Source organism: Triticum aestivum, chromosome 7A (assembly GCF_018294505.1).
Source record: "Triticum aestivum cultivar Chinese Spring chromosome 7A, IWGSC CS RefSeq v2.1, whole genome shotgun sequence".
Taxonomy (NCBI): domain Eukaryota; kingdom Viridiplantae; phylum Streptophyta; class Magnoliopsida; order Poales; family Poaceae; genus Triticum; species Triticum aestivum.
This window is the reverse complement of record NC_057812.1, coordinates 697,445,632-697,517,720: the sequence shown is the minus strand read 5'-3', so window position 1 is coordinate 697,517,720 and position 72,089 is coordinate 697,445,632. Positions and strand designations below refer to the sequence as shown.

The 72,089-nt window shown below is 46.1% G+C and overlaps 2 protein-coding genes and 1 pseudogene across 2 annotated transcripts; all 3 read right to left on the bottom strand.

The window, feature by feature from the left end:
• Positions 1-2,909: 2,909 nt before the first annotated feature.
• LOC123153766 (patatin-like protein 2) lies at positions 2,910-15,975 on the bottom strand (annotated as a pseudogene).
• A 14,045-nt stretch (positions 15,976-30,020) lies between these two features.
• LOC123149437 (beta-catenin-like protein 1) lies at positions 30,021-34,638 on the bottom strand. Its single transcript, XM_044569095.1, has 8 exons — positions 33,530-34,638; positions 32,403-32,487; positions 31,187-31,283; positions 31,039-31,102; positions 30,903-30,959; positions 30,753-30,790; positions 30,551-30,632; positions 30,021-30,365 (listed from the first exon to the last, which is right to left on the bottom strand). The coding sequence occupies exons 1-8, from the start codon at positions 34,544-34,546 to the stop codon at positions 30,273-30,275; spliced, it is 1,533 nt and encodes a 510-aa protein (XP_044425030.1). The 5' UTR covers positions 34,547-34,638; the 3' UTR covers positions 30,021-30,272.
• A 6,691-nt stretch (positions 34,639-41,329) lies between these two features.
• Positions 41,330-50,366, bottom strand: LOC123154922 (patatin-like protein 2). Its single transcript, XM_044573529.1, has 5 exons — positions 50,076-50,366; positions 49,747-49,931; positions 42,452-42,626; positions 42,203-42,364; positions 41,330-42,113 (listed from the first exon to the last, which is right to left on the bottom strand). The coding sequence occupies exons 1-5, from the start codon at positions 50,250-50,252 to the stop codon at positions 41,598-41,600; spliced, it is 1,215 nt and encodes a 404-aa protein (XP_044429464.1). The 5' UTR covers positions 50,253-50,366; the 3' UTR covers positions 41,330-41,597.
• Positions 50,367-72,089: the final 21,723 nt, after the last annotated feature.

The window sequence follows — 72,089 nt, the reverse complement described above, 5'->3', positions numbered from 1 at the left end:
CCGTCAATATGCAACTCGTTGCATATTGAGCTCCACTTAACTTGTAGTTTTGTTTGTGCCCTTTGCCATGCCATGCTTCATTAAACCGAACATGCATCATACTTGATTGTGCATCATGCCATGCTTCGGGTTTTAGTTTCGATAACGTCGCGTTGTGAGGATTCGTTCGACTACATCCGTTTTTCTTCTTCATGGACTCGTTCTTCTTCCTTGCGGGATTTCAGGCAAGATGACCATACCCCCAAAATCACTTCTATCTTTGCTTGCTAGATGCTCGCTCTTTTGCTATGCCTATGCTGCGATGCCTACCACTTGCTTATCATGCCTCTCATATTGTTAAACCAAGCCTCTAACCCACCTTGTCCTAGCAAACTGTTGTTTGCCTATGTTACCGCTTTGCTCAGCCCCTCTTATAGCGTTGTTAGTTGCAGGTGAAGATTGGAGCTTGTTCCATGTTTAGAACCTGGATATTTTGTTGGGATATCACAATATCCCTTATTTAATTAATGCATCTATATACTTGGTAAAGGGTGGAAGGCTCGGCCTTATGCCTGGTGTTTTGTTCCACTCTTGTCGCCCTAGTTTCCATCATATCGGTGTTATGTTTCTGGATTTTGCGTTCCTTACATGGTTGGGTTATAATGGGAACCCCTTGACAGTTCGCCTTGAATAAAACTCCTCCAGCAAGGCCCAACATTGGTTTTACCATTTGCCACCTAGCCTTTTCTTTCCCTTGGGTCGGCCGGCTCAAGGGTCATCTTTATTTTAACCCCCCGGGCCAGTGCTTCTCTAAGTGTTGGTCCGAAACGGGCAGCCTGCGAGGCCACCTCGGGGAACCTCGAGGGCTGGTTTTACTCGTAGCTTGACCTATCTGAGTGTGCCCTGAGAACGAAATATGTGCAGCTCCTATCGGGATTTGTCGGCACATTCGGGCGGATTTGCTGGACTTGTTTTACCATTGTCGAGGATGTCTTGTAACCGGGATGCCGAGTCTGATCGGATTGTCTTGGGAGAAGGAATATCCTTCGTTGGCCGTGAGAGCTTGTGATGGGCTAAGTTGGGACACCCCTGCAGGGATTTGAACTTTCGAAAGCCGTGCCCGCGGTTATGGGCAGATGGGAATTTGTTAATGTCCGGTTGTAGAAAACCTGAAGTTGATCTTAATTAAAATACATCAACCGCGTGTGTAACCGTGATGGTCTTTTCTCGGCGGAGTCCGGGAAGTGAACACGGTGATGGAGTAATGCTTGACGTAGGTTGTTCTAGGATCACTTCTTGATCATAGTTCATCGCCCATGCTTTTGCCTTCTCTTCTCGCTCTCATTTGCGTATGTTATCTACCAAATATGCTAGTCGCTTGCTGCAGCTCCACTTTATATCTTTACCTTACCCATAAGCTTAAATAGTCTTGATCGCGAGGGTGTGAGATTGCTGAGTCCCCATGGCTCACAAATACTTCCTAAACCAGTTTGCAGGTGCCGTTGAACCGTGCAGATGACGCAACCAAGCTCAAGGAGGAGCTCTATGAAGATCGTGTTCTTTATGTTGTTCCGTTTTCCAGTTGATCAGTAGTGGAGCCCAGTTGGGACGATCGGGGATCTGTGTAGCATTTGGGGCAGTCTCCTTTATTTTGGTTCCGTAGTCGGATCTTGATTGTATCTGGTTGATGTAATGCTTTATTCATGTATTGTGTGAAGTGGCGATTGTAAGCCAACTATGTATCTCTTTCCCTTATATATTACATGGGTTGTGCGAAGATTACCTCACTTGCAACATTGCTTTCAATGCGGTTATGCCTCTAAGTCGCGCTTCGACACGGGGGAGATACAGCCGCATCGAGGGCATTATAGATGGCGTCAGCTTTTGTCCTTTAATGCATGCACGGGTTGGAAGAACCATATTTATGTCCTTCTATTTTAGGTGTAGACAACATGCTAACTTATATATCATAGCTGTGATAAGTTACATAGCCCACATGTGATAACTTTTGGCCCCCAAAAAAGACATCAGAAAATAGTTTTGAAGATCTTGTCGCAATGAAATTTTTATGTGAAAATGAGTTTTCAATTGGACTGACGGCTTGAGATACAAAACATTTTTGAAGTTTTTAAACGAAGAGAATATATGATGATGTCACTTCTCTTTTTTGATTTTTCTGCATGCATGAAATTAGTTATTCTAATAAGATCCACTCGTGCACATAAGAAAGGAGAAAAGGTGAACGCCACGGTACATGCATGAATCAGTTCTAATAGTAGTGTTTGGTTTTATTACTAAAATTAGAACGATCGCTAGGTATCAAACCCCTTCTATTTTTATGTTCAGTAGCCGTAAAGCTGGTGGGTTCTATAAAATGAAATCTAAGGGACTCCCCTCTATTCTAAAAAAAGTTTGACATAAGTAGACACTTAATGGAAAGGTTTCTAATAGAGTTTATTTAAAAAATTGTATAATCATTTTCCACATATGTAGTGATATATCGTACTAATGAATAAAATCAAATAATGGTTTGCATGGAAACGAATAAAATAGCTAAAATAATCCCAAACAAAGTTTCTGCATATGAGATTCGGGTACGAGCCCCCTTTCTATAAGTATGTATGTGTACTTAGTGGCAACTAATGTCTCAAAACTAATATACAAACAAATACAAAAAATACAAGTGTTTTAACGGACATCACAAATCTAACCATCCAGATGCACAGGTCACCCCACTAGTTTATATTGCAATGCAACCTCGCTGATGTGACGAGATTCAACATCTTTATTTAAAGCATGTACAACAAATATCGACGATATCATTGTTTGTATACACAAGAACAATATCTACACATATAACATACAAGCATTAGCACTTGATGGCGTAGGTCATCAAATTCGAACATCGGTGAATATCCATAGAGTCATATCTAAGTTTCAAAACCACCTCCGCAAGTCGATCTGGCTTTGCGCTCTTCCGACAACACGCGGGCGAAATGGGTCAGTTCCTCCTCGTTAGTGCCCCTCTCTAGGTCGGGCTCGTTCTTGCCCGTGTCGATGTTCACCTTGCACACCTGCCTCTTTAACAATGCCTTGCCGACATCGATGAGCCTTTTGAGGTTCTCCGTCGTGGACACGTCGACGGAGGCCGTTTCGCCCGTGAGCTCATCGTCCTGGATCCGGAGGTAGCGCCTATCGTAGTCGTAGTGTAGCGCCTGGAAGAGCACGAATGCCTGGATATCGACGAGATCGGCGCTGGCTTGGCTGAAGCTGTCTATGATCGGCGTGGTGCCCTGGTAGGAACTTGTACCCTACCAGGCCTGGGGCGTAAGCAGTAGGGGAAGGAGGGAGCTGGGCGAGGCGATGAGCGGCCGCGCCGGCGGTTGGGCACCGTCGTGGAAGAGGAGGGAGATGGCGGCGGCGGCTAGGGTTAAAGGCGGCTAGGGTTCCGGCTCCTCTGGGAGCCGGGTAATAGAGATAATAATCTTCTTATTGCTTGATTCCAAACAGAGTCTTACAGCCTATATTTATAACCTAGATAACTTGCATAAGAATTAATCTAAGATAACTTGTGGGCTAAGATTGCCCGGTGGGCCTAGCTAAACCGACCATAACACTTCTCCCCGCCTACACAAACAGCTCGTCCTCGAGCTGTAAGGTGGGGAAGCGCTTGCGGAACTCCTTGAGGTGATCAACCAGCGTCAAACACCTTCTCGACAGCTGGGGCGGCCAGGTCGGCGGCGACGGCGTCCTCCGGAATGTAGTCTGCAACCTCCAGGTAGAAGAGTCGCGGGCAAGCATGGCCGGGCGTGTAGGGCTCGTCGCAGTTGAAGCACAACCCTTGGCGGCGACGCTCGAGTAGCTCGGCTGAGGTGAGCCGGCGGAATGGGCGCGCCGCGGTCAAGGCGAGGGGTGCCGCAGAAGCCTGTGCAGGCCGACCCTGTGTGGAATCCGGCCCGGGTAGCGACCCAGCGGTCCGAGATGGTGATTCCTGCTGGATGGCCACCGCGCGGCGCTCGAAAGCGCGGGCGTAGTACATGGCCGACTGGAGATCCTGGGGTCCCCGAAGCTCCACGTCCACGCGGATGTGATCCGGAAGTCCACCGACAAAGAGCTTAGCCCGCTGCTGCGCCGTCACACCCGACGCATGGCATGCCAGGGCCTGGAAACGGTCGGCGTAGTCCTGCACCGTGGAGGTGAAGGGAAGGTGGCCGAGCTCCGCCAGGCGGCTCCCGCGAATCGGAGGCCCAAAGCGAAGGAGGCAGAGCTCGCAGAAGCGCTCCCAAGGGGGCATGGCACCCTCGTCCTGCTCGAGGGCGTAATACCAGGTCTGTGCTGCGCCGCGGTGGTGATACGAGGCGAGCCAGGTACGCTCCGATGCGAGGGTGCGCTGCCCGCGAAAGAACTGGTCGCATTGGTTGAGCCAGCTGAGGGGGTCCTCCGTGCCGTCATAGGTGGCGAAGTCGATCTTGGCAAACCATGGCGGTGTCTGGGTCGGAGCGCCGTGTCGAGCTGGCTCAGAGGTGCGAAGCAGCGAGGCAGGTGGCGCCTGGTCGAAGTACTCCGGGTAGGGACCCGCGGAGCTGGATGGCCCGCCGAACTGCGGAAATGGGGTCGGTTTCTCCGGAGCCGTGGTGTAGAACGGCGATGGCGAAGACCCAACCGCCCACGCTGGAAGTGGCGACGGGGAGGGCGGGAACCGGATCTGATGAATCGGGAGGCTGGTCGGTGAGACCAATTAAGCGTATGAAATTATGAATCTGGATCCATTTTGAACTTTTTCAAAATTTTGTCAAGGTATGTGCTTTGTGAAAGTCCAATTAAGCATCTTGATCTATCTCTATAGATCTTAATGCCTAATATGTAAGCAGCTTCACCGAGGTCTTTCATTGAAAAACTCTTATTCAAGTGTCCCTTTATGCTATCCAGAAATTCTATATCATTTCCGATTAGTAATATGTCATCTACATATAATATCAGAAATGCTACAGAGCTCCCACTCACTTTCTTGTAAATACAGGCTTCTCCAAAAGTCTGTACAAAACCAAATGCTTTGATCACACTATCAAAGCGTTTATTCCAACTCCGAGAGGCTTGCACCAGTCCATAAATGGATCGCTGGAGCTTGCACACTTTGTTAGCTCCCTTTGGATCGATAAAACCTTCCGGCTGCATCATATACAACTCTTCTTCCAGAAATCCATTTAGGAATGCAGTTTTGACATCCATCTGCCAAATTTCATAATCATAAAATGCGGCAATTGCTAACATGATTCGGACAGACTTAAGCATCGCTACGGGTGAGAAGGTCTCATCGTAGTCAATCCCTTGAACTTGTCAAAAACCTTTTGCGACAAGTCGAGCTTTGTAGACAGTAACATTACCGTCAGCGTCAGTCTTCTTCTTGAAGATCCATTTATTCTCAATTGCTTGCCGATCATTGGGCAAGTCAACCAAAGTCCATACTTTGTTTTCATGCATGGATCCCATCTCAGATTTCATGGCTTCGAGCCATTTTGCGGAATCTGGGCTCACCATCGCTTCTTCATTGTTCGTAGGTTCATCATGATCTAGTAGCATGACTTCCAGAATAGGATTACCGTACCACACTGGTGCGGATCTTACTCTGGTTGATATATGAGGTTCAGTAGTAACTTGTTCTGAAGTTTCATGATTATTATCATTAGCTTCCTCACTAATTGGTGTAGGTGTTACAGAAACCTGTTTCTGTGATGTACTACTTTCCAATAAGGGAGCAGGTACAGTTACCTCATCAAGTTCTACTTTTCTCCCACTCACTTCTTTCGAGAGAAACTCCTTCTCCAGAAAGGATCCATTCTTAGCGACAAATGTCTTGCCTTCGGGTCTGTGATAGAAGGTGTACCCAACAGTCTCTTTTGGGTATCCTATGAAGACACATTTCTCCGATTTGGGTTCGAACTTATCAGGTTGAAGTTTCTTCACATAAGCATCGCAGCCCTAAACTTTTAGAAACGACAACTTTGGTTTCTTGCTAAACCAAAGTTCATAAGGCGTCGTCTCAACGGATTTTGATGGTGCCCTATTTAACGTGAATGCGGCTGTCTCTAGAGCATAACCCCAAAACGATAGCGGTAAATCTGTAAGAGACATCATAGATCGCACCATATCAAGTAAAGTACGATTACGACGTTCGGACACACCATTACGTTGTGGTGTTCCTCGTGGTGTGAGTTGCGAAACTATTCCGCATTGTTTCAAATGTAGACCAAACTCGTAACTCAATTATACTCCTCCATGATCAGATCGTAGAAACTTTATTTTCTTGTTACGATGATTTTCAACTTCACTCTGAAATTCTTTGAACTTTTCAAATGTTTCAGACTTATGTTTCATTAAGTAGATATACCCATATTTTCTTAAATCATCTGTGAAGGTGAGAAAATAATGATATCCGCCGCGAGCTTCAACATTCATTAGACCACATACATCTGTATGTATGATTTCCAACAAATCTGTTGCTCTCTCCATAGTACCGGAGAACGGTGTTTTAGTCATCTTGCCCATGAGTCACGGTTCGCAAGTACCAAGTAATTCATAATTAAGTGGTTCCAAAAGTCCATCAGTATGGAGTTTCTTCATGCGTTTTACATCGATATGACCCAAACGGCAGTGCCACAAATAAGTTGCACTATCATTATCAACTCTGCATTTTTTGGCTTCAACATTATGAATATGTGTATCACTACTATCGAGATTCATCAAAAATAGACCATTCTTCAAGGATGCATGACCATAAAAGATATTACTCATATAAATAGAACAACCATTATTCTCTGATTTAAATGAATAACCGTCTCGCATCAAACAAGATCCAGATATAATGTTCATGCTCAACGCTGGCACCAAATAACAATTATTTAGGTCTAATACTAATCCCGATGGTAGATGTAGAGGTAGCGTGCCGACCGCGATCACATCGACTTTGGAACCATTTCCCACGCGCATCGTCACCTCGTCCTTCGCCAGTGTTCGCTTAATCCGTAGTCCCTGTTTCGAGTTGCAAATATTAGCAATAGAACCAGTATCAAATACCCAGGTGCTACTACGAGCTCTAGTAAGGTACACATCAATAACATGTATATCACATATACCTTTGTTCACCTTGCCATCCTTCTTATCCGCCAAATACTTCGGACAGTTCCGCTTCCAGTGACCAGTCTGCTTGCAGTAGAAGCACTCAGTTTCAGGCTTAGGTCCAGATTTGGGTTTCTTCTCTTGAGCAGCAACTTGCTTGCTATTCTTTTTGAAGTTCCCCTTCTTCTTCCCCTTGCCCTTTTTCTTGAAACCAGTGGTCTTGTTGACCATCAACACTTGATGCTCCTTTTTGATTTCTACCTCCGCAGCTTTTAGCATTGCGAAGAGCTCGGGAATAGTCTTATTCATCCCTTGCATATTATAGTTCATCACGAAGCTCTTGTAGCTAGGTGGCAGTGATTGGAGAATTCTGTCAATGACGCAATCATCTGGAAGATTAACTCCCAATTGAATCAAGTGATTATTATACCCAGACATTTTGAGTATATGCTCACTGACAGAACTGTTCTCCTCCATCTTGCAGCTATAAAACTTATTGGAGACTTCATATCTCTCAATCCGGTCATTTGCTTGAAATATTAACTTCAACTGCTGGAACATCTCATATGCTCCATGACGTTCAAAACATCGTTGAAGTCCCGATTCTAAGCCGTAAAGCATGGCACACTGAACTATCGAGTAGTCATCAGCTTTGCTCTGCCAAACGTTCATAACATCTGGTGTTGCTCCAGCAGCAGGCCTGGCACCCAGCGGTGCTTCCAGAACGTAATTCTTCTATGTAGCAATGAGGATAATCCTCAAGTTACGGACCCAGTCCGTGTAATTGCTACCATCATCTTTCAACTTTGCTTTCTCAAGGAACGCATTAAAATTCAACGGAACAACAGCACGGGCCATCTATCTACAATCAAACATAAACAAGCAAGATACTATCAGGTACTAAGTTCATGATAAATTTAAGTTCAATTAATCATATTACTTAAGAACTCCCACTTAGAAAGACATCCCTCTAATCTTCTAAGTGATTACGTGATCCAAATCAACTAAACCATAACCGATCATCATGTGAAATGGAGTAGTTTTCAATGGTGAACATCGCTATGTTGTTCATATCTACTATATGATTCACGCTCGACCTTTCGGTCTTAGTGTTCCGAGGCCATATCTGCATATGCTAGGCTCGTCAAGTTTAACCTGAGTATTCTGCGTGTGCAAAACTGGCTTGCACCCGTTGTAGATGGACGTAGAGCTTATCACACCCGATCATCACGTGGTGTCTGGGCACGACGAACTTTGGCAACGGTGCATACTCAGGGAGAACACTTTTATCTTGAAATTTAGTGAGAGATCATCTTATAATGCTACCGTCAATCAAAGCAAGATAAGATGCATAAAAGATAAACATCACATGCAATCAATATAAGTGATATGATATGGCCATCATCTTCTTGTACGTGTGATCTCCATCTCCAAAGTACCGTCATGATCACCATCGTCACCGGCGCGCCACCTTGATCACCATCGTAGCATCGTTGTCTTATGATTCCACGACTATCGCTACCGCTTAGTGATAAAGTAAAGCATTACAGTGCAGTTGCATTGCATACAATAAAGCGACACCCATATGGCTCCTGCCAGTTGCCGATAACTCGGTTACAAAACATGATCATCTCATACAATAAAATTTAGTATCATGTCTTGACCATATCACATCACAACATGCCCTGCAAAAACAAGTTGACGTCCTCTACTTTGTTGTTGCAAGTTTTACGTGGCTGCTACGGGCTTAAGCAAGAACCATTCTTACCTACGCATCAAAATCACAACGATAGTTTGTCAAGTTGGTGTTGTTTTAACCTTCGCAAGGACCGGGCATAGCCACACTCGGTTCAACTAAAGTTGGAGAAACTGACACCCGCTAGCCACCTTTGTGCAAAGCACGTCGGGAGAACCGGTCTCGCGTAAGCGTACGCGTAATGTCGGTCTGGGCCGCTTCGTCCAACAATACCGCCGAACCAAAGTATGACATGCTGGTAAGCAGTATGACTTATATCGCCCACAACTCACTTCTGTTCTACTCGTGCATATAACATCAACACATAAAACCTAGGCTCGGATTCCACTGTTGGGGAACGTACTAATTTCAAAAAAAATCCTACGCACACGCAAGATCATGGTGATGCATAGCAACGAGGGGAGAGTGTGATCTACATACCCTTGTAGACCGACATCGGAAGCGTTATATCAACGCGGTTGATGTAGTCGTACGTCTTCACGATCCGACCGATCCAAGCACCGAAACTACGACACCTCCGAGTTTTAGCACACGTTCAGCTCGATGACGATCCCCGGACTCCGATCCAACAAAGTGTCGGGGAAGAGTTCCGTCAGCACGACGGCGTGGTGACGATCTTGATGTTCAACTGTTGCAGGGCTTCACCTAAGCACCATTACAATATTATCGAGGATTATGGTGGAAGGGGGCACCGCACACGGCTAAGAAAACGATCACGTGGATCAACTTGTGTGTCTAGGGGTGCCCCCTGCCTTCGTATATAAAGGAGCCAAGGGGGGTGCGGCCGGCCCTAGTAGGAGGCGCGCAGGAGGAGTCCTACTCCTACCGGGAGTAGGACTCCCCTCCCTTTCCTTATCCAAGTAGGAGAGGGGGAAGGAAGGGAGAGAGGAGAGGAAGGAAAGGGGGGCGCGGCCTGCCCTGGCAGCCCCTCCTCTTCTCCACTTTAGGCCCATGAGGCCCATTAACACCCCGGGGGGTTCCTGTAACCCCCTGGTACTCCGGTTTTATCCGAAACTTCCCCAGAACACTTCCGGTGTCCGAATATAGCCGTCCAATATATCAATCTTTATGTCTCGACCATTTTGAGACTCCTCATTATGTCCGCGGCCATATCCGGGACTCCGAACCAACTTCGGTACATCAAAACTCATAAACTCATAATATAACTGTCATCGAAACCTTAAGCGTGTGGACCCTATGGGTTCGAGAACAATGTAGACATGACCGAGACATGTCTCCGGTCAATAACCAATAGCGGAACCTGGATACTCATATTGGCTCCCACATATTCTACGAAGATCTTTATCGGTCAGACCGCATAACAACATACGTTGTTCCCTTTGTCATCGATATGTTACTTGCCCGAGATTCGATCGTCGGTATATCAATACCTAGTTCAATCTCGTTACCGGAAAGTCTCTTTACTCGTTCCGTAATACATCATCTCACAACTAACTCATTTAGTTGCATTGCTTGCAAGGCTTAGGTGATGTGCATTACTGAGAGGGCCCAGAGATACCTCTCCGACAATCGGAGTGACAAATCCTAATCTCGAAATACGCCAACCCAACATGTCCCTTTGGAGACACCTGTAGAGCTCCTTTATAATCACCCAGTTACGTTGTGACGTTTGGTAGCACACAAAGTGTTCCTCCGGTAAACGGGAGTTGCATAATCTCATAGTCATAGGAACATGTATAAGTCATGAAGAAAGCAATAGCAACATACTAAACGATCGAGTGCTAAGCTAACGGAATGGGTCAAGTCAATCACATCATTCTCCTAATGATGTGATCCCGTTAATCAAATAACAACTCTTTGTCTATGGTTAGGAAACATAACCATCTTTGATTAACGAGCTAGTCAAGTAGAGGCATACTAGTGACACTCTCTTTGTCTATGTATTCACACATGTATTATGTTTCCGGTTAATACAATTCTAGCATGAATAATAAATATTTATCATGAAATAAGGAAATAAATAATAACTTTATTATTGCCTCTAGGGCATATTTCCTTCAGGTGCCCCCGAGCTAGGCAGGGGCGGTGCCGGTGGTTGGAGCGTCGGTTGCGGGGGGTGCGCGGGGGCGTCAGTGGCCGCGGGAGGGGGTGGTTGCAAGTACCACAGAGGGGCCGCGGCCGGCGTAGTCCCGCCGGGGTGTCCCGCTGGAAACGGCAGCAGGGGCTGCCCAGTGCAGGTCGACGCGGAGAACGGCTGCAGCGGTCCGGTGGCCACCGCCTGCGGCATCTGCTGTAGCGGCCAGGGGCCCGAGGACGACGTCGGCGCCAAGGGCCAGAGGGGCGCGCCGTACGGAGAGACGCCCTGGATCGGCCACGGCGTGTGGCCGTAGGCGGCAGGGGGCGCCGTCGGCAGGGGCATGTAGGGCCCGGCCGCGTACTGCTGCTGTTGCAAGTAGAGGCTCTGGACGGCGGTGACGAGGTCCCGCAGGGTGGCCGTGACCTGCTCCGGTGTGAAGACGGCGGACGGCTGTGGCGCGGGAGGAATTGTGGAGGACGGCGCGGTCGGAGTCGCGATGGAGACGGGGCCCGCCAGCGTGGTTGATCCGGCGGCGGACGTCGTCGGCGCGATGAGGGACGGCGCTGGCAGCATCGGCGCGGTGAGGGACGGCGCCGTCGTCATCGGCGCGGTGAGGGACGACGCCGTCGTCATCGGCGCGGTGGATCCGCTGGAAAGCGCCGGCGGTGGTGGTGGCAGCGACATGATCGGAACTTGGTCTCTGATTACCAAATTGGTAGGAACTTGTACCCTACCAGGCCTGGGGCGTAAGCAGTAGGGGAAGGAGGGAGCTGGGCGAGGCGATGAGCGGCCGTGCCGGCGGTTGGGCGCCGTCGCGGAAGAGGAGGGAGATGGCGGCGGCGGCTAGGGTTCCGGCTCCTCTGGGAGCCGGGCAATAGAGATAATAATCTTCTTATTGCTCGATACCAAACAGAGTCTTACAGCCTATATTTATAATCTAGATAACTTGCATAAGAATTAATCTAAAATAACTTGTAGGCTAAGATTGTCCGGTGGGCCTAGCTAAACCGGCCATAACATGCCCCCTTTGTAGAGCCATCCGAGAAGGCCCCACTTGCTGCACTTGGCAGCGTCGAACTTCTCTTCGACCTTGGCGGTGCCAGTGCCCAACGAAAGGACCATGAACTTGCCGTACTCCGCCGGCTTGACAGGGAAAAAGTGTCGGTTTTTCATTAGGATCTGCTTGCTTACGTGGGTCATGGCCACAAGGGTCTGCGCACATCCATGTAAGTTAGTGAGAAATGTATCAACATCACAGAAGTCAACTGGTATACATCTTAAGCCTAATTTGGGCAGCGTACCGGATTGTTAGCGGCGACGCCCCCGTCGATGAGGTTGAAGGCCCGGGTCTTACCGTTTTTGTCCTTGGTCTCGAAATGGTGCCCGGGAAGGTAGGTCGGCGCGGCAGACGTACTGATGCAGACGTCCGATAGAAGAGCATCCTTGGAGACATCCCACCTGGCCTGCACGTACAGATTTTGTTTCATGTGTATAGTTAGATAGGCCGAGTGGATGACATGTCGTTTATGCAGATGCACGTGTTTATGTCCTTCTGCGGACTCCCTCCGTTCGGAAATACTTGTCATCAAAATAAATAAAAGGGGATGTATATAGATGCATATCGTTGGCTGAAGGAGCTTGATGTCGAAAGTGGGGATGACGACGATGCTCTTGAGTGTCTGACTGACTCGCGTGTCGCCGAGCAGCTCCTTCAGGATTGAGTGCAAGTGCTGGCCGTTGTACTTGGGTCCCATCATGCTCTTGAACAAGCCCAGAGGTCCTTTGCTGCACAACAGATTGTGTATAGCTCATAAGTACTCTTGGTATAGCGGGAAATAACGAGCTATTAACACCATTTTCAGTTTAGCGTCAGAAGTGCATAGCTTAGCCGAAGGGCAACGAGTTTTTGCTGCTGCTGGATATGTGTGAGCCTGTGAAGGGTCAGAAACCCACCCCTAATTTCATTGAGAATTGTTAACACGACATTCAGGTTTTTAATGTTATTATGCAATCAGCATAAGCTCAGGTACAACTTTTGTACCTGAGCTTATGCTGATGACATAGTAATATTGCCCTTTCGAGAGTGATTTCGTTGTACGTGTGAGACTGTGAATTATACAGTATATAATCCTCACCAGACGGCAGGGAAGGTATTCGGGCAGTGCTCGAGGTAGAACTTGTTGATGTCCTTGGCGGCGAAGAGTGGGCGGCCCTCGGCATTGGGCGCGGTGAGCATGGCGGCGACCAGGCCTCCGGTGCTCGTTCCGGCGACCACATCGAAGTATCCGCGATCCTCACGTCCGACCCATCAAACTCCTACGCACCCCAACAGCCGAAAATCCATTGGCGTGGATGAGCTCGCGCGCTCACGGTATCGCAAGGCGTTCGTTCGCATATACTCCCTCCGTTCGGAATTACTTGTCGCAGAAATGGATGTATCTAGACGTATTTTAGTTCTAGATACATCAATTTCCGAGACAAGTAATTCCGAACAGAGGGAGTAGATACAGGACGTGTGATGGTACACCTGGCGTACAAGGGGATATTTAATGCGCGTACGCAACGGCAAGAGACGCCGTGAGAACCGATGGAGGTTGCGGACGTTTAAACGGTGACCACGGTGTTTCCTGCGGGCCGTTGTTCACTGTTTGGCACCAGTATGTACCTGAGTATGTAAACGGCCCCAGCCCGGAGGCATGAATAGACTATTCTACGGTCTGGGTGATCAGGGGAACATCAGAGTTTAAGAAAACGTTTTGGGGCCCACCAACGGCATGCCTAATGCTGGGCTTAATGTGCTCCCGTCATTCTTATTTTTTATTTTATACTCGTACCAGGGGCAGTTTGAGGAAGTGTTTGGTTGAAGTTCAAATAGTATATCAACTACTGCCAGTGTATTAGTGGCCATGTTTTTAATTAAGTCAGGAAGATTGTTTTTAGCAGATACAGTATGTCAACACGGGTAAAGAGAGATTACAAGGCGGCAGTAAGTGTTTCTGTAAGAACGTGACAACGCAACGGCACAGACCCAGCAAAGCCCTTCCTTATGGCGTTTTGGCTCACGTGTTAAGGGTTAAAAAAAATGGTCTGAATGGTTTCAATAAATTCCGCATTAGTGGTGCAAGCATCCACAAATTTTTTCATGCAAAATGGAGCAGCAGTGTTTCGTGGTGAAGAAAACAAATTAGGAAAAGTATATTTTTCATCCCTCAATTCTTGGCGGAGTCTAGACTTGGTCCCTCAACTCCAAAACCGGACAACTTGCACCATTAACTTCTGAAACCGTACAAGATCCATCCCTGCTCACGGTGTTGACCGGTTTTCGTGCTGTCCCACCCCCGTGACCGTTCCAACTCAAATTTGCCTACCTTTTCCAAGTCCACGTAATATTTTCAGATTCGGTTACTTTTTTCAAATACGTGAACCTTTTAAAAATTTGTGTAATTTTTTTAAATCTGCGTACTTTTTCCAAGTTCATGTACTTTTTCAAATATGCGTATTTTTTGAAAGTTCATTTAATTTTAAAAAATTGATGTAGCTTTTCATATTCGATTACACTTTTTTGAAAGAGTTCATGAATTTCAAAATTTTATGCGGACTTGAAAAAAGTACGTGGACATGGACTTCTTTAACGCAAAAATATGTGGATTTCAAAACTTATTTCAACTTGAAACAAGTACGTGAATTTCAAACAAAGTTCATGGATTATAAAAGGAACACGGATTTGAAAAAAATGCGGACTTTGGAAACATGTGGATTTGAAATAAGTATGCGGATTTCAAAAACAGTTCATGGCTTTGAAAAAAACTTGGATTTGATAAAATTACATAAACTTGGGAAAATACGGGGATTTAGAAAAAAAGTATGTAAATGTTAAAAAATGATGGATTTGAAAAAGTACGTGAATTTCAGAATAGTTCGCTGATTTGAAAAAAGTATGATTATTTTTGTAAAAAAATACGCGGAGTTGAAAAGTGTATGTGAATTTCAAAAAGTTCACGGATATGAAAAACTTTACAAGAATATGAGTGAGCACGGGTCAAAACGAGTCCAGGGACGAACCTTGTCCAATTTCGATAGTTGGGGGTGCAAGTTGCCCGGTTTTGAAGTTGAGGGACTAAATCTAGACTTCACCAAGAGTTGAGGGACGAAAACTATACTTTTCTCAAACAAATTTAGTGTGACATTTTGTGGTGACCGTTGGCGTTCTTTTTGTTTTTTTTCCACAAAAAATGTTTTGTCCTTTTTCCTACAAATTGGTAGATATCATTTGCATGAGACGGAGAACATATAGATATACTTTTTGAATTATTTGGTTGTTTGAAAAACAATCTCCCTGTACCAATAATAGAAGCAAACACAAGGTTGACCAGTCATCCAGGTGAACAACTAGAGAGTTGTGGCATAATCTAATCAACAGTGGCGCAGCTGACGGACACTGTTCTGTACCGTGCGGACAAACCAGTGCCAATGGAACAGCATAATCGTCGGTCGGTCGTTAGTTGCACGTACTCCACCGTTTTCACGGGCGTACTCGGCCTGTTTCCATATCCTCGCATTGAATACAGCCTGCAACGCGTCGTTCAATCGTTCGTCCAGCTATCAGGAGCGCGCGAGCCCGTCCATACCATCGCCACTCTCCCCCAACAGCTCGTTACACCACCATACATGCTATATGAAAAACCGGATACATGCAAGAGCAGGCAGGTTGATACTCCCTCCGTCCGAAAATACTTGTCATCAAAATGGATAAAAAAAAGATGTATCTAGACATATTTTAGTTTTAGATACATCTCTCTTTATCCATTTTGATGGCAAGTATTTTCAGACGGAGGGAGTACTCCGTAAGTATGAAAAAGGTTACCTGAAGCTTTTTTTCGAGGAAAGCGAGGATGGTGCCGGGGATGATCCCGCGCACGCCGCCGTCGTCGATGCTCAGCACGGTGACCAGCCTCCCGTGGCGCGGCTGCGGGGAGGTGGGCGGCGGCGAAGCCCGGCCGGGGCTCATCAGCAGGTTCACGGGCCCGGTGCTCTGCTCCGGCACTTGCATGGCCGGCATATGGGAAGGCCGCCTGAACTCCCTACTTAATTAATTAAGACCCGAGACTCATTGGCTCCAGAGAATGAAGACTCCGTTGGTCTCGCTTGTCCTTCTTGATGTAGCTTTCGATCGATACGCTCGCGGACACCGTACAGGTCAAGCTGCCCGACCCTCCGCCGGGGAAGCATCGTGTGCAAGCGCGTGTGGTTCGAATGTTTCGCGGTCCAGTTCCTTTGGACCAGGCACCTGATCCAGCTCCCGGTTTTGTGGTGCTCCTAGCTTTCCAAACATTCTTTTTCGAAAAAAAAGTTTCTTCAGTTTATGTGTTTATTTACTCTACGGGACACGTACCAAGAAGTGTACACACTGTTGTTTCCTCGTCGGTACACGGCCTGTAGCTGTCGTAGTTGGATATATGTACCGGGCGGGCCAGTACGCGCGCGCTGTGCTACTAGGGTGAGAAGTTTCTCCTCGAGAATTTCGTTTTTCTTCGAGAATGTAGACCAAATAACAGTGGTTCAAAGAGTCCTTTTATAGTGCATCCGGTCGATATGGACCGTCCGTCGGAGCAGATTCGACGGTCCAGATCCAATGCAATATGCTGATGTCACGTATATTATAACAGAGCCCGAAGGGCTTTTTCAAAAGAAAAAATATTTCGAACTGATCAGATTTTCCCTCTCAAATATTTCGAGAGTATTCTTAGTACAAATTTCAGGGGTATTTTTGGTTTGATTTTTATCCAGTTCGCTAGGGTTTTACTCCTCGCCGGCGGTAGGGTCTCATCCCTCGCTGGCAAGATCGAGCCACGTGTCGCGCCCCCTCCCTCCCTCCACCCCAATTCCCTCACGCTCTCGCACCTCCTTTTCACCGAAGAACACGAGAGGAGGCTGGCTGCCCACCCCGCGGCGGTCGCCGGCGAAGATTTGTCGCCATCCCACCTCCCGGTCCTCTATGTGGGTGCCTATAGCCACGGGGTGAGTCGCTACCTCTTTCCCACTCCCCACATGGTTGTTTGCATCCTCTAGCTCACCCCTCCGCCATGGCCGCAACTTGATCTGGCCATGCATCTCCTCCGAAGGCAAGGTGGTTGGGCATCTAGATGGATCATGTTCTCACTCCTGGCAGGGTACCGCGGGACTGGATGAAGCCGTCCGGCCTCGACGGCCAGCCACGTTCGTGCGACCTCATCCACATCACGGCAAGATCTACGAATGTTCGATTGTTGCATATGTACACTTATACATTTAATTCAAGCTTTGTTCTTTCAATTTGGCTGATAGGTGAGACGTTGGATTTGGAGATAGGAAGAGATGATAATTATTAATTTTCGAATGTACTATAAACAATTCATAACTTATGTTGCTCAATATTTACTATGCTCGCTTGTTCATGTGCAATTGCTAGACTGGGGTCAACAGACTTGGCATGTGCTTTATAACTTTTTTTAGATTCACAGGGGATATCCACCATTTGAAGATTAGTGTAAATTCTTATTATGATGTTTTAGCCTTGTTAACAAGAGAGGAATGGTCCTCGCAAAAACAAAGAGAAAGGAATGAGCATTGGATTCTTGAAAATGTTGCATTTCATTCTTCTGTGTTTCGTTATGTGCAACGTTTGTTAACTGGACACATTTGACAAGGTGATTACAAGTAGCAATTTTTTCTCTATTTTGCAGGGCTATGACACAACATGCTATGTGATTCCCTGAAACAAGATGGATATACTATGGTCACCCTGTTGTGGTCCTGAAGGTGCCTACTGACCCCGAGATCCCTTCAATTCAGCGCACCCCCCTGCCATGCCACACCATGGTCGTTGCAGCACCAGCAGAGGCCCCCTTTGGTACGTGCTTTACTCTTGTTATCCTATGCTCTCTTTTATTGGCTTTGCTGCCTGCCTACGAAACATTGGTTGTGCCATTTCCTGGGATAGCTGGGATTGAGTGTTGACTCATGCAGTATTTTACCTTTTGTCGTGAGGCTATGCTCGTGCTCGTACCTTTTTCTCTCGTATGTCAGAGCACATCTTGTTCAAACTTGTTTGTGCTCAATCTGCCACATCACTTGCAATTAGCGACCGAAAATTATGAAAATAAACAAATCATAATCCATTATTCCTAGGGTTGCTCGTGCACTGTAATTGGTCTGAATCTTGTCCAGGCACTGTAACTGTCACATGGTTGTAAAAAGCAAATATGGATTTCTATGAGCTCCCGTGGAGACCAAATTATTTCAAGCAAAGTATTGGAACCAGTATTATTGAACTTTTACAACTTGAGTCATCCGCAATGGTCTAAGAACAACACGGCTAGGAAACCTTCTTCGGGACTAAAACCCAACCACACCCTACTCTATCGCTTTATAGCCAAGTGTACACTCCACATGTAAGAATGAACCACTGTTGGACTAACTGCTTGCATCTTCATCATCTTCAACCGCAGCTGCATCCGATAGGCTAGCATGGTACATCTTGAACCTTTTCCTGTATTTCAATTTGTTGTAGGGTGAATCGACAAGCACAACAGGTAGCTCTCTTCTGAATTTATCGATGTAGGCCTGCAGGGGAGGATATGTTACTATCATTCCGTAAGTTTAAAAAAATGACTGCATTTTATGTGTTACTCTACGTACTTGGTTATATTGCAATGCCAGTTCTTCTTCCATAAAGAATTCATTGTTCTTCGGCATGTAGAGTGCACAACAAGAACTGCAACATTTTATTTTGTTAGCAGCATTTCATGTATTAACAATGAAAAACAAAAACAAAAGCTAATATTGTTGACTAGCGTGTCATCGGCTTTTGGCACGGTAACAAGCGTTACTAGCCATTGGGTCACATTAATGTCTACCCATGCATTGCTTTGTATTCCATTGATTCGCATCGCTGCTCTCAAATGTGCCTCCATCCCACGTATCTGCAAGTCCATAGGATGAGAAGTTGCTTACGATTAATACTTATGTATGATGTTAAATCCTTTGTTGTAATTAAAGATGTTAAAATTCTCACCATGTTATTTACTTCTCTGTGTACCATAAAGTGGAAAAGTGAATCAAGAACCTGAATCTCCTTCCTTCTAGGGTTTACGACCACAAGGAACATGTGGACGTTTAAAGTGTTTGTAGGTAGGAAAACCTGGAGTGCACAGATAATTAGATCAATGTGTATAGTAATAAAAAATGTGCTCTACATCGTAGTTATAGTACCAAATCATGTTTCAGGTTGTTGGTGCCTTGTGTAGTTCCAGGAATGCCCGCCAAAGCATCCTCGTGGAATTCTTCATGCATTATTCTGTTTGTCATGAACTTTATACCTAGAGAGGCAAGCATAGAAGAGCTCTCAACGTGGAGTAATAGTAGTAGGTGCAGAATCATTCGGTCAACTTGTCTCGGACGTGATGCCTATATACATGACCATTGCCTTGAATGAGATCATAACTATGCGCAATTCTGTCAATTGCCCAACAGTGATTTGTTTACCCACCTTATGCTTTAAGTTTCTTCGAGAGAGAAGCCTCTAGTGAACCTATGGCCCCATGGTCTACCTTTATCATATTTACTAAAACCCTAGTTTACCTTGTTGCAATTTACTTTTACTTTAATTTGTTTAGTTTTCGACAACTTGCAATTTCTACCACCGTTACCGTTTACCCTTTACTTTTATCAGTTTTAATTCTTGCAAGTAACGAGTTAAGGGGATTGACAACCCTCCTGCCCGCGTTAGGTGCAAGTGTTTGTTTCTTGTTTGCAGTTGTTGCTTACGTGATCTTGCTTGGTACTCCTACTGGTTCGATAAACCTTGGTTCTCACTGAGGGAAATACTTATCGCTACTATATTGCTTCACCCTTCCTCTTTGGGGAAAAACCTAATGCAACTCACAAGTAGCACCGATAAACCAGAATGAGGATTCTTCAGTCCATCACATGGCACTCCCCTGCTATTCTACTTCTCCATAGACCAGGCACATGTTGGGGAACGTAGTAATTTCAAAATTTTCCTACGCACACGCAAGATTATGGTGATGCATAGCAACGAGAGGGGAGAGTGTGATCTACGTACCCTTGTAGACCGACAGCGGAAGCGTTAGCACAACGCGGTTGATGTAGTCGTACGTCTTCACGGCCCGACCGATCAAGCACCGAAACTACGGCACCTCTGAGTTTTAGCACACGTTCAGCTCGATGACGATCCCCAGACTCCGATCCAGCAAAGTGTCGGGGTAGAGTTCCGTCAGCACGACGGCGTGGTGACGATCTTGATGTACTACCGTCGCAGGGCTTCGCCTAAGCACCGCTACAATATTATCGAGGATTATGGTGGAAGGGGGCACCGCACACGGCTAAGAATATGATCACGTGGATCAACTTGTGTGTCTAGGGGTGCCCCCTGCCCCCGTATATAAAGGAGCAAGGGGAGGAGGCCGGCCGGCCCCTATTGGCGCGCCAGGAGGAGTCCTCCTCCTAGTAGGAGTAGGACTCCTACTAGGAGGGGGAAGGAAGTGGGGAGGGAGAAGGAAAGGGGGGCGCCGCCCCCCCCCCCCTCTCCTAGTCCAATTCGGACCAGGGGGGAGGAGGCGTGCGGCCCACCCTGACTGCCCCTCTCTCTCTCCACTAAGGCCCATATGGCCCATTACTTCTCCGGGTAGGGTTCCAATAACCCTCCAGCTCTCCGGTTTTCTCCGAAATCACCCGGAACACTTCCGGTGTCCGAATATAGCCATATAATATATCAATCTTTATGTCTCGACCATTTCGAGACTCCTCGTTATGTCCGTGATCACATCCGGGACTCCGAACTAACTTCGGTACATCAAAACTCATAAACTCATAATATAACTATCATTGAAACCTTAATCGTGCGGACCCTACGGGTTCGAGAACAATGTAGAAATGACCGAGACACGTCTCCAGTCAATAACCAATAGCGGAACCTGATGCTCATATTGGCTCCTACATATTCTACGAAGATCTTTATCGGTCAGACCGCATAACAACATACGTTCCCTTTGTCATCGGTATTTTACTTGCCCGAGATTCGATCGTCGGTATCTCAATACCTAGTTCAATCTCGTTACCGGCAAGTCTCTTTACTCGTTTCGTAATACATCATCTCGCAACTAACTCATTAGTTGAAATGCTTGCAAGGCTTATGTGATGTGCATTACCGAGAGGGCCCAAAGATACCTCTCCGACAATCGGAGTGACAAATCCTAATCTCGAAATACGCCAACCCAACATGTACCTTTGGAGACACCTGTAGAGCTCCTTTATAATCACCCAGTTACGTTGTGACGTTTGGTAGCACACAAAGTGTTCCTCCGGCAAACGGGAGTTGCATAATCTCATAGTCATAGGAACATGTATAAGTCATGAAGAAAGCAATAGCAACATACTAAACGATCGGGTGCTAAGCTAATGGAATGGGTCATGTCAATCACATCATTCTCCTAATAATGTGATCCCGTTAATCAAATGACAACACATGTCTATGGTTAGGAAACATAACCATCTTTGATTAATGAGCTAGTCAAGTAGAGGCATACTAGTGACGTTTGGTTTGTCTATGTATTCACACAAGTATTATGTTTCCGGATAATACAAACATTATTATTGCCTCTAGGGCATATTATGTTGGGGAAGGAGACCAGCCTGTCGTGGGGTAAAAAAGGAGAGCTGACCAGACTTCAAACATGCATCAAAACCCTGGTGGACAAGAAGCTCAAACTTGTCAACGTAGTCCAGGTTATGCTCACCCGCTTGATCCTCCCGTGCCAACAACGGGCCTTCAACCTGTGCGAGTTTGACCCGGCGCGGCACCAAACTTTGAGCAGGCTCTTCGACACGACGTACGAAGATGCCTGGAAGGTGCTTTTCAAGGGCGCTGTGGCTCCCGCATCCGCTACTGAGGATCGTGGATTCAGTGCGTAGCGTCACGCTCTTGCGGTAAGCTACTTTTTTCCTTTTACAGGGTATCAGTGTTTCATAGTTTGACTCCATGCGGGATCTAAGCTCCCTTTCCTTTGACAGGATTGGCAGGTGACGTCCGGACAGATCAACTGTCCGGCTCCTTTGCCTGAAGGCCCAGCGGACGCTCAATTGGCGAAGCTGCTGGTTCCGGCACCCTATGTGGTGCCGGAGAAGAAGGCCAAGAAGAAGGCCGCGGGGACTCGAAAGAGTGCCCGACGCCCGGAGGTGTCGGATTCATCATCCGACGAATCCCAGATGCACTCCTCCCACGAAGATGAGGAGGAGGAAGAAGAGACCCCTCCCCCTCCAGCGGGGGAAGGGAAGAAAAGGAAGGCCGTCCCAACTGGGGAGGCCGAAGGGTCCAAGAAGGGGAGAACCCCTCCTCCGGATTATTCCACTAACGCAGACGACGGTGAAGAGGAGTGGCCGCCCAGGGCCAAGCCCCTGGCGAAATCGTAAGTATCCGGATACCGGAGTGATTTCATAGTATTCGTTTATTGCACAGCTTTCCCTTATGTCGAATATGTTTATGCAACCTACCCAAAGACCGGCTCGACGCGTCGTCGAGCAGCACACTGGACTCGTCGGACGTGAACTCGCTGCCGACGGCTTCCTCCCCCCGCCCTACGGACGACACCAAAGTGTTGTCCCAACAGGTTCCAATCCGGGAGGAGGTGGTCCTGGAGGCGCCGCAAGGCAACCTCCCGAACTCCAAGAGTAAAGGGGACGAAACCCCCCAGGGCTCCAAGTCCGGCCCTAGGCCGGACACCGCTCCGGAACCTTCAAAGGTTCCAGAGTCCGGCGGGCGACCTCCTTCCAAGAGGAGCAGGCCCGCCGTGCCGGTGACCTCCGTCCAACCGGAGGCGCCAGACAATATGTTGGAGGCGCTCCAAGGCGCCTCCATCGACGAGGGGCACCGTACTATTATGAGTGCGGTGCTCCAGAAGGTTCAGTCCACCAAGAGCGGACTGATTGAAGCTTGTACAAGCCTTTTAACAGGCTTTGAGGTAAGTAAAGAATGTGTAAATAACATCACCGCATAGACAATAGAAGCCAGGCGGTCTTGTTGTAGGTTACTCCGGGCACGCTTGACGGTGTTCGGTCGTTTACTGGCCGGACTGGAGAACTGCCTGGAGAGGCTGCTTTGTACTTCCGCCGCAAGGGCCGTCGTGTGCTCCTCCGTTCGGAGGGAGCGTTCTGTGTTTCCATTGACCGTAATTACTCCTCGAGGGCCTGACATCTTGAGCTTAAGGTATGCGTAATGCGGTACCACATTGATGCGGTTCACCCGAGCAGTGCGTGATAGCCACTGCGAAACGGGACTATGTCGAAGATTAACTCCTCGCTTCAGAAATTATCCGGAGATCCGAAGACCACTTCAAGTGTGACTGAGCCTGTACAATTGGCCTCTACACCTGGTATTACGCCTTTAAAGGTCGTTTTGGTGGGCTTAATCCTCGAGGGATCTATGCCCATTTTCCGCATTGTATCCTGGTAAAGCAGGTTCAGGCTGCTGCCGCCGTCCATAAAGACTCTAGTGAGATGAAATCCGTCAATAATTGGGTCTAGAACCAATACGGTGAATCCGCCATGACGGGTGCTAGTGGGGTGGTCCCTTCGATCAAAGGTGATCGGGCAGGAGGACCATGGGTTGAACTTTGGGGCGACTGGCTCTATCGCGTATACGTCCCTTAACGCGCGCTTCCGCTCCCTCTTGGGGATGTGGGTTGCGTATATCATGTTCACCGTCCGCACTTGTGGGGGAAAACCCTTCTGTCCATTGTTGTTCGGCGGCCGGGGCTCCTCGTCGTCATCGCTATGCAGCCCCTTGTCGTCATTGTCGGCGCTTAACTTGCCTGCCTGCTTGAACATCCAACAATCCCTGTTAGTGTGATTGGCCAGCTTTTCGGGGGTGCCATGTATCTGGCATAAGCGGTCGAGTATTCGGTCCAAACTGGACGGGCCCCTAGGATTCCTTTTGAATGGCTTTTTTCGCTGACCGGATTTAGAGCCTCTGAATCCGGCATTAACTGTCGTATCATCTGCATTGTCGCCGTTAATGCGGCGCTTCTGCTTGTTGCGACGCGACCTACCACTACTGTCCCTGGTGTCCGAATTACCAGGGTTCTTGGTTATATTGTTGCTACGAGCAAGCCAGCTGTCTTCTCCCGCGTAAAAGAGGGTCATGAGTGTCGTGAGTGCTGCCATAGATTTCGGCTTTTCCTGTCCAAGGTGCCGAGCCAGCCACTCGTCATGGATATTGTGCTTGAAGGCTGCTAGGGCCTCGGCGTCCGGACAGTCGACTATTTGATTTTTCTTTGTTAGGAACCGTGTCCAGAATTGCTTGGCCGATTCATCTGGCTGCTGAATTACGTGACTTAGGTCATCGGCGTCTGGGGGTCGCACATGAGTGCCCTGGAAATTGTCGACGAATGCGGCTTCCAGGTCCTCCCAACAACTGATTGATCCTGTTGGCAAGCTGTTAAGCCAATGCCGAGCTGGTCCTTTAAGCTTGAGTGGGAGGTATTTGATGGCGTGGAAATCATCGCCGCGGGCCATGTGGATATGAAGGAGATAATCCTCAATCCATACTGCAGGATCTGTTGTGCCATCATATGATTCGATGTTTACAGGTTTGAAACCCTCGGGGATTTGATGATCCATTATTTCGTCTGTGAAGCAGAGTGGGTGTGCGGCGCCTCTGTACTAGGCTATATCATGACGTAGCTCCAGTGAGCCTTGTCTATTGTGTTCGGCCATGCCGAATTTGTGGCCGGCGTGACGGATGTCGTCTCGAGCCGTGGGGCGCCCACGTGATCCGTAGATCGATCTTGTTTGTCTAGGCTTGTCCTCCAACATATCTCGTAAGTCCGACGCATATTCCCGTGCCTTGGTACGGGGTGCGGCTTGAGTGGAGGGCCGGGAGGCCTCTCTGTCGCGGCCACGAGGTGGCCGGTCGGCCGCATCAAGTGCTTCCTCCTCTAATTGGGGTAGCAACCTGCGCTTTGGGTAGCTCTTGGAGGGGCGTTCGAGTTTATGCTCTTCGGTCGCAAAGACTTCGGTCCATCTGTCGACTAGCAAATCTTGATCAGCTCTAAGTTGTTGCTGTTTTTCTTGAGGCTTCTTGCCGTCGCCATAAGTCTGCGTTGAAAACGCTTTTGTTCGACGGGATCCTCTGGCACGACGAATTCGTCGTTGTCGATACTTGCCTCGTCTTCGGAGGGAGGTATATAATTATCGTCCTCGACCTCTCTGTCTGCCGCTCTCTCATGAGGGCTGATTTCTCCGTCCTCCTGTGCTAAATCTTGCTGGAGGAGGTTTTCTTCGGCGCTTTCCGGAGTATTATTATCTCCCGTGCTGGAATCGCCGTGTTTGTTTTGGCGGGATTTTGAGCGGCGCCGCTGACGCCGGCTCTTAGGCTGTTTCTTGGAGGGGTCATCCTCCGCTGTTCCATCGCCATCTCCCTTTTTTGGGGTGTCCACCATGTATATGTCATATGACGAGGTGGCTTTCCAGGGCCTAGTAGGCGCTGGTTCTTCATCATCTCCTTCGTCAGTGTCCATACCGTCGATGTCTTCGGAGTCGAAGTCGAGCATGTCGGTTAAGTCGTTGACAGTGGCTACAAAGTGGGTGGTGGGTGGGCTTTGAATTTCTTCATCGTCCGAATCCCAACCCTGCTGGCCGCAGTTCGGCCAGGGCTCTCCTGATAAAGAGAGAGACTTCAGTGACTTCAGAATATCGCCAAAAGGCGAGTGCTGAAAGATGTCCGTGTCAGTGAACTCCATGATCGGCGCCCAATCGAATTCGATTGGCAGGGGCGCGGAGTGTTCGGAGTCCGAAGAGGAGTCCGGCTCCTTGGAGTCACGAGTCTCGCAGAGTACGGGGCTGGTGTTCGGCTCAATCGCCATTGGGATCGCAGCCCCCGAGGCGGCGTCCAACCGCCCATCCTCGATCGGCGCAGTTGGCTTTGAATCAAGGATCGGAGCCGATGCGGGTGCGGCCTCCAGGGCACTGTTCGGCGGCAAAGCTAGATCATGCTCGTCGGGACAGTACGGTGCGCTCGGCAGTGGCTCGAATCCGTCGAAGATCAAGTCCCCGCGGATGTCAGCCGTGTAGTTTAAACTTCCGAATCTGACCTGACGGCCAGGGGCGTAGCTTTCGATCTGCTCTAGATGGCCAAGTGAATTATCCCGCAGTGCGAAGCCGCCGAAGACGAAGATCTGTCCGGAGAGGAAGGTCTCACCCTGGACTGCATCGCTGTTGAAGATCGTTGGAGCCATCGAGCCTGACGGCGACGACACAAAGGAACTCTCAGTGAAAGCACCAATGTCGGTGTCAAAACCGGTGGATCTCGGGTAGGGGGTCCCGAACTGTGCGTCTAGGCCGGATGGTAACAGGGGGCAAGGGACACGAAGTTTTACCCAGGTTCGGGCCCTCTCGATGGAGGTAAAACCCTACGTCCTGCTTGATTAATATCGATGATATGGGTAGTACAAGAGTAGATCTACCACGAGATCAGAGAGGCTAAACCCTAGAAGCTAGCCTATGGTATGATTGTTGATGTGTATGTTGTCCTACGGACTAAAACCCTCCGGTTTATATAGACACCGGATAGGGTTAGGGTTACATAGAGTCGGTTACAATGGTAGGAGATCTGAATATTCGTATCGCCAAGCTTGCCTTCCACGCCAAGGAAAGTCCCTTCCGGACACGGGACGAAGTCTTCAATCTTGTATCTTCATAGTCCAGGAGTCCGGCTGAAGGTATAGTCCGGCCATCCGGACACCCCCTAATCCAGGACTCCCTCACATGCATTGGTAATTTTTCTCTTAATACTTGCATGCAATGATTAATGCACTTTAAAGTTTGAACATGTGATGGGGAACAACCAAATTGAGCCTTATAAAATGGAAAAACTAAAATTTTAAGATAAGCCCTATAAACCGAAAAAGAGGGAGTATTACTTTCATTGCAGGATCCCTATCTGCCGCTGACAGGCCTGACGCGCGCGATCGTGATCATCGACCCGATCACGATCGAGTTCCAGCTGAAAGCGAAGAGCAAGACGGACTCTAAAGAGGACGAGCTGCTGGCCTTCGGGATCCGCTCAGGCATCCTCTGCAACCGGTGCACGATCGAGATCGCCTACGCGCCGCTGACCCCCTCGGTCGAGGCGATCATCGTTGGTGTCTGGGTAATCAACGGGGTGTGGCCGGAGGGTCTCCGGGGCCGCGTCGTCGCCAGGGTCACCACCGTGAGGGAAGGAGAGTTGCTGCTGCTCGACTCCCGAGACGGGAAGATGCCGATCAGCCCTTCGACCGGTGCGATCGACCTCTCAAGGCGCGTCGTGTCGGTGGACCTCAAGGGGGAGGAGGAGCTGGTGGTCTCCGTGGTGGCCTCCTCTCATACTGGTGGAAAAGAAGACGATGATGATGGCGGTGCTGCTGTCGTTGCGCGAGCACGCCGAAGAGGGCCGGCATGAGCAATGCCACCTATGATCTTGGTTTCTGCAAGGTGGAGGTCACTGTTGCCGGGACCCTTGTTTCGAGCTTGGTGAATGAGCGACGCGCCGCCGCGAAACTCATAGAGGAAAAGCCATGAATGGATGTTCTTTGTTTCTTGCGGTGCTCCACCCAAGCAATCATGGGAATGGAGAGGTTTTTCTCTCTGTGTTTAGCCTTGTTTCAAAGCTGCTCTTGTCTGCTTAGTTTCTTCGGTTCTACTTTTCTGAAGTGTTTCTCTGTATAGCCATGCTATTTATTTTTACTTATCTTTGCTCGGTTGTAAGTAAACCTGTGTTGGCCTACTTTGGGCTGTTACCTGTTGGTACAAGAAGTAAAACCTGAAAGATGCAAGTGTTCCAGCAAAAACATAACACTTGCTAGCATGAAGAATTCTGCCTTGTGTTAGAGCAATTTAATCTAACTTTCCCAGGGAGTTAACCAGTGATAAATGTACATATCATTTCAGGTTTTGCGGTACAACATAATATCCTAGCATTGCATTGCGGGCTTCTACTTTCAGACAGTAAGATGAGGCAATACAAATGATAATCATGAACTTCTGAGGAACTGCCAAAGAGATTTGCACCGTCGGTGCAGCGAAGCATGAGATGCGACTCAAATGTCGCAGGTCTAGTTCCCCTCTATCGCCACCATCAAGTATTTGCATTTTCACCGGGCTGCATATCTTGCTCATGGCAATCCTAAAGACTATCACACAGGTTACAAGATACCTACATATGCACTGTCTGCCTCATCATAATCTTCTCTGCATAGGCTTCAGAAACCATGTCCCCTCCCACGGCGACGGCCCCTCCGCCTCCTCGTCGGCGTCGGCGAACCCCTCGAAGTCCTCCAGGTCGAGGGTGAGGAAGCCGTCGTCTTCCCCGCCGTCGTCCTCGGGGTCGACGGCGTGGCGGCGGCCACGGGTCCGCAGTCCGGGCGAGGATGTGAGGGGACGGAGCTGGAGGGGGCGGCTACGGAGTGGGGTGGCCGCCGTCGCCGGCGGGGCGCGGCGGGGGAGGAGGAGGGGCGGGCAGTGGCAGCGCACGGCGGCGGCGAGCGGATAATACACCATCTTTTCGTCTTCTTTCTCCCTTTCTCTAACGACTCTAAGGCTAAACTTACGGACATTTTCGACGGATTTTTTTATTACAGACTGAAGTGTAGCTTTACGGTTGGAGTATACCTGGCCATGGGCAGCCAGGCCCGGCGACCCGGCCCAACGCTCCTCACGGGCCGGACCCGGACATGGGCCTAGATATTGAGCCTGAAACCGGGCCAGGCCCGAGCCCGTCATATTTGCGAGTTAACGTAGAGGGGGGCCACCGATGGAAATCAGGGGCAGGGACTGGTGTAGTCGTCTTCCGTGAAAATAATGCGTAGGAAGTTTCCGTAAGATCAACTCCACCCGGCCGACTTATTTTGTATGTGCGCATTTGTTTGATCGCGACGGACACAAAAGTTACCCAATGCGGCAACCTAAACGAACGCTCGCCCTTTTTTCATCCGCCCCACGACCCATTTCAGGCCCAAATTTGGACCGCGTTTGTGTCGGCGCGGATACGGGACGGACGCGCACGACACTTGCTCTTCTCCTCCCCCTGGCCCGCCTGTCAGTGACACAGCGCCACCATTCCCCCCTCCCCCCTCCCCTCCCCCCCACTTTCAAAAAAACCTCCCGCCCCCGCGTGCGCCATGGACGATGACGTCGCCGACCTCGCCTCCCTCACCTCCGCCAGCCCCGTCTCCGACAAGGAGGCAAGCCCCGTGCCCCCCCCCCCCCCCCTCACCCCGCAAGGCGGCGACACGACCAAGAAGGAGCCTCCGCTGATGGACGAGCAGTGCGCCGTCCAATCGGCCAAGAGGAAGGGCCGCCGGCACACGCAGGAAGCCAAGATCAATGTCGCGGCTGTGTTCACCCTCGTCGCTGCCGCGGAGCAAGAGGAGGCCGTCGTGAAGACCGCCAGCTCGGCCACAAGGCCACGAGGCAAACCTTGCCGATGCTAGGGTTAAACCCTAGCCAGCATGGGCTCGTCGCTATTGCAGTGGCCGCGGGCAGCACCGGCTCTTCGCCCCTTCGTCCCCGACTCGCCGCGCATGTCGGCCACGCTGCAGGCGCATGGCTACTACCCCCACCACGCCGGAGCCTCTCGTTTGACCAACCCTTCATGCTCCTAAGAGGATGGAGCTGGAGCAGGGGTGTAGGGTACAGCGACGGGGCGGGGTGGCCGTCGTCGCCGGCGGAGCGCTGCGAGGGAGGAGGGGCGAGAAGTGGCAACGCACAGCAGCGCTGGCGCCGAGAGGATAATACACCATCCTCTTCCTGCAGTGAGCCAAGCAAAGCTTTGCCTTTCTTTCCAAGGTGATACTACTATAATACTATAGTTCACTAAAAGAAGATATTTTTAAGAGTTTCTTCCCTCACTTAATCGAGACATAGAAACTGTTTTTGACAGCATTTTTTTTAAATGACCGTAACGAGGCAAATAATCTTTTTTAAGAGAATTTGTTACGAAAAAAAACCGTAAATACATGGGCATTGTATCTTGTTCTCTAGAACTGCCAAAGATGAGATAAACTTGGAAGCGGCACTAAATCTAGTGGTGACAATGACACAAAAATCACAAGACCATTCTGTCAAAACTGATGCAAGCAAGTAATTGTCTGAAGCTACACAGCACAGGTCAGGTGCAATGCCAGTTTGTTGCTCCTCCACAAGTTGAACAACACAGCCTACACGTATGTATTCTCAGAAGAAGACGGCTTTTGCGGATAACTGCTGGCTAGTTTACAAACAAAGCGCAAATGAGATGCACATTTCAATCCGGTCATGGATTCATCTTGTGGAATGCTACGGGAAGACGATGCATCACGACAACGCGGCTATGATTTCCTTGGTCCGCCCTTGCGCCTTCTCCTTCTCTTCCGGCCCATCCAGGTCCCCGATGTTGTCGTGGTACTCCTGCATCACATCCGAATCAGGCATCAACAAGCTGATTAATAAACTGTCAAAAACATTGTCTACTTGAAGAATGCAGACAGCCTCCCTATTGTTCAAGGCAGAAAACCGGCGAATGACCATTCGCGCTAGTTCCCATCAGAAACTACTCGACAACATATGATTTATTCGAGAAAGGAATGACATGCCTGAAGTATCTCCTTGACATCATCCTTTGTCAGCTTGTTCTGTCTCAGGAGCAACTCTATTCTTGTCCTCATCTGCGAGTTCCTGAAAATTAATGACAGAGAGCAAAAGATGAACACCGCAGTTCATTTTAATCTCATTCATGGCTCTCTGTACAACAGAGCAGTAAAGGGGGGAAGAAAGACTGAATGAAGCCTTACTTACCCGGAGTGCCAGATATGCCCAAGAATAAGCGCCACTAGCTGAAACATACAAACAACTGTTTCAGAAGCTTGGTGGAGTGAACAAGAATCAACAGAATATAGGCTGGAAAATATCATCAGATGCAGCACTGCCATGCCACTGCGGTAATACCTGAAGCGTGTAAAGCCCAGCTTCAAGTTTCCGGTTGTACCGCTCATCATCGTCCATCTAAGAGATAAGAGCATGCAATTTAGCAATAAATAATCTGTTTGGATTTGACATGGAGGTCACAAGACAGAAAAGGCACCTCTAAATCATCTAAATCGAGGCTTTCGAACCTTTCGGTCTCAGCTTTCACTCTGTCTGAATACCTGCATGGCGCAAAGAGATCATACTAGCAATTAATAACAAGGAAATGACAGCAGTTCCCTTGGCTCTCTTGAAACTAGATTTACCGTATGTATAGCTCCATCAGACGGTCTATCTTTTCGCATTCATTCTCAACAAATTTGCCTAGTAACCTGATCCTTCGTGAACCTTTCGTGATACCACCTAACAGAAGAGGGTAACAATCAAACATGAGCTGTTAAGTCCTCGTACAAAAATAAAAAGATGATGATTGCATGAATTAAAATGCTGAACTATTTGTCCTTGTTACTGCAGCACCAACAAACCTATTTACATGGCAAACAAGGATTCCTCTGGTGCAAATTTATCAGGATCTATGCTTATTTGTGGGTGTGAGGAAGTAGGTGTGCTCAAACAAGTAACTTTCAGTGCCAGTTTATTCAGCACCACTGGAACTTAGGGCACATCTAACCAAGTTTTCGATGTACTTTATCTAGCCAAATCACACACTGATAATGATATGGATTATATGGGGACAAAGGTGGAATGGTGGCAGGCTACTAGGGTTCCTCAACAACTGACTGATACTTCAACAAGTTTGATTAGTTCATTAAATAAGAAACAAAGCATTTGTTCATATTGTTAATTTTCCTATGCCAAATTCACTTTTAGTTTGCTGTTTCTGGTTGTGGCCTGAGGCCTGGTTTTTCTGTCTCTTCAGTTTTCAATCTGTTTAGGTTATGCCCTGTTTCCTGTGGAACTTTGACACCTTGTAAATATTATGTAAACTACGTTTTCTCTGTAATATATTTCGATTCGGTGGCCTGGGAAACCATGAACTACAGGCTTTGGCATGGTGTTGTGAAAACTGAAATGACAGTAAACAGCATGGCAAAACATTGAATCTTCAAGTGCAACCATAATATTCAGAAGTACTGTCAGAGATGTAGATTTGAAATTTGCACATGCTAGAGTTAAATCAGTAATGTAATTAAAGCAATTTTTCTAATCAGATAAAAGTGACTGGAGAAGATAAGCCATCATGTTCACGGCATACTCGAACTTCTAGTAGGGAAATACTCCCTCCGTCCCAAAATAAGTGTCTCAACTTTGTACTAGAGTTAGTACAAAGTTGTACTAAGCTTGAGACACTTATTTTGGGACGGAGGGAGTAGTTAACAGAAAACCCTGTAGATAACTGGTGGTTCATAAGCTGATTTGTAGAAATGTAAGTATATTTGTCGATCCTCTGCTGCAGGTTCATATACATACAATCCAGAACAGCAGTGTATAACGGACATTGGAACAGACTTGCCTGCTTACCAAACAATGAAGCAACTAGTGAAATGATGCGTTCTTCTAGCTCTTCCTGATAGCTCTCATTTTTATTTTTCTTGTTCACAGGAATCTGAAAGCCCATATTTCAGAAGCAATTATAACATGCTTACAAATATATCAGAAAACAGTCTCAAGTTAAAATTGCGAATGGAGCGTGTTTTGTAATTAAGGCCAGCTTGAGACAATGAAACTCCTGACTCGCCAACTCGCTTATCAGTGAATTTTCAGGTCTACCTTTTTTCTCTAATTCCATTACAGTTCTATTTTTTGATAGAACATTATGCATGTTACTGCACCAGATATATACAACAAAAGGGACAAAACATGAAGCAACATAACAACCAGCCATTGTCACAAAATTGAGCAAAATAACTATTAACAGTCTTTAGGTTTACTAACTCAACAGCTTACACAATTATGATACAAGCTTGATTGAAAATTCTAGCGCCAGATATCAATACATAAACATTTCATCTATTTTCAGCTTTATTTACATTGGCTATAAAATTTATAATGGACCTAGCAGCAGTCCATGATCATATGCAATTCCAGGGAATGGTGATGAATTACTGAATTAAGTTGTACTACTCGAATATCTGTAATCATTGAAGATAGATAAAAGGAACAAGGCAAGGAGCAGTTGTTTATCACTGAAAAGGAGCTGTTCTGTAATATAGGCCAGTTTCAAACAAAGAAGCTCCTTGACTCGCAGCTTATCAGTCAATTTTCTTATCTGCTCTTTTCTCTAACTCAGTTACTTGTATTTTCCAAAGAATCCGTTATGTATGTTACTGCAGCAGATGTATATAGAAACAAACGGAACAGCATGAGGCCACATAACAACCAGTCTTATCAACAATGTATACATTATGATACAAGCTTGTTTGAAAATTCTAGCACCAGTTAATCAATACACGAATATTCATCCATTTTCAGCTTTATATTGGCTACAAAAACTATAATATGAACCTAGCGGCAGTCGATGAACATATGAGATTCCAGGGGATGGTGGTGAATTACTGAATTAAGGTGTACCTACTACTCAAAACATCTGAAATCACATAATATATGAACCAAAATAAGAAGGAATGGAGCAGCTGTCTATCACTTGCCTTACCCATGAACGCCGCAAAAGCAGTCTTGAGCCCGAGCACGTCGACAAAGCGCTCGCAGGCAGGGGGGAACCTGGTCATGGCGAAATCCAGCGTCCTGATGGCGGAGCTGTAGGCGGACTTCTTCTGCTTCATGATAATGATCATGAGCTCGACGCCCTCGGCCTTGACGAACCGCTCCTTGTTCCCGAGCGGCATGAGCACGCAGCAGAGGCAGTCGAAGAGGTTCTCGAGCATCTCCCCCTCGTCGGTGGTCCTGGGGTCCCTGGACTTGTACATGGCGACGGCCTGCAGCAGGCCGTCGACGCCGTTCATCTGGCCAAGCCGCTTCTGGTTGGCGGGGCTGTTCTGCAGCAGGATGGCGAGGATCTCGGAGGCGTACTGCTTGTTGGCCTCGAAGTCGCGGGCCTTGACACGGGCCAGCAGCCACCGGAGCACCTTGGTGCGGTCACAGACGAGGTCGGCGAGGTGCGGGCGGAGGTCGATGAGGTTCTCGAGGACGGCCAGGGAATGGTGCACCGCCTCGGCCTCGTCGGGGTCCACCTCGGAGAGCCGCGAGAGGTTGTGCACGAGCAGGTCGAGCGCGTTGGCGTCGACGAGCGCGTCGGCGAGGGCCTGCACCCCGGCGAGGTCCGAGGGGTCGTCGGAGTCGGTGAGGTCGGCGAGGAGGGAAGCGGCCGCGGCGGCCAGGTCGGCGTTTTCGTGGGTGAGGAGCGAGGAGAGGGAGGAGGCGAGGCCGAGCGGGACCAGGTCGGGGAAGAGCTCCGGCGCGCCGGCGAGGAGGCGGAGCCGGTCCGTCCCGGCGTGGAGGGCGAGCTCGGAGTCGGCGAACCGGGCCGGGTCGTCCGGGTGCTTCATGCGTGCCTCGAGGTTGTCGCGGAGGCGGCGCTCGAAGCCCAGCAGCAGCCGCTTCGCCGCCCGCAGGTCGAGCACGTCGAGCCCGTCAGTAGCCGCCTGCTCCTCCTCCTGCTCCGCCCGCTTCCGCTTCTGCGCGGCGGCGGCGGCGGCGGCGTCCATGGCGGCGGAACCCTAACCCTAGGCCGATCCGGCTCGGGTGGCTCGAGGAGGAAGATGGGTTCGAAAAATCGGCAGTGGGCTGCGTTTTGGCCTCTTGGGGCGTTTGGATCTGCTTGTAGATTCGTGCTGATTGTTTTCTTTTTAATCGTCAAATTTGATTTTGATGCTCTTAGAGCATCTTCAAGATGGACCCGTAAACCTTCCGCAACCATCCAAACCGAGCTGTTCGGACCGCGAAAGCCATCCAACGCAGTCATGCGGTCTGTGAAGTTGTCTGAACGCGTTTTCTCCTGCAAACCGAAGACAAATGTAGAGGAGGTTTTTGGGAGTCTGGACTGCTATTTCGCCCGCTTCTAACCGTCCAGTAAATAACCATCTGCTTGACAGGATAAAAGATCATCTTCTTGACAGGATGAAAATATCTGATAATTGTATCTGGCTTAAGCATTACTATGAGCCAATTTGGATAAGAAGAATTAAATCAATTCAATCAATTGATCTCTAGTGTTGCACATCCAAATTATACCAATTAATTGTAGTCTATGAGTGACCAATAGTTTGATTGATAAAGCATTTTAATCACACAATATGAGAGTTGGCTAGGAGTTGTGGTAGTTGATGTGATGTTACCTGCAGGGCTATGTAAATTATCCCATTCTCCTTATAGTTGAGTTGCGACGCTATGACAGACAGGCATGTATTACAACGGCATATAATTATTGTGATCCAAAGAAGACCTTATTTGAATATTCTTCATTGATCAAGCCTTATCATCTACTGAGATATTATAATAACTTTGGAGAAGAAAAACATTATAGTTTGAAGTTGTTATCTATGCAAGCTTATCATGTATATTTGTTGTCTTTCATAATAGAAGTACCATTTTAACTATCCTATAATTTCTATTCCAAAAGAAAAAGGGCAAGCATTAAAAAAGAACCCAAATTTCCTGTCAAGGACAAAAATAGCAATCTATTTTGCCTTTTTCTTCGTACACCTCTCCCATCAACCTGCTCAAATTTGCATTTAACCATCTGCACCCCTTGTTTCTTGCACATCTCCTCATTTATCAATTAAATAAATAATTTGTTATTGAATACTGACCAAACTCCTGATGCATCATTGTTTAAACATATATTTAGAAGTGTGACTATAAAAGAAAAATGTACGAATAACTATAGGGGTGACGTTTGCGACCTGAAAAAATATATACTTTTTTGGATGTAATGTGTGAATCATTTTCTACCAAACTGTACATGAAGCAAAATCAAACGGCATCCAGTAGTGGAAAACTGAAGTAAGCATCAATATCATTAGACAACTTGCTCAATCATTAGCACAAACACCTTGTGCTCACCAGCAAGGCAACCGCCTTGTCCACCGATGAGTCGTTCATCCCAGCACCACGCAACTATCAGCAATTGGTATCGCCTGATGATGCCTGGCGGATGCGCTCGTTGACGCGACAAGATCTGCCTCATGCTAGATGCACTGATGCCGCTGTTGGCAATGGAATGGGAGGAGTATCATCGATGCTGCTCCTCACATCTCACCTCGGCTAGGCCTCCCAACTCAGCTGCAGCCCGACTCCCTCTTTCGCCGCCGCCGCTAGTGCTCATCACCTGTTGCGCGGGTGAAAGATGAGGTCGAGACGGAGGCGACAACCGTCGGATCGACTCCACAAGTTGTTGCTGCCGCGCAGCCAAGGATTCGCCACAGTCATGGCGAGGCCAAGGAATCACGCCGATAATGGTGGATTCGAATCTGAGTCTCCAGGGAAAGTGGGTGGCGCTGTAGCCACCAGGCCACAACATATTTGTTATGATCAGTGGTTCGCTGAGTGATAAACCAAAATCCGGCGCAGCAACCTGTGATGGAAAATGACTTTTTTTTCTGACTTATGGATGGCATAGTGGGTAATTTGTAGCAACTTTTGGGGTAAATTACATGACATACGGACAAAAGCAATAGCCCCTTTATTATTAGATAGAGATTTGTGCGTATATTTTTGTTAGAATTAATGTGTTTGACGAATGTCATTTTCTGAAAACTCCTAAAGTAAATCTCGAAGGCCTATGAATAAATAGCAAGTGAATTAAGGTGCAATCTTTAGTCTCATCCTGAAAGTGGAGGAGATGTACCCGCAAAAGAAAAGTGGAGGAGGTGTGAAACCAATTTAAATAGTGGAGTCACATCACTCCACTGAGGATGGGGCTTCACCCTGTTGGCTACAGCTGCGAGTGCGCACCTAGCCCGCCAGGGTTCGAGTCTCGGCTCACCCCTTGGTGCTCAGGTTGTTTCTTCTATAATAAAATAATTCCATCAAGAGCTAGGCCTAGTTGATTTTATTTTTTCCCACTCCACTAAGTAATGTGTATAAGAAGAGAAAAAGAAGACCACACACGCTTTTTCTAGCATGTCCTGACTTGGGCACAAGCCGGGGCTGGGTGAAGGGAGCGGGCATGTGACATGTGCGTGGATGGTCCGTCGAAATTCGGTGCATGGTCTTGCAGGAGTATGATTTTCTTTTGCCATTATGTTTTATTTTTTGATTTCCTAGCAGAAAACTTGATTCTTTTCGTTACCCGTAAGTTGGAGACTAGGTCAGTTGAGATCGTGATCGCGAGGCGATGCCACACGGGTTCTTTTGTACATATGGAGAAACTCTTGAAATCAGCCGACTGATCACATCACAGACGTAAGCCGCGTCCCATGCTTGCCACATGTCCCGGTGGCCCACCGCGTACCACAGCTCCCTCCTGATCCTCATCCCAACCGGGGAAGCACTCACCACATTTGTTCTCATATATACCACGCGTTGAGCACTCCTCCACACCATATATCCGGGATCTGTCTTGTTCCTCCCTCTACCGATGCTAGATCTTTCTCTCTCCTTGCTCCATCTACTTCTCCGACGAATCGAATCAGCACGAGATAGTCGTGGTGAGACGTCGTTGCATGGTTCTTTGAAGGAAATGTTGCAAGGACAACATGATGGGGGCGTGATGCAGTAGGGAGCCTGGCACCGGCTTTACAAGGCATCGGGTCCGCCGCTCGCAACAGCACTCATCGGTGTTGCAAGCGCAGAATCTCGTCGGGGTGCTGCAACCAGTAGCCAGTTTTATGACCGGCGGTCGTGGCAGGCACAATTACTGCAATCTAGTGTTGTTGGCGGCTGATGCCACCATGTCGCAATCGTAGAGCTCGCCGCAACCGGTGATAGGTGCTGCAACCACATAGCTCGTCAGTGCCTCAACCGCGACATATGCTGCAAAGGGGTGGTCGCAGTAGCTACCATTTTTGCAACCCGATGGGGGCGGCCACGGTGATGCTTCGATAGCCATGGTGACAAGGCATGCTGCAACGACGTCAATGACCGTGGTGATGCTGCAATGCAAGCTTCAACGCCATGATGATGAGGCGTGCTATTGTGGCGATAGGGGCACCGCGTAATGCTGACATGCAACATTTGTGGTATCGCGTCCCTACAGATCTCACGGGGTGATGGAATTGCGATGCAATGCGAGTGGTGTTGCAACCGACAGATCTCGCGAATGGCAAAATCTGAAATGCAACGCATGTGGTGATGTGCGCCAGCGGAGCTTTATTGGAATATACGAGGTGCTGTGACATGCAGATCTCACCGTCGGAGGAGCTGCGATGCAATGACCTATGGATGTCGCCAGCGGCAGAGCTGCAATCTCATCAGCGTTGGAGCTGCAATGCACAAGACGGGAGGACGATGGTGCTAGCAAGGAGCGATAGAGTGATGTTGTGCTAGAGAGACGATCTGGTCAACTGCGCCATGTTGCAATCCATGTGCCACGTGTCAGATCTGACGGCAGTGGAGCCGACTGATTTTCCCTCAAAATCAGTCAGCTGATGCCTAGCAGCCACCATATATATGACTTACCGGTCACACCAGAGATAGACCAAAACAAGGTTGGGTTTTGCTTCATCTCGCAAGTTGTGCCACACCAACCTCTCACCCTTGTGATCCTCCATTAGAGCATCTACAGCCGGGTGCCTCAAACCCTCCTCAAACGCCCGGGCGGGTCACCCGGTCACTGATCGGTCATGATTTTTTGATCCAGACGGATGCCTCAAACGCCTAGGCTGAGCGGTACCCCTCATATCCAGCCTAAATATGGGGTGGATATGGGGGCGCCCGGGCACGCTTGCCACGTCAGACTGGCGAAGGGGTCCCAGCCGAAAACGCCCTGACCCAACGATCCGAAGCTCGTCTCCTCCATCGGACCGGTGACGCCGCGTGGCGCAGCCCCGGTGGGCCGCGTAGTGCCTAGCCCAGCTATTTAAGTCGACCGGCGGCACCGAAACCCTACCATCCATCCATATTTTCCTCTTCCTGTCCGCCGCCGCCACCACTTTTCACTCCACCCGTCCACCTAGTAGCCATGCCCCCGCGCCACCGGGTGAGGAGCGAGCCCTTTCTAACGCCGGAGCGTCGGCTCGAGCTCCTTGGGAAGACCCGGGCTAGGCGTGAAGCTCGGATTGCCGCGGGGCTACCTCTGGATGCAGTTGATCCGGAGGAGGAGTTGGAGGAGGACGAGGAGGAAGAGGTTGAGAAGGAGGAAGATGAGCCGGAGGATGATGATGTGGGGGACGCTGGCGACGCGGATCTGCAGGCGGAGCAGCAGGCCATCCTTGATTCCCTTTGGTCGGAGTTGACTGCGGAGGCCAGACGCCGTCACCGGTAGGAGGTGGAGGCGTAGTAGGCTGTGGAGGTGGCGGAGATGCTCGCCTACCTGGATGAGGTCGAGCAGGAGGAGGATGAGCTGGAGCCCTCCTGCCCGCCCATCTAGCCGGCGCTCGGCACCGTCGTCGTGGACATCTCCGACGAGGAAGAGTAGTTAGGATAGTACGTAGTATGTAGTACGTAGAATTTCTTTTGCATGCTTTGCATGGATCTAAGGGTGAAATATGAGAGAGGCGAATGCAAGGTGGATAATTTGAGGCATGACCGGTCATTGTCCGCGGACGCGCCCAATGAATTACGTTTTTGGGAAGCATTCCACGCGTATGCTCAACTTTATCACCACAGGTCGTCTTCCATCCAAGTCGGGCATCGTCGCATACCGATGTCTCCAACATTGTCTGCATCGTCCAGTCTTCTTGACATCCACAGTGTGCATTTTTGCTGCCTCTAAAACTTCCTCTTGGCCTTTAGAGGTTGCCTCTATACATTGCATGGAGCTTTCTCAAGAAAAGAAATTCTTGGCATCGCCTCCAAGTTAAGAGGCTGCCTCCAAGCTTTGGTTCCGACTAAAATATATGTCATCCCTTTTCTCGAGCCATCCAGTTGAAAAGTGAACGGCATGTCAACTTGATTAATGTTGTTTGAGGGCGCTCTAGAGGCTGCACTCAAATGTCATACACTACAGCGTTTTTGGTTAACCTTAGATGCAACAATGTTGACTCTAGCTTAGAGGCACCGCTGCCTCCAACCACTATGGAGTACTACTTGATCTCTACTATATAAGTAAAAAGGCTTAATGAATTGACGACATTAGCACTTGAAAATAATATATCGAAGTAGATTAATTACTAAGATATAACTAAAAACATTTCAAGAACTACTAAATAAATGATGTTTCAGCATACTATAAGTAAAGTTAGTGTTATACAAAAAACATTGTGAATATTTTTTTCTTACCTTCGGGCTCATTTTACGTATATCAATGAGGCCTCAAACTCCCGGATAAAGCTCTACAAAGGTGTTTTTTTGTGATTCATGAATCTGGGTGGTATTTCTATCATAGGTGTAGTGTGCTTTGTCGGTTTTACTCGGATACTGAGTTAAGTTGGGTGTAACTAAATCCGATGGCATCTTTGATTTACACTAGTCATTGTGTCATGTCCCCTCCCCCCCCCCCCCCCCCCCACCCCCAAACCCGAAAAGAGATTAAACCGCTTAGATTTTACTCATATGCCCACAAGGTAGTCACAAATTCCTGGTTTCAATTATATGGTTGAAATTTTGCATCGAGTAAAGGATTTGCCAATTCCATTAGTTGAACATGCATTGAGACTGTAAGCAGGTACAAACTTTATCATTTTTTGCAAACATTAACATTTTTACCCTTGAGATGAGATGAAATCGTAAAAAAAAACCTCCCCGACGCTGACGCATACACAAGGATGGATACAACCCAGCCGTCTCAAATAAATGCATCTCTCTCCGCTGAACTTTAGTCATTGCTCCTTCCCACGCCCATCCCGCACGACCACACCCCCTAGTTCCCCATGCGGCGGCGATGCTTGACTCATGCGAGATAGTCACATCCAGCTCCTAACACCTAGGAGTCCTTCCTCCCTCCCACGGTGTCCATGTCCCCTGTTTCACGCGCGGTAGCGGCACCCCATATAAGTGCAAGGGTTATGCCCCAACCCGCCCGTGGTGGTGGCAACCATGTACCCTAATTCCAGCTCCTTCCCATGATCACTTTGCTCGTCTCCACTTCTTCACCTTAATCTGAAAATTGTTGATGGGAAGATATAGACCGACGGACTGATGAATGAAACGGGGAAAAGTTAGAAGAAGAAATAATACGATATTATGTAGTTTGACATAAGGAGACACTTAGTAGGAAGTCTTCTAGTAGAGTTCGCTTAAAAGTTGTATAATCATTTTCCACATGTGTAAGGATATATTGGGTGATGAATAAAATCAAATAATGATTTTCATGGAACCAAATAAAATAGCTGAAATACTCCCAAATGAAGTTTATTCACAGCACATTCGGGTACAAGCTTTTCTATAAGTAGGTATGTGTACTGAATGGCAACTAATGCCACAAAATTAGTGTAAAACAAATAAAAAATAAAAGTGTTTCAAAACGTGACAAATCTAACCATGCATTAGGCCACCCTACTAGTTTATATTGCAATGCAACCTCGCTGATGTGACGAGATTCACAATCTTTATTTAAAGCACGCACAACAAATATCAGATAAATCATTGCTTGCATACAGAGCGCTTGATGGCGTAGGCCATCAAATTCAAACCGGGCCGATATTCTTAGAGTCATATCTAAGTTTTGAGACCCGCCTCCCCAAGTCTGGCTTTGCGCTCGTGCGACAACATGCGGGCGAAATGGGTAAGTTCTTCCTCGTTGGTGCCCCTCTCTAGGTCGTCCTTGTTCTTGCCTGTCTCGATGTCCACCTTGCACGCCTGCTTCTTCAGCAATGCCTTGCCAACATCAATGAGCCTTTTGAGGTTCTCTGTCGTGGACACGTCCACGGAGGCCGTTTCGCCCGGGAGCTCATCCTGGATCCGCAAGTAGTGCATGTCGCACTGTAGCGCCTCGAAAAGCACGGATGCCTGGATATCGACGAGGTCGGCGCTGGCCTGGCAGAAGCTGTCGATGATCGGCGTGGTGCCCCCGTTATAGAGCCACCCGAGAAGGCCCCACTTGCTGCACTCGGCAGCGTCGAAGTTCTCTTTGACCTTGGCGGTGCCAGTGCCCAGCGAGAGGACCATGAACTTACCGAGATTCTGTTTCTTCTTTATGATCTGCTTGCTTACGTGGGTGATCGCCACAAGGGTCTATGCAAATAAATGTATGCCAGTGAGAAACGTATCAACATCACAGAAGTCAATTGGTATAGATCTTAAGCCTAATTTGGGCAACGTACCGGATTGTTGGCTGCGACACCCCCGTCGATGAGGTTAAAGGCCCGGGTCTTGCCGTCTTTGTCCTTGGTCTTGAAATGGTGCCCGGGGAGGTAGGTTGGAGCGGCGGACGTGCTGATGCAGACATCCGACAGAAGAGCATCCTTGGAGACATCCTTCTTGGCCTGTAACGTACAGATTTTTTTTCATGGTCGAGTGGATGACATGTTGTTTATACAGATGTATGTGTTTCTGTTCTTCTATGTACGTACGTCGTAGGTTGAGAAGATGATAGGTTGAAGGAGCTTGATGTCGAAAGTGGGGATGACGATGCTCTTGAGTGTCTGACTGATTCGTGTGTCACCGAGCTGCTTCTTCAGGATTGAGTGCAGGTGCTGGCCACTGTACTTGGGTCCCATCATGCTCTTGAATAAGCCCAGCCCTTTGCTGCACAACAGATTGTGTAGAGCTCATAAGTACTCTCGTTGAGTCTTCAAAGTGCTCTAGGTTATATAATCTGTCTAATATTAGAAATATAACAGTAGCTGTGGTTCTTTGTGATGGCTTGAGTTGTCTCAGTTTCAGGAGAAACCTGGGGTGGGGCAGGATAAATGTGTTTGGTCTCCTACCAAGTCTGGCCAGTTCACAATTCGTTCGATGTACATTGCTATTAAGGCTAGCTAGGCAAGTAAACTTTCCTTTTCGTCTGTGGTTTATTAAGATCTTGTTAAAAATTAATGTCTTTTTGTGTCTCTTAAGTAAGAAAAACATTCTCACTAAAGATACCCCTGTTGCATAGAGGCTGGATGGGCAGCTTCAAATGTATGCTTTGCAATCTTGACGAGGGGATTGATCATTTTTCTTTCCATGTCCAATATCGAGATATATCTAGAGTGTGATTAAGTGTCCTTTTAATTCGCTGCAGTGCGTAGTTCAGTAGATGATACTGCTAAGTTGGACAAGCTTTTCATGTCGGTATCAGAGGTGTCATTGTGACTGGAGTAGCAATTGTGTCACTAGTACCATTTTCCTAATTTTTTTATTAGTTATCGTACTGGTCTGGGTTGCAGAAACCAGAAGCTCAAAAACTACGTCGCAGCGCGGCAAACCTGATAGCGTCGGTGACCAATGAGTATTTTCACAGGAAGCAAGGATGAGCCCTGTGGTACTCAGGCTCGAAGGTGGCTGAGTAAAGTGATGAAGAGAAAGTGATGGTGTTTCCTGATACAGAGTTGAATCGTTATTCTTTTAGACGGGGCAAAAGACTTGCTCCATCTCTACTTTTATAGAAAACCAAGTTGATGATGATGGTGTGTCTATCATCTTGCGATATAGACTGCGATCTATATGTGGAGAGAGGTGTGGAGAGAAGGTAAAAAACTCGGTATGTAATCCTCACCAGACGGCAGGGAAGATGGCTCTCGACTGAGACTGGGTCATGTTGGATTATGGATGGGCTTAGGCCCATATAAGACACTAATCTCTGGTTAATCTTGAGGCTCATGTATGAGATGGCAGGTGGTGGGAAGTTTAGTCTCACTTGAGGAGAGTTGAGACCCCTTTATAAGGGCTGCTCTACCACTTGCCATTGGGAGTTTGGAAAGAGGAGTGGTACACGCGTGCTCCTCCTCCTCCGCCGCCTGCCTCGCCATGCCTCGTCACGACGCGCGCACGCACGCTGCGGGTTGAGAACGACAATAAGGTTTTTGGGGAGCGTCTCGATGCGACTGATCCCGATCCGTCCCCAACTTTGTTCGCCTCTGCTTTCACTACTTCCTCTGCATCGACACCATGGCCGACGATGCCGCCGCTAAGAAGAAAGCCACGGACGACGCCGAGGCTGCTGCTGCAGCCGCCGCGTTGGCTTGGCCAACCGGAGGGTATGATCTATTCATCCCTCGTTTACTCGTACTTATGCTAGCCGTATATGTGCTGCTCATAGAAGGTTCGATTCTATGTTCTGCACGTGCTAGTATGTTTAGGTATCGCTATGAGATGCATACCTTTTATGCCATGCTTACTGTTTACTCGTGGATAAGCCTAATCGGAAAAGTGCTAATATCTCCAACAATCCAAAAACCTTATTTTAGGCACTTTTCGATTCAAGGCTTTGCTGCTACTCTGAAACCGGAAAAGTTTACCGGGACGCATTTTAAGCGTTGGCAGACTAGGACCACCTTGTGACTCACATCGATGAACATGTTCTGGGTTGGTGGTGTGTCCCTCATAGAAACGATTGCTCCTGAAGAGGAGAAGGCGTTCAGGGAGGCAACCACAATCTTTCTGGGAGCAGTTCTGAGTGTGATTGGAGACAAGTTGGTTGACGCCTATATTCATATGGGTGTTGCCAAAAAACTTGTGGGATGCGCTCGAAGTCAAATTCAGTGCAACTGATGCTGGCAGTGAGCTATATGCCATGGAGCAGTTTCATGATTACAGGATGATTGATAACCGTTCTGTATTGGACCAGGCTCATGAGATACAGTGCATTGCTAAGGAGCTGGAGCTCCTGAAGTGTGAGTTACCGGATAAGTTTGTTGCGGGTTGCATTATTGCAAAACTCCCTCCTAGTTGGAGGAACTTTGCTACTTCTCTCAAGCACTTGAGACGTGAATTCTCTGTTGAGGATGTCATTGGTTATCTCAGTGTTGAGCAGAACTCGAGAGCAAAGGACTCGCATGTGAAAGGGGCAGAGGGTTCTTCTAGCGCCAATGTGGTGCAGAAGAACTTCCACAAGTTCAAGGGAAAAAACTCTGTCCAGCAGAATACTACCTTTAAGAAGAAGGGTAAGAAGAAAGAAAAAAAGAGAGATGGATGCTTTACTTGTGGTTCAGATGAACATTGGGCAAACAAGTGCCCAAACAAGTATAAGAAGCCAGCACAGGACTCCAAGTCTGTGAATGTCACTCTGAGCAACAATATTCATGTGTGTGCTGATGTGTCTTTGTTTTCTTCCTACCAGGTCACACGAGATTGTTCCGTCCTGATGGGGAATGGCTCGCATGCTTCTGTTCATGGTGTTGACACGATAGATCTGAAGTTTACTTCAGGAAAGATCATGCAACTGAAGAACGTGCATCATGTCCCCGCCATAAAGAAGAATCTCGTTAGTGGCTCCCTTCTATGCAAAGAGGGATTTAAGTTAGTATTTTAGTCTAACAAAGTAGTCGTATCTCAGTATGGACTATTTGTTGGAAAAGGATATGATTGTGGTGGTTTGTTCCGCCTTTCCCTGGAGGATTTCTGTAATGAAGTCGTGAACCAAATTCATTCTAATGTGAACGAATCTGAGGTTTGGCATTCACGTCTTTGTCACATAAATCTCGGTTGTATGACGCGGCTAGCTAAGATGGATTTAATCCCGAGTTTCACTTTAGCCAAAGGCTCTAAGTGCCATGCGTGTGTGCAAGCTAAGCAACCTCGTAAGCCTCACAAGCCTGCGAAGGAGAGACACCTGGCACTTCTAGAGCTCATACATTTAGATCTCTGTGAGATGAATGGTGTGTTGACTAAAGGTGGAAAGAAATACTTCATGACTCTGATTGATGATTCCACTAGATTCTGCTATGTGTATTTGTTAAATACTAAGGATGATGCTCTACACTACTTTAAAGTCTATAAGGCTGAAGTTGAGAACCAACTTGAGAAGAAAATAAAACGAGTCCGGTCTGATCGTGGTGGAGAGTACTTTTCTAATGAGTTTGATTTATTCTGTGCGGAACATGGCATTATTCATGAGAGGACGCCTCCTTACTCACCCCAGTCAAACGGGGTTGCCGGATGGAAAAACCGTACTCTAACCGATTTGGTTAACGCCATGTTAGATACATCGGGTTTATCCAAGGCATGGTGGGGGGAGGCTATATTGACATCTTGTCATGTCCTGAATAAAGTTCCCACAAAGGATAATGAGACTACTCCCTATGAGCAATGGGAAAAGAAGAGAACTACACTCTCTTACTTGCGCACTTGGGGCTGTTTGGCGAAAGTCAACGTGCCGATAATCAAAAAGCGCAAGATGGGACCAAAGACCGTGGACTGTGTTTTTCTTGGCTATGCCAAGCATAGCGTTGGCTATAGATTTCTAGTGGTGAAATCTGAGGTACCTGATCAGAAGGTCGGTACAATTATAGAGTCTAGGAATGCTACATTCTTTGAGGATATTTTCCCCATGAGAGATATGCAAAGCAATTCTAGACTGAAATCTGATGAGACTCCTGAACCTGCTATTCCGATGGAATATTATGAACATAAAAGTGATAAGAGTTTCAAGGAAGATAACGAGGAAGCTCCTGTTAGGAGCAAGAGACAGAGGACTGCAAAGTCCTTTGGTGATGATTTCCTCGTGTACCTCGTGGATGATGATACTCTCAGCTCCATTTCAGAAGCTTATGCATCTCCGGATGCTGGCTATTGGAAGGATGCGGTCCGTAGTGAGATGGATTCCATCTTGGCTAACGGGACATGGGAGATCACTGATCGTCCTTATGGTTGTCAGCCATTAGGATGTAAGTGGGTGTTCAAAAGGAAGCTTAGGCCCGATGGTACTGTTGAAAAGTACAAGGCTAGGCTTGTGGCCAAGGGTTATACTCAGAAAGAAGAAGAGGATTTCTTTGACACTTATTCACCTGTGGCTAGACTGACAACCATTCGAGTGTTACTCGCTTTGGCTGCCTCGCACGGTCTTCTCATTTATCAGATGGACGTTAAGACGACTTTCCTTAACGGAGAGCTAGACGAGGAAATTTACATGCAACAGTCGGATGGCTTTGCAGTAAATGGTCAGGAAAGAAAGGTGTGTAAGCTAGTGAAATCTTTGTATGGCCTGAAAAGCGCCTAAGCAATGGCATGAGAAGTTCAACACTACTCTGACATCTGCTGGCTTTGTTGTGAACGAAGCTGACAAATGTGTATACTATCGCTATGGTGGGGGCGAAGGAGTTATACTGTGTCTGTATGTCGATGACATACTGATATTTGGGACCCACCTCAAGGTCATTGAGGAGGTCAAGTCTTTTCTATCTCACAACTTTGAGATGAAGGACCTGGGTGTGGCTGATGTTATCCTGAACATCAAGCTACTGAGAAATTCTGAGGGTGGAATTACACTTTTGCAATCCCACTATGTTGAGAAGATTTTGAGCCGTTTTGGATATTCGGACTGCAAACCTTCTGCAACACCATATGATCCTAGCATGCGAATTCGAAAGTTCGAAGGCACGGCTGTAGATCAATTGAGATATTCTCAAGTGGTTGGTTAACTGATGTACCTAGTATGTGCTACTCGTCCTGACATCTCATTTGTTGTGTGCAAACTAAGCCGGTTTGTTTCCAATCCGGGAGATGCGCACTGGCATGCTGTTGAGCGAGTGATGCGTTATTTGCAAGGTACTGTGAACTATGGAATTCACTATTCTGGGTACCCGACGGTACTTGAGGGGTATAGTGATTCGAAGGATATCTGATGCTGATGAGATGAAAGCCACAAGTGGACATGTCTTCACACTTGGTGGTGGTGCTGTTTCCTGGAAGTCTTGCAAGCAGACAATCTTAACCAGATCGACTATGGAAGCAGAACTCACAACATTAGACACAGCATGCATTGAAGCAGAATGGCTTCGAGAGCTTTTGATGGATTTGCCGATGGTTGATAAACCAGTGCCGGCTTTCCTTATGAACTGTGACAATCAAACAGTGATTGCCAAGGCTAAGAGTTCAAAGGACAACATGAAATCCACAAAGCACATAAAAAGAAGATTGAAATCTGTCAGAAAATCAAGAAACTCTGGAGTAATAGCGTTGGATTATATCCAGACGGCTAAGAATCTGGCATACCCTTTTACGAAAGGGCTATCACGGATTGTGATAGAAAATGCATCAAGGGAGATGGGTATGAGACCCACGTAAGTTGCCATGGGGGTAACCCAACCTATGTGATCGGAGATTCCGTGAATTAGGACCTGAGAAAACAATCCAGCGGCCAACTGAGGAGAGTATCCTTAATTAACCCACTCCGTTGGAGATGTACAATACTCTCAATTATGTAAGGCGGGCTGACTTTTGTCTTAATGTGTTCCAAAGCTTGTGTAAGCAAGATGCTAACCTACAAAGCATTCTTTGGAGGAACACACCTATGTGAGCCCGACTGCTGGTCACAGTCTATGAGATTGAGTAATCTCTATTAAGCTCATGAGAAGGTACGGAGTATGACTAATAAGCTCCATCCGTGGGGTTTAGCCTTCGGCAGCCATGTATCAGCTGACAATAGGCGAAACTTCTGCACGCCAAACTGACAATTCAAGGCATAGTCCATTGTTCAGTTGTGAAGAAGTCTAATACTGTTGCTCTAGGTGGAAGTTCAACTTAACAGTCTCCACTGAAAATTCTGGATATCAAACATTGTTTGGAATAGGTGACAAACTTATGTGCCTCGAGATCTGGTGAGGGATTGTTGGATTATGGATGGGCTTAGGCCCATATAAGACACTAATCCCTGGTTAATCTTGAGGCCCATGTATGAGATGGCAGGTGATGGGAAGTTTAGTCCCACCTTGCTAGTTGAGGAGAGTTGAGACCCCATTATAAGGGTTGCTCTACCACTTGTCATTGAGAGCTTGGGAAGAGGGGTGGTACACGCGCGCTCCTCCTCCTCCTCCGCCCGCCTCGCCACGCCTCGTCACGACGCGCGCGCCGCGGGTTGCGGGAATGAGCCGAAGCTTATTTTTGCCGCTCAAAAATGAATTAATTAATCAGGGATTAATTAACGAATCGTTAACAGGTGGGCCACTGTCCAAGACGTTGGACTGTGGGCTGACTTGCGTTGCCGGGATTCATCGACTCCCTTGTCGGGACCCGCGTATTTGTCGACTCCCTTGCCGGGAGTGGGCCGACTCGGTCGTGGGCCTCAGCAAGGCCCACGACTTTCTTCCTTACGGACTATATAAGAAGGCTCTGGCCAGTGAAGTAACCTAGTTCAGTTCACTCACTCCCTATCGCATGACCTAACCGTCATCTACTGTTTCTCACTCTGTGCTGCCTTCGGCGATCCCATCCCGACGACCGCGTGCACGGCTGGTCGGGAGAGCAGGTGCCTCCGGAACCCTGTCGTTCGAGATCCTACCCGGGAGAACGGCAATAAGATTTTTGGGGAGCTTCTCGACGCGACTGCTCCCGATTCATCCCCAACTCTGTTCGCCTCTGCTTCCACTACTTACTCTGCATCGACACCATGGCCGATGACGCCGCTGCTAAGAAGAAGGCCACGGACGACGCCGAGGCTGCTGCTGCAACCGCCGCGTTGGCCTGGCCAACCGGAGGGTATGATCTGTTCATCCCTCGTTTACTCGTACTTATGCTAGCCGTATATGTGCTGCTCATAGAAGGTTTGATTCTATGTTCTGCACGCACTAGTATGCTTAGGTATCGCTATGAGATTCATACCTTTTATGCCATGCTTACTGTTTACTCGTGGATAAGTCTAATCGGAAAAGTGCTAATATCTCCAACAAGTCATACAGTATGTAATCCTCACACCCCTCAAAAAAGAAATACAGTATGTAATCCTCACCAGACGGCAGGGAAGATATTCGGGCAGTGCTCGAGGTAAAATTTATTGATGTCCTTGGCGGCGTAGAGCGGGCGGCGCTGGGTGTTGGGCGCGGTGAGCATGGTGGCCACCAGACCACCGGTGCTCGTTCCGGCGACCACGTCGAAGTAATCCGCGATCCTCGCGTCCGGCGACCCATCAATCTCCTACACACCCAAACAACTCGTTAGACCAACATGTTACCAGTGCTTTCAAAAAAAAAGCAAAAAAAGAACATGTTACACTATACGTGGAAAACTGGATGCATGCATGCAAGAGCAGGCATGATGAAAGTATTTGGAAAAGGTCACCTGGAGTTTTTGTTCGAGGAAAGCGAGGATGGTGCCGGGGATGATCCCGCGCACGCCGCCGCCGTCGATGCTCAGCACGGTGATCATCCGACCCTCGCGTGGCAGCGAGGAGGTGGGGAACAACAGCGACGACGAAGCGCCGCCAGGGCTCATCAGGTCCTGCTCCGGCACTTGCATGGCCGGCAAATAGGAAGACCGCTTAAACTCCGAACTTAACTAATACTCATAGAAACGTGAAGCAGCTTTAAATGGTTGGATCGATGCGCTCGCGGACACCATGGACCATACAGGTTAAGCTGCGACCGCCGGGGAGGCATCGTGTGCAGGTGCGAGGTTCAGTGCGGTGGTTAGAATGTGTCGCGGTCCAGTTTCTTTGGACCAGGCACCTGATCCAACGCGTCCCTGGTTCTGTGGTGCTAGTAGCTTTCATCAATTTCCAAAAACAAAAAAACTTTCTTCAATTTCTGTGTTTGCTCTACGCGACACGTACTGAGAAGTGTACGCAGTGTTATTTTCCTCGTCGATACTCGACCTGTAACCGTCGTAGTTGGAACTACGGTCAGAGGTTTCTCCTCCATAATTTTGTTTTTCTTCGAGGATGTAGACCAAAAAGTGCATAGTAGTGGTTCAAATTGACTGCATACCCATGCAAAAAAATAAAAAAAATCAACTGCATACGGTAATTCAAGCTTGAACATTCGTGTTTGATAACATTTCTATGTATTTTTTTTGTGGGGCAATATTTCTACGTATTTACAAGAGACAATATCAAGAAAAAGATTGTATAGATTAACTAACAAACCCATATCAATTAGATTGTATAGATTAACTAACAAACCCATATCAATTTGAAGAAAACTGAAACACGCACGAACAACAAGGATCGTTGTACATTGAAGACCTACCTTCTAAGTCGGCATCCCTAGCTCAACATTTTGCATCTTGGTGTTCTGCCAAAACTTTGGGGGAGGGGGGGACCATGAAATCATACCAGCACAACGGAGAGTAACATCTAAAGTTTTGAAGAGTCGTTTGGGTTGTGCGCCAGAATAGGTGACAATCTTTTTTTTTTGACGGTTAATAGATGACAATCTCATATTGATGAACACGTTGTGGCCGGAGACTAGTCGTGGGAGGGGGTGCTGAGCCTCGGAACCACCTTCTACACGAGTGAACTTGGCGTCGGGAACTTTGTCAACGACCCGCTCTCATCGACTCGGCCATGAGATAGTAGCGGCAAGAGCCAGAGTGGGGACAACCAAAATGAGCGGTGACCCAACTACTACTATGTGTTCTTCTTCTTGTTCTCTATATAGCTAACATGGTAGTCTTCCAGTGGGCGGTGACGAGGTACAAGTATAACAAAAGAGTTCTTGAGGAGAACAACACAATTATTGTGGGGATTCCAGAGTGGGAGAGGTGGCCAGCGGCACTACGACGGCAGTGATAAGATGGAGGGTGTGTGATGCTTGTGCAAACAAATGTATGTATCACGTGGCAATTTTCTAGTTGACGCCCACATGCATCAAATAGTTTTTTTTTAGGATTACATGCATCAAATTGTTAATGCGACGCCAGTGAGTGATAGATCTCTGGGCCAGCCCAAGTGGCGTTCCTTAACTTCATCAGCGGTTTCACTTATTTTTATTTTTGATTTTTTTGTTCGGTTTTTCTGGGCTGTCTGGTTTCCAGCCATTTTATTTTCCTTTTTATTTATAATTTATAATTCATTTTTATATTTTTCCTCGGTTTTCATTCTGGTTTTAGGTAATTTTTGCCCCCTTTTTTTCATTTCCTTTTCTTCTGGGTTTTGGTTTTTCCTTTTTGTTTTTCTCTCTTATGCATAGGTTCCCTATACAATAATCATATTCTCAACATATGGTTTACATTTTGGTAATATACAAAGTACATTTTTTATTTTTCATTATATGAACATTCTTAATAATGTATGATGAACATTTTAATACATGGTAGATCTTTATAATATATGGTGAACTATTTTGTAATATATGGTGAACTATTTTGTAATATATGGTGAACTATTTTGTAATATATGGTGAACATTTTTTAAGACAGACTTAGCATGTTTTTTAAACACATACTGACCATTTCTGAAGTATGTTTTTGTTATTTAATATGGCTTTAAATATTTAACTCGATATAAAAGTTATTGCAATTGTCTGTTTTTTCGAAAAAGCCTCCAAAAAACTGAAGATAAGATGAACATGCTGATGTGAGCACGTCAAATGGGGCCGACAATTTTGAGAGCCCTCCTTGTTGGCGCCTAAAGCGCCGCGAAACTACTGGCGCTAACACGTTCCCCTCGTGTGTCGTGGCCCATATAGCTCGCTCGACTGTTTTCTTCGCACTCGCGCAATCCTGTGTTTTTTATTCTCTTGCGAGCTGTCAAAAACATCTATGAAAACGATCATGGATTTACAAAATGTTCACGAATTCAAAAATGTTCATGAATTTAGAAAATATTACCAAATTGAATATTTCATGAGTTTTCAAAAATGTTTGCGAATTTAAAAAATTGTGCATGAATTTGAAAAGTTCACAAATTTGAAAAAAAACATTCATGAATTTGAAACAAGTGCAGGGACTTAAAAAATCATAAATCAGAAAAAGTTCAGTAGAAATGTTAGCAAAACCTAAAAAAGTTTATGGATTTGAGAAAAATCATGAATTTGAAAAAAGTTCATGAATGTTCAAAAACTTCACTATCAAAGTTAGCAAAATATTGAAAAAAGTTCATGGATTCGGAAAAGTTCATGAAATTAGAAAACATTCACTAAAAGAGTTAGCAGAACTGAAAAAGTTCACGGATTTGAAAAAGTTCATGAAATTTAAAAAAACTCACAAAACTGAAACAATATAACAATTTGAGAAAAGTTCACGCATTTGAAAAGAAACGAAAAAACCCCAGATAAACTGAACAAAACTTGGTTCAGGAAAACAAGAATAAAAACACTAGACCGGCCTGGTAGCTTTCAGAAGCTTCACAAAACTCGGACGAACTTCCCCGCTTCCTGACTTACATGGGCTGCCCGTTCGGACCGAAGGTGTGTGCCGGTTTGTAAAACATACTAAAACAGCGCTGGAGGAGCTATATAGGTTTTAGCATATTTTGACATCAATGGACGCCACATAGGATTTACTATGAACATTACAAATTAAAGGGAGCTCCTAGTCAGCTCTTCGAACATTAGGTTGCCGGACCGGCACTCACGTTCCCGGTCTCTTGGGCCGACCAAGTAGCCTGAGAGCTCGCTTCACTCGATTTGTTCCGTTGATCGTTTAACCATGTTTATAGATTTTCAGGGAAAAATAGCACATTTGAAGAATTCTTCATCTATTTTGAAAAAAAGTTCACCAGTTTGGAAGAAAAGTTCACAAATTTGACAAAAATTAATTGATTTTGACAAAAAGTTCAAAAAACTAAAATTTTCATCGATTATGAAGAAAAGTTCACCGGTTTTGACAAAAAATCAGAAATTTTGAAAAAAGTTCAAAAACCTGAAAAAAGTTCACACATTTGGAAAATAGCCACCAATTTTCGAAAAAGTATATCAATTGTGAAAAAAGTTCACGAATTAGAAAAAATTTCATGGGTTTTGAAAAGGTTCCCTAATTTGATATAAAATTTCATGGGTTTTGAAAAAAGTTTCTCCATTTTTTATAAAAAGTTCATGAATTTAGAAATAATTCATTGATTTTTTATAGGAAAACATATATTTGAAAAAAGTTCAAGTATTTATGAAAGGGAAAATTAAAATTAAAAAAAGTTATATAAATTTTTTAAAAAATAAAGAAACAGAAAAAGGAGCAAGAAAAAAAAAAGAAAAAACCGTCTGGAGACGACCAGTGATCCTGAAAACTGGTTCGGGAAGCCTTTGGAAGCTTCCCAAAATCAGGGGCTTCTGCGAACTAAAAAAGAAGAAAAGGAGAAGCAGAAGTGAATTGGCAGTAGCTTTAAAATGTCCTAGTTGGTTAGTGTGGTTATCTCTCAACGAAGACGTCATAACTTTCGTGTCAGGTCACCCGCACTCTTTTTTGAAGTTTAACAGAAAAAGAAGGGTAAATAGTCGTCCCAGCCTAGAGGGGGTGTGGTTTTGTGTCGGTTGGCAAATTAGCCTTTAACTGGCGATGAAGGCGCCATATAGGGTTTGGGAAAATTAAGGATCCATTTTAAATGAAACATGTGAAAATATACATTCACGTGGGCCACTGCTGGGCCTGATGTACCCCCATGTTTGCATGATTTTCTTCTCAAGTTCTCCCACGCGGGCGTAACTTCTATTTGGCACGTAGTTTGTCAAATAGGGGCGCGGCTATGTGTAGCCCATTGCGAGACCCTAGCTGGCCTCGCCTCATGTAACAGGTACACGCAGGCCTAGTAACCAAGTGTGGTGTCATGCTGATGTCACGACACACATGTTTTGTTCTGTTTTTCATTCTATTTTTTCGTCAAATCTTTGTTTTAGTTTTATTTTGTTTCTATTCTTGAGATATCTTACCAAAAATATGTCAAAAACATTTTTAATATATCTTACAAGAAATAAATTACAATTGTTTTGAAAAATGTTAATCATGCAACAGAAAATTGTTAAACGTGTAAAAATGTATCTGATATTTATGATTTTTTAACCATATGTGCTAATTTTTTATGACATTCTAAAAGTGGCACACTTTTGGAAAAATGTACGTGGCATAGAAAAAATAGTTTGCGCAATATAAAAAATGTTCATGTAATTGAAAGAAATTTGTCGTACATTAAACAAATGTACATTACATTTTTATAAATGTTCACGGGTTTAAAAATGTGTTTGTAAAATTTTGAAACCAAATTGTACAAATGTAACAAAAAGTTTTATCTTACAAAAATGTTGAAAAGAAGTATTTAGGAAATTTCAAACTATGTATTTAAAAGTTTTAAATTTATGTGCATATTGTTCACAATTTATAGATAAAATGTGAAATATTTACAAAATAGTAGACTTGAAAACATATATTTCATAAAAATATTTATTATGTATTTGATCAATGGTTAATGCATAGGTCAAAAAATGTCCGGCTATATACAAAATATGTACATCGCATATAAAAAATGTAGATATATGTTAAAAAGACAAAAATATCAATTAAATGAAAATAACCTGTAAAACCAGACAAAGAAACAAAAAGGGAAATGAAATAAAATCGAAGAAACCAGAAAGAAACAAAGAAGTATAACGCATAATGAAGAAAGAATGAAAACCCAATGTATAATAAAGAAAAACAGGGGAAAAACTAAAAAAAATACAAAAGAAGATGAAAAAAATGGAGGATATGCCAGCATTTCTTCAAAATCACAAACATTTTCTGAAGTTGCGCATGTTTTATGATTTCTTAAAAAAATCACATTTTTGAGTTTGATGTTTTTTTATATCCCGAATTATTTTAAAGAAGACCAAATAAAAGCCCAAAATAAAAGAGAAAATAAAAAGATGTGCCAAAATCTCCCGAGGCAACGGTTGTCTCGGTAAAAAATATGACCCTTTTGAGATCTCAACCACTCGCTGAGCACCGTCGAACCTAAATTTCTTGCTAGCTACTAACGCGGATATTGTCTTTGAAGGCCGAGCTCCATGGAGCTCGGTTTTGAAAATTTTGAATTTTGTTGAATTTCATATTTTCTACATTTCAAAAAATTCTGAAAAAAAACACACATATATATGAAGGCCTAACACACACGTGTGTAAATTTTCAGGGCAAAATAAGTTGAAATGAGGGCTGTGCAAAAAAGACAAATCTGAGGCTTTTTAACACATGACACTATTCATCCTCCCGGACCAGGAATTTGTCTTTTTTGTATAGGTCACATTCCAACGTTTTTCATTCTGAAATTTTACACACATAGGCATAACATACTTGTTTACTTGCACAATTTTTTTCAGATTTTTTTGAAACCGAAAAGTTTGAATTTTGATTTGTTTTCAAAAAAAGGCCTCCATGGCTCCCGGGAGCCAAACGTCCGTTCTCCTACTAACGCCCCTTTCACTTTTAATTTGAGGGGAACTTCACTTTGACATGGATGGCAGACTTGCGCGCTGCCCCAGATCTGCACCTCTACTCTCCGATGCTTGATCCATGGCTAAACATGTGCAGATGGTTTTATCACCGGATCACCCGCACACAATTCCAATGGTGCGCATGCATGACTATGACATCGCCTTATATGTTGTCATGGAATTCAAGGAAAACGCGCATATTGGTTCTAAAGAAAAGAAAAAGAAAAAGAAAAACATGCAAATTACTATAGAGGTACTGTGAGGGCGGCCAGGGTCACATGACTGAATTGAGTATTTCAGTTACTAATACGTCTTCAACGTATCTACTTTTCCTAACGCTTTTCATCTTGTTTTAGACTCTAATTTGCATGATTTGAATGAAACTAACCCCAAATTGTCGTCGTTTTCAGTAGAACTATCATGGTGTTATTTTTGTGCAGAAATAAAAGTTTTCGAAATGGAACGAAACTTGGCGAGGAATTTTTATACAAATAAAGAAAATTTCTGAATCCAATAACCACCGGAGGGGGGCACCTAGGTGGGCACAACCCACCAGGGCGCGCCCCCCTCCTGGCGCGCCCAGGTGGGTTGTCCTCACCTGGTGGCCCCGCAGATCCTGATTCCAACTCCATAAATACCTATGTTTCTAGAAAAAAATCAGGGAGAAAGAATTATTGCGATCCACGGGACAGAGCCGTCGTCACCTCCTGTTCTTCATCGGGAGGCCAGATCTGGAGTCCGTTTGGGGCTCCGGAGGGGGGGGGGGTCTTCGTTCTTCGTCATCACCAACCCTTCTTCATCGCCAATTCCATGATGCTCCCCACCGAGAGTGAGTAATTCCTTTGTAGGCTCGCTGGTCGGTGAAGAGTTGGATGAGATTCATCATGTAATCGAGTTAGTTTTATTAGGGCTTGATCCATAGTATCCACTATGTTCTAAGATTGGTATTGCTATGACTTTGCCATGCTTAATGCTTGTCACTTTGGGCTCGGGTGCCATGGTTTCAGATCTGATTATGTTTTCATCATTATATCCATGTTCTAGATCCGATCTTGCAAGTTATAGTCACCTACTACGTGTTATGATCCGGCAACCCGAAGTGACAATAGTCGGGACCACTCCTAGTGATGACCATAGTTTGAGGAGTTCATGTATTCACCGTGTGTTAATGCTTTGTTCTGGTTCTCTATTAAAAGGAGGCCTTAATATCCCTTAGTTTTCAATAGGACCCCGCTACCACGGGAGGGTAGGACAAAAGATGTCATACAAGTTCTTTTCATAAGCATGTATGGCTATTTACGGAATACATGCCTACATTATATTGATGAACTGGAGCTAGTGCTGTATCGCCCTAGGTTATAACTGTCTCATGATGAATATCATCCAACAAGTCACCGATCCAATGCCTATGAATTTATCTTATATTGATCTTTGTTAAGTCACTACTGCAATCGTCACTATTGCACTTGCTACAAAACTATGATCACTGTTATTGTTACTGTTATTGTTGTCACTATTATCAAAGCTATCATATTACTTTACTACTGATCACGTTGCTGCAGATAATTAATCTCCAGGTGTGGTTGAATTGACAACTCAACTGCTAATACCTTCAAATATTCTTTGGCTCCCCTTGTGTCGAATTTGGGTTGAATACTCTACTCTCGAAAACTGTTGCGATCCCCTATGCTTATGGGTTATCAGTTACTCACCATTTTTTCTTGCGTAGATTACCTGCATGCATGTAACTTGGATTACTACTTGAAGACACGCAACTTTGGACTTGAACTGGTGATCGATCGTTCTTGTGAAGGCATCTGTGAACATTATTCATCTTTAAGCCGCTACTGGCAACAATATGTTTGTGTCTGGTTATTCACAATCTGCTCACTAGAGACCATCAGATTTTTTATGTAGATTGAGACTAGTAGCTTGGTGAAAAGTCGAAATAAAATAAATTTTCATAGTCTCTGAAACTTTTGGCACATCCTGCAATTGAATGCCATCGAGCACCAAAATAATGACAGCCCAACGCAAAAGCATGGGTAGAGTAAACATTATCGTAAGGGAAACGTTTCCCTGCGGTGCGTCGGCCGAGCGTTTCGGCCGGTCGCGTGCGAGTCGGGGCGTGTGGAATCAGATCGTGCTGGATCCTTTTTACGCAGGGGGTGCCATGACCACGGCCCATGTGTTGGGGAATGTAGTAATTTTAAAAATTTCCTACACACACGCAAGATCATGGTGATGCATATCAACGAGAGGGGAGAGTATCGTCCACATACCCTCGTAGACCGTAAGCGGAAGCGTTATGAGAACGCGGTTGATGTAGTCGAACGTCTTCACGATTTGACCGATCCGAATACCGAACGCACGACACCTCCGAGTTCAGCATACGTTCAGCTCGATGATGTCCCACAAACTCCGATCCAGTAGAGCTTCACGGGAGAGTTCCGTCAGCACGACGACGTGATGACGGTAATGATGTTGCTACCGACGCAGGGCTTTGCCTAAGGACCACTACGATATGACCAAGGTGGATTATGGTGGAGGGGGGCACCGCACACGGATTGGAATAATCAACTTGTGTGTCTTTGGGTGTCCCCCCGCCCCTGTATATAAAGGAGCAAGGGGGAAGGCCGGCCAGCCTTGGTGCGCCCCAAGGAGAGGAGAAATCCTCTTCCTACTAGGAAGAGGATTCATCCTTTCCTAGTCCAACTAGGAAGAGGGAAGGGGGAAGGAAAGAGAGGGAGAGGGAGAGGGAAAGAGGGGCCGCGCCCCCTCCCCTAATCCAATTCAGACTCCCCATGGGAGGGGGCACGCCACCTCCTAGGCTGCAGCCCTCTCTCTCCCCTCAGGCCCACTAAGGCCCAATACTTCCCTGGGGGGTTCCGGCCTTCTTCCGGTAACCCCTCCGGCACTCTGGTTTTCTCCGAAATCATCCAGAACACTTCCGGTGTCCGAATATAGCCGTCCAATATATCAACCTTTACGTCTCAACCATTTCGAGACTCCTCGTCATGTCCGTGATCACATCCGGGACTCCGAACTACCTTCGGTACATCAAAAACATAAACTCGTAATACCGATCGTCACCGAACTTTAAGCGTGCGGACCCTATGGGTTCGAGAACTATGTAGACATGACCGAGACTCGTCTCCGGTCAATAACCAATAGCGGAACCTGGATGCTCATATTGGTTCCTACATATTCTACGAAGATCTTTATCGGTCAAACCGCATAACAACATATGTTGTTCCCTTTGTCATCGGTATGTTACTTACCCGAGATTTGATCATCGGTATCTCAATACCTAGCCTAATCTCATTACCGGCAAGTCTCTTTACTCGTTCCATAATGCATCATTTCGCAACTAACTCATTAGTTGCATTGCTTTCAAGGCTTATAGTGATGTGCATTACCGAGAGGGCCCAAAGATACCTCTCCGACAATCGGAGTGACAAATCTTAATCTCGATCTATGCCAACTCAACAAGTACCATCGGAGACACCTGTGAAAGAACATGCGGTGCCCCCATGTTTGGTTTTGGTAATTGATGAGAATCTCTATGGACTAATGCTTGCCTTGAGTTATATTTGAAGATTTTGTCCATAGGCTTTTCTTGGAGTACATGTGTTGGTTTCAAGGAGAGTTTGTGTCGACCAATGTGCTATTCAAGGAATTATCCAAAGATTGGTCATGTGAGTGTTGAGCTTATTGTAAGCATGTCTTGAAGAATAAAATTGTGTGATCATTCATGTCCACCTTCAAGACATCATCCAAATTAAGAGAATTGGAAAGATTCAAGGTTGATCAAGATTATGTCAAGAATGAATCAAGTTGATCAACACAAAAAGCATACACGATGTACTGAGGGATCAAGTGATCCCATGGTATGGTAAGCATTGTCCATTTACGCTTTGTTTCCTAACCCATGGTTTTCGTGAGAGTTCTTTGTGGGGTTAGGTTGCGGTGTGCAAGTTCAAGTGGAGCATCATGAAGAGATCAAATGCTTGAAGCTTGCCGTCCATTGTGGTAACAATGGATTCATGAAGATATGCGGAAGAGTGGCTCACCCATAATGGAGTATGGGGAGCAATCAACTAGTCTTCATCGAGCCAACACAATCAAGAAAGGTGGTCCAACTTGAGGGAGTCAAGATCATTATCATCTAGCTCAAGTGGACCATGTGCAAGCCAAAGGTTTGCCCTTGATAGGTTTTCTATTTTTCCGGTCTCATGGTTGTAGTTGGGAGACCGGGTTATAGGATCAATTGCCATACTATCAATGGGGGCCCTCGATGAGTAGCTTGATCGTATCGTTCGTATAGAGAGCTCAAATCAATGCATCCTTGCGTCATCTTTTTTTGGTTCTTGTTTGGTTCTTCTCCTTGTGAGATTTGGAGCTTATGGTCATTTTCATGACAAGCTCGTTTTCATCGAAAACGGAGTTCACGTGCATCTTCTATGATGTTTTCGATGCTGGAGGATATGTCGGTTCTTCCTTTCTGGAGGTTTCACTGCTGTTTTGATGCTACTCGTCGTCTTGTATCCAACAAGCTTGAGTTTGCTCAATTTGGAGCTCATTTGCAGAAGTTTTGGCAGTTCTGGTTTTCCTTGGAGTATACTTGTTTTCGTGGAAGTGGCATAAGGATGGCGCCAACGGTAGTACCGCTGGGCCGGAGCGACAGTACCGCGTATCGCCACAAGCGGTAGTAGCGCTGTCCCACAGCGGTAGTACCGCCTATGGCCATAAGCGGTAGTACGGCTCCGGTTCCGCGCTGGTACCGCCTCGACTCGAGACGTGGTTTTCTCGTGTTGGTTTCAGCGGCAATAGGAGAGGTAGTACCGCTTGTGTGCGGTAGTACCGCGGCTACCAGCGCCCCTAGTGCCTCTCAATGGCCCTCTTCCCTGTTCCTTCTCCCTGTGCTCGTGGTAGGCGCTGTGCGCGGTCCCAGCGGTAGTACCGCTGTGCCAAGCGGTAGTACCACTGCGGTCTACGGTAGTACTCCTGGCTCCAGCGGTAGTGCCGCTCATACGGCTCTGCCTCGCCCTTTGTTTTGCTCCACTCTCCGTGTTCTACCGCCCGGGCGGTAGTACCTCTCCCCTGGGCGGTAGTACCGCTCGTGCGCAGACTGAGCACATAACGGTTGGATTCGGGAGCTCCTGTAAAAGGGGGTCTTCTTCCCCATTCAACCTTATCTTTTGAGCTCATGTTCTTTCCCCATTGTTGACTTTCTTCGAGCTTGCTAACTCTCAATCCCTCCATGGATTTTTGCTAGTTTTTGAGGGAAAAGAGAGAGGAGATCTAGATCCACATTTCCTCCAATCACTTTCTCCTCTATGTGAGGGGAACCCCTTGGATCTAGATCTTGGAGTTCTTGGTGTTCTCTTTCTTGTTCTTCCTCTCATTTTCCTCCCTAACATTAGTTGCTTCAGTGGGATTTGAGAGAGAAGGACTTGGGCACTCCGTGTGCCCTTGCCATTGCATTTGGTGCATCAGTTTGAGTTCTTCACGATGATATGTGGAAGTTACAAGTTGAGAAGCTTATTACTCTTGGGTGCTTGGTACCCTTGAGCTTGTTCCTCTTGGGTGCTTGGGCGCCCTAGACTGTTGGTGGTGTTCGGAGCTCAATCATTGTGGTGTAAAGCTCCGAGCAAGCGTCGGGGTCTCCAATTAGGTTGTGGTGTAAAGCTCCGAGCAAGCGTCGGGGTCTCCAATTAGGTTGTGGAGATCGCCCCGAGCAATTTGACGGGTTCCGGTGACCGCCCCCAGGGTTGCCATTTGTATGGGTTCGGTGACCGCCCTCAAGGGTCCCTTAGTGGAATCACAACATCTTGCATTGTGCGAGGGTGTGAGGAGATTACGGTGGTCCTAGTGGCTTCTTGGGGAGCATTGTGCCTCCACACCGCTCCAAACGGAGATTAGCATCCGCAAGGGTGTGAACTTCGGGATACATCATCGTCTCCGCGTGCCTCGGTTATCTCTTACCCGAGCCCTTTACTTATGCGCTTTACTTTGTGATAGCCATATTGTTTCTTGTCATATATCTTGCTATCACCTAGTAGTTTATATTGCTTAGTATAAGTTGTTGGTGCACATAGGTGAGCCTAGTTGTTGTAGGTTTGGTGCTTGACAAATTAACCGCTAGGTTTATTCCGCGTTTGTTCAAGCCTAAAACGTAATTTTTAAAGCGCCTATTCACCCCCCCTCTAGGCGACATCCACGATCTTTCTACCTGTAGAGCACTTTTATAATCACCCACTTACGTTGTGATGTTTGGTAGCACACAAAGTGTTCCTCCGGTAATCGGGAGTTGCATAATCTCATAATCATAGGAACATGTATAAGTCATGAAGAAAGCAATAGCAACATACTAAATGATCGAGTGCTAAGCTAACAGAATGGGTCCATAACGATTTGTTTAGAATTGCTCCAACTGACAGCTCCACCTTTCAATATAAACACGTATCCGGTTTGCGATTTAGAATCGTCCGGATCAGTGTCAAAGCTCGCATTGACGTAACCATTTATGACGAGCTCTTTGTCACCTCTATAAACGAGAAACATATCCTTAGTCCTTTTCAGGTATTTCAGGATGTTCTTGACCACTGTCTAGTGATCCACTCCTGGATTACTTTGGTACCTCCCTGCTAAACTAATAGCAAGGCACACATCAGTTCTGGTACACAACATTGCATACATGATAGAGCCTATGGCTGAAGCATAGGGAACACTTTTCATTTTCTCTCTATCTTCTGAAGTGGTTGAGCATTGAGTCTTACTCAACTTCACACCTTGTAACACATGCAAGAACCCTTTCTTAGCTTGATCCATTTTGAACTTCTTCAAAACTTTATCAAGGTATGTGCTTTGTGAAAGTTCAATTAAGCGTCTTGATCTATCTCTATAGATCTTGACGCCCAATATATAAGCAGCTTCACCGAGGTCTTTCATTGAAAAAGTCTTATTCAAGTATCCTTTTATGCTATCCAGAAATTCTATATCATTTCTAATCAACAATATGTCATCCACATATAATATTAGAAATTCTACAGAGCTCCCACTCACTTTCTTGTAAATACAGGCTTCTCCAAAAGTCTGTATAAAACCGTATGCTTTGATCCCACTATCAAAACGTTTATTCCAACTCTGAGAGGCTTGCACCAGTCCATAAATGGATCGCTGGAGCTTGCACACTTTGTTAGCACTCTTTGGATCAATAAAACCTTCAGGTTGCATCATATACAACTCTTCTTCCAGAAATCCATTCAGGAATGCGGTCTTTACATCCATTTGCCAAATTTGATGATCATAAAATGCAACAATTGCTAACATGATTCAGACGGACTTAAGCCTCACTACAGGTGAGAAGGTCTCATCGTAGTCAACTCCTTGAACTTGTCGAAAACCTTTCGCAACAAGTCGAGCTTTGTAGACAGTAACCTTACCGTCAGTGTCAGTCTTCTTCTTGAAGATTGATTTATTCTCGATGGCTTGCCGATCATCAGGCAAGTCAACCAAAGTCCATACTTTGTGTTGGGGAACGTAGTAATTTCAAAATTTTCCTACGCACACGCAAGATCATGGTGATGCATAGCAACAAGAGGGGAGAGTGTTGTCCACGTACCCTCATAGACTGAAAGCGGAAGCGTTATAACAACGCGGTTGATGTAGTCATACGTCTTCACGGCCCGACCGATCAAGCACCGAAACTACGACACCTCCGAGTTTTAGCACACGTTCAGCTCGATGACGATCCCCAGACTCCGATCCAGCAAAGTGTCGGGGAAGAGTTCCGTCAGCACGACGGCATGGTGACGATCTTGATGTTCTACCGTCGCAGGGCTTCGCCTAAGCACCGCTACAATAATTCGAGGATTATGGTGGAGGGGGGCACCGCACACGGCTAAGAGATCTCACGGATCAATTGTTGTGTCTAGAGGTGCCCCCCTGCCCCCGTATATAAAGGAGCAAGGGGGAGGGGCGGCCGGCCATGAAGAGGCGTGCCAGGGAGGAGTCTTACTCCTACCGGGAGTAGGACTCCATCCTTTTCCTTGTCCAAGTAGGAGAGGGGGAAGGAAGGGAGAGAGGAGAGGAAGGAAAGGGGGGCGCCGCCCCTCCCTCCTTGTCCAATTTGGACTAGGGGGAGAGGGGGCGCGCGGCCTGCCCTGGCTGCCCCTCCTCTTCTCCACTTTAAGCCCATGAGGCCCATTAACCCCCCAGGGGGTTCCGGTAACCCCCCGGTACTCCGGTTTTATCCGAAACTTCCCCGGAACACTTCCGATGTCCGAATATAGTCGTCCAATATATCAATCTTTATGTCTCGACCATTTCGAGACTCCTCGTCATGTCCCCGATCTCATCCGAGACTCCGAACTCCTTCGGTACATCAAAACATATAAACTCATAATATAACTGTCATCGAACTTTAAGCGTGCGGACACTACGGGTTCGAGAACTATGTAGACATGACCGAGACACGTCTCTGGTCAATAACCAATAGGGGAACCTGGATGCTCATATTGGCTCCTACATATTCTACGAAGATCTTTATCGGTCAAACCGCATAACAACATACGTTGTTTCCGTTGTCATCGGTATGTTACTTGCCCGAGATTCGATCATCGGTATCTCAATACCTAGTTCAATCTCGTTACCGGCAAGTCTCTTTACACGTTCCGTAATACATCATCCCGCAACTAACTCATTAGTTGCAATGCTTGCAAGGCTTAAGTGATGTGCATTACCGAGAGGGCCCGGAGATACCTCTCCGACAATCGGAGTGACAAATCCTAATCTCGAAATACGCCAACCCAACAAGTACCTTCAGAGACACCTGTAGAGCACCTTTATAATCACCCAGTTACGTTGTGACGTTTGGTAGTACACAAAGTGTTTCTCCGGTAAACGGGAGTTGCATAATCTCATAGTCATAGGAACATGTATAAGTCATGAAGAAAGCAATAGCAACATACTAAATGATCGAGTGCTAAGCTAACGGAATGGGTCAAGTCAATCACATCATTCTCCTAATGATGTGATCCCGTTAATCAAATGACAACTCATGTCTATGGTTAGGAAACATAACCATCTTTGATTAACGAACTAGTCAAGTAGAGGCATACTAGTGACACTCTGTTTGTCTATGTATTCACAAATGTATTATGTTTCCGGTTAATACAATTCTAGCATGAATAATAAAAATTTATCATGATATAAGGAAATAAATAATAACGTTATTATTGCCTCTAGGGCATATTTCCTTCAGTCTCCCACTTGCACTAGAGTCAATAATCTAGTTCACATCACCATGTGATTTAATACCAATAGTTCACATCACCATGTGATTAACACCCATAGTTCACATCGTCATGTGACCAACACCCAAAGGGTTTACTAGAGTCAACAATCTAGTTCACATCGCTATGTGATTAACACCCAGAGAGTACTAAGGTGTGATCATGTTTTGCTTGTGAGAGAAGTTTAGCCAACGGGTCTGCCATATTCAGACCCGTATGTATTTTGTAAATTTCTATGTCAACAATGCTCTGCACGGAGCTACTCTAGCTAATTGCTCCCACTTTGAATATGTATCCAGATTGAGACTTAGAGTCATCTGGATCAGTGTCAAAATTTGCATCAACGTAACCCTTTACGACGAACCTTTTTGTCACCTCCATAATCGAGAAACATATCCTTATTACACTAAGGATAATTTTGACCGCTGTCCAGTGATCTACTCCTAGATCACTATTGTACTCCCTTGCAAAACTCAGTGTAGGGTATACAATAGATCTGGTACACAACATGGCATACTTTATAGAACCTATGGCTGAGGCATAGGGAATGACTTTCATTCTCTTTCTATCTTCTGCCGTGGTCGGGCTTTGAGTCTTACTCAATTTCACACCTGGTAACACAGGCAAGAACTCTTTCTTTGATTGTTCCATTTTGAACTACTTCAAAATCTTGTCAAGGTATGTACTCATTGAAAAACTTATCAAGCGTCTTGATCTATCTCTATAGATCTTGATGCTCAATATGTAAGTAGCTTCCCCGAGGTCTTTCTTTGAAAAAACTCCTTTCAAACACTCATTTATGATTTGCAGAATAATTCTACATTATTTCTGATCAACAATATGTCATTCACATATACTTATCAGAAATGTTGTAGTGCTTCCACTCACTTTCTTGTAAATACAGGCTTCACCGCAAGTCTGTATAAAACTATATGCTTTGATCAACTCATCAAAGCATATATTCCAACTCTGAGATGCTTGCACCAGTCCATAGATGGATTGCTGGAGCTTGCACATTTTGTTAGCACCTTTAGGATCGACAAAACCTTTTGGTTGCATCATATACAACTCTTCTTTAAGATCCATTAAGGAATGTAATTTTGACATCCATTTGCCAGATTTCATAAAATGTGGCAATTTGCTAACATGATTCGGACATACTTAAACATAGATACGAGTGAGAAACTCTCATCGTAGTAAACACCTTCAACTTGTCGAAAACCTTTTGCGACAATTCTAGCTTTGTAGATAGTAACACTACTATCAGCGTCCATCTTCCTCTTGAAGATCCATTTAATCTAAGTGGCTCGCCGATCATTGGGCAAGTCAATCAAAGTCCATACTTTGTTCTCATGCATGGATCTCATCTCAGATTTCATGGCCTCAAGCCATTTCGCGGAATCTAGGCTCATCATCGCTTCCTCATAGTTCGTAGGTTCGTCATGGTCAAGTAACATGACCTCCAGAACAGGATTACCGTACCACTCTGGTGCGGATCTCACTCTGGTTGACCTACGAGGTTCGGTAGTAACTTGATCTGAAGTTACATGATCATCATCATTAGCTTCCTCACTAATTGGTGTAGTAGTCATAGGAACAGATTTCTGTGATGAACTACTTCCAATAAGGGAGCAGGTACAGTTACCTCATCAAGTTCTACTTTCCTTCCACTCACTTCTTTAGAGAGAAACTCCTTCTCTAGAAAGGATCCATTCTCAGCAACAAATATCTTGCCTTCAGATCTGTGATAGAAGGTGTACCCAACTGTCTCCTTTGGGTATCCTATGAAGACACATTTCTCCGATTTGGGTTTGAGCTTATCAGGATGAAACTTTTTCTTATAATTAAGCATCGCAACCCCAAACTTTAAGAAATGACAACTTTGGTTTCTTGCCAAACCACAGTTCATACGGTGTCGTCTCAAACGAATTTAGATGTTGCCCTTTTTAACGTGAATGCAACTGTATCTAATGCACAACCCTAAAACTATAGTGGTAGATCGGTAAGAGACATCATAGATCGCACCATATCTAATAAAGTACGATTATGACGTTCGGACACACCATTACAGTGTGGTGTTCCAGGTGGCGTGAGTAGTGAAACTATTTCAAATTGTTTTAACTGAAGGCCAAACTCGTAACTCAAATATTTTACTTCTGCGATCATATCGTAGAAACTTTTATTTTCTTGTTACGATGATTCTCCACTTTACTCTGAAATTCTTTGGACTTTTCAAATGTTTCAGACTTGTGTTTCATCAAGTAGATATACCCATATCTGCTCAAATCATCTGTGAAGGTCAGAAAATAGTGATACCTGCCGCGAGCCTCAACACTCATTGGACCGCATACATCGGCATGTATTACTTCCAACAAGTCTGTTGCTCGCTCCATTGTTCCGGAGAACTGAGTCTTAGTCATCTTGCCCATGAGGCATGGTTCGCAAGCATCAACTGATTCATAATCAAGTGATTCCAAAAGCCCATCAACATTGAGTTTCTTCATGCGCTTTATACCAATATGACCTAAACGGCAGTGCCACAAATAAGTTGTACTATCATTATTAACTTTGCATCTTTTGGCTTCAATATTATGAATATGTGTATCACTACGATCGAGATCCAACAAACCATTTTCGTTGGGTGTATGACCATAGAAGGTTTTATTCATGTAAACAGAACAACAATTATTCTCTAACTTAAATGAATAATCGTATTGCAATAAACATGATCAAATCATATTCATGCTCAACGCAAACACCAAATAACACTTATTTAGGTTCAACATTAATCCCGAAAGTATAGGGAGTGTGCGATGATAATCATATCAATCTTGGAACTACTTCCAACACACATCGTCACCTCGCCCTTAACTAGTTTGTGTTCATTCTGCAACTCCCGTTTCGAGTTACTACTCTTAGCAACTGAACCAGTATCAAATACCGAGGGGTTGCTATAAACACTAGTAAAGTACACATCAATAACATGTATATCAAATATAGCTTTGTTTACTTTGCCATCCTTCTTATCCACCAAATACTTGGGGCAGTTCCGCTTCCAGTGACCAATCCCTTTGCAGTAGAAGCACTCAGTCTCAGGCTTAGGTCCAGACTTGGGCTTCTTCACTTGAGCAGCAACTTGCTTGCCGTTCTTCTTGAAGTTCCCCTTCTTCCCTTTGCCCTTTTCTTGAAACTAGTGGTCTTGTTAACCATCAACACTTGATGTTTTTCTTGATTTCTACCTTCGTCGATTTCAGCATCACGAAGAGCTTGGGAATCGTTTCCGTTATCCCTTGCATATTATAGTTCATCACGAAGTTCTACTAACTTGGTGATGGTGACTAGAGAATTCTGTCAATCACTATTTTATCTGGAAGATTAACTCCCATTTGATTCAAGCGATTGTAGTACCTAGACAATCTGAGCACATGCTCACTGCTTGAGCTATTCTCCTCCCTCGTTTAGCTATAGAACTTATTGGAGACTTCATATCTCTCAACTCGGGTATTTACTTGAAATATTAACTTCAACTCCTGGAACATCTCATATGGTCCATGACGTTCAAAATGTCTTTGAAGTCCCGATTCTAAGCCATTTAAGCATGGTGCACTAAACTATCAAGTAGTCATCATATTGAGCTAGCCAAACATTCATAACATCTGCATCTGCTCCTGCAATAGGTTTGTCACCTAGCGGTGCATTAAGGACATAATTCTTCTGTGCAGCAATGAAGATAAACCTCAGATCACAGATCCAATTCGCATCATTGCTACTAACATCTTTCAACTTAGTTTTCTCTAGGAACATATCAAAAATAAAACAGGGGAGCTAAACGCGAGCTATTGATCTACAACATAGATATGCTAATACTAACAGGACTAAGTTCATGATAAATTTAAGTTCATTTAATCATATTACTTAAGAACTCCCACTTGGATAGACATCCCTCTAATCCTCTAAGTGATCATGTGATCCATATCAACTAAACCATGTCCGATCATCATGTGAGATGGAGTAGTTTCAATGGTGAACATCACTATGTTGATCATATCTACTATATGATTCACGCTCGACCTTTCGGTCTCAGTGTTCCGAGGCCATATCTGCATATATGCTAGGCTCGTCAAGTTTAACCTGAGTATTCTGCATGTGCAAAACTGGCTTGCACCCATTGTAGATGGACGTAGAGCTTATCACACCCGATCATCACGTGGTGTCTGGGCACGACGAACTTTGGCAAGGGTGCATACTCAGGGAGAACACTTTTTATCTTGAAATTTAGTGAGAGATCATCTAATAATGCCACCATCAATCAAAGCAAGATAAGATGCATAAAGTATAAACATCACATGCAATCAAAATATGTGACATGATATGGCCATCATCATCTTGTGCCTTTGATCTCCATCTCCAAAGCATCGTCATGATTTCCATCGTCACCGGCATGACACCATGATCTCCATCATCTTGATCTATATCAATGTGTCATCACATGGTCGTCTCGCCAACTATTGCTCTTGCAACTATTGCTATCGCATAGCGATAAAGTAAAGCAATTATTTGGTGCTTGCATCTTATGCAATAAAGAGACAACCATAAGGCTTATGCCAGTTGCCGATAACTTCAACAAAAACATGATCATCTTATACAACAACTTATACCTCATCACGTCTGGACAATATCACATCACAACATGCCCTGCAAAAACAAGTTAGACGTCCTCTACTTTGTTGTTGCAAGTTTTACGTGGCTGCTACGGGCTTAGCAAGAACCATTCTTACCTACGCATCAAAACCACAACGATAGTTTGTCAAGTTGGTGTTGTTTTAACCTTCGCAAGGACCGGGCGTAGCCACACTCGTTCAACTAAAGTTGGAGAAACTGACACCCGCTAGCCACCTGTGTGCAAAGCACCTCGGTAGAACCAGTCTCGCGTAAGCGTACGCGTAATGTCGGTCCGGGCCGCTTCATCCAACAATACCGCCGAACCAAAGTATGACATGCTGGTAAGCAGTATGACTTATATCGCCCACAACTCACTTGTGTTCTACTCGTGCATATGACATCTATGCATAAAACCAGGCTCGGATGCCACTGTTGGGGAACGTAGTAATTTCAAAAAAAATCGTACGCACACGCAAGATCATGGTGATGCATAGCAACGAGAGGGGAGAGTGTTGTCCACGTACTCTCGTAGACCGAAAGAGGAAGCGTTAGCACAACGCGGTTGATGTAGTCGTACGTCTTCACGATCCGACCGATCAAGTACCGAACGCACGGCACCTCCGAGTTCAGCACACATTCAGCCCGATGACGTCCCTCGAACTCCGATCCAGCCGAGTGTTGAGGAAGAGTTTCGTCAGCACGACGGCGTGGTGACGATGTTGATGTTCTACAGACGCAGGGCTTCGCCTAAGCACCGCTACGGTATTATCGAGGTGGACTATGGTGGAGGGGGGCACCACACACGGCTAAGAGATCAAGATATCAATTGTTGTGTCTTTGGGGTGCCCCCTACCCCCGTATATAAAGGAGTGGAGGTGGGGAGGGCCAGCCCTCTCTATGGCGCGCCCTAGGGGAGTACTACTCCTACCGGGAGTAGGATTCCCCCTTTCCTAGTAGAACTAGGAGCCCTTCCAAGTAGTAGGAGTAGGAGGGAAGGAAAGGGAAGGGAAAAGGAGAAGGAAGGAAGGGGGCGCCCCCCTCCCTAGTCCTATTCGGACCAGCCCATGGGGAGGGGTGCGGCCACCCTTTGAGGCCTTTCTCTCCTTTCCCGTATGGCCCATTAAGACCCAATACGAATTCCCCTAACTCCCCGGTACTCACGAAAATACCCGAATCACTCAGAACCTTTCCGATGTCCGAATATAGTCGTACAATATATCAATCTTTACGTCTCGACAATTTAGAGACTCCTCGTCATGTCCCGGACCTCATCCGGGACTCTGAACTCCTTCGGTACATCAAAACACATAAACTCATAATATAACCGTCATCGAACTTTAAGCATGCGGACCCTACGGGTTCGAGAACTATGTAGACATGACCGAGACACGTCTCTGGTCAATAACCAACAACGGAACCTGGATGCTCATATTGGCTCCTACATATTCTACGAAGATCTTTATTGGTCAAACCGCATAACAACATACGTTGTTCCCTTTATCATCGGTATGTTACTTGCCCGAGATTCGATCGTCGGTATCTCAATACCAAGTTCAATCTCATTACCGGCAAGTCTCTTTACTCGTTCCGTAATACATCATCCCGCAACTAACTCATTAGTTGCAATGCTTGCAAGGCTTAAGTGATGTGCATTACCGAGAGGGCCCAGAGATACCTCTCAGACAATCGGAGTGACAAATCCTAATCTCGAAATACACCAACCCAACAAGTACCTTCGGAGACACCTGTAGAGCACCTTTATAATCACCCAGTTACGTTGTGACGTTTGGTAGCACACAAAGTGTTCCTCCTGTAAACGGGAGTTGCATAATCTCATAGTCATAGGAACATGTATAAGTCATGAAGAAAGCAATAGCAACATACTAAATGATCGAGTTCTAAGCTAACGGAATGGGTCAAGTCAATCACATCATTCTCCTAATGATGTGATCCCGTTAATCAAATGACAACTCATGTCTATGGTTAGGAAACATAACCAT

Excerpts from the sequence above, each read along its gene's own strand:
- LOC123149437 (XM_044569095.1), bottom strand. The coding sequence starts at position 34,546 with ATGGACGCCGCCGCCGCCGCCGCCGCGCAGAAGCGGAAGCGGGCGGAG. Across the intron at positions 32,488-33,529 it reads TTGCGGCGTTCATGGGTAAG|ATTCCTGTGAACAAGAAAAA; the intron begins GCAAGTGATAGA and ends ATGGGCTTTCAG. Across the intron at positions 30,366-30,550 it reads ATGTCAAGGAGATACTTCAG|GAGTACCACGACAACATCGG; the intron begins GCATGTCATTCC and ends GATGTGATGCAG.
- LOC123154922 (XM_044573529.1), bottom strand. The coding sequence starts at position 50,252 with ATGCAAGTGCCGGAGCAGGACCTGATGAGCCCTGGCGGCGCTTCGTCG. Across the intron at positions 49,932-50,075 it reads TCCTCGAACAAAAACTCCAG|GAGATTGATGGGTCGCCGGA; the intron begins GTGACCTTTTCC and ends TTGGGTGTGTAG. Across the intron at positions 42,114-42,202 it reads GTGTCGCAGCCAACAATCCG|ACCCTTGTGGCGATCACCCA; the intron begins GTACGTTGCCCA and ends TTATTTGCATAG.